Below are 72089 nucleotides of genomic sequence, written 5' to 3'. Positions count from 1 at the left end.
AATTTCCTTGAAATCTTACAGGGGAATTGGTGTTGCTGTAACACTGTGAAATGACTGGCTAGAATTCTTGCCTTGTTTGAGAAAGGCTGGGGCCATGGACCAATCAGGGGTCTAAATCACACTATGGAGGCTGAAAGTTCAGATCACTGAAACACTCTCTTATAATATGTAGTTGTGGCCCCAAACTTCAGAGAGTGCTTGAACAAACTGACATACATGTCCATAGCATAGGATATAACTTGTCTTAATAAAGCAGCTTTTAGCTGGGCGCTGGTGGGCTCACACCTGTAATCCTGGCTACTCAGGAAGCTGAGATCGAGGATGGCGGTTCAAAGCCAGGCCGGGCAGGAAAGTCCGTGAGACTCTTATCTCCAACAAACCACTCAGAAAATTGGAAGTGGCGCTGTGACTCAAGAGGAAGAGCACTAGCTGAAGAGCTGAGAAACAGCGCCCAGACCCAGAGTTCAAGCCCCACAACCGACCAAAAAAAAAAAAAAGCAGCTTTTCTGAAAGTATTGCAAAAGTGTTAGGGCTGAGTGAAAAATCTCAATCCTACAAGGTTACAAAATTATCGACCTGGAGGACCACTTTACCCATGAAGATGGAGATGGTGTGTTGGTGGCCATTGTCTTAGCTTGAATCTTAGGATGATTCTTCTGCTAATGTACTGGTTTTCTATCTTGATTATATCCATGCCAATGTCCTTAGCTGTCATGTTAATACTGGGGGACACAAAGTCAAAGAAGCTGTCTCCACATTGTTTCTCACATTTCATGTGTGATGCTAACTCATCTCAAAATTGTAAAATTTATTTTAAAATCTACTGAGTTTTGTTGTTGTTGTTGTTGCTGTAGTGGGGCTTGAACTCAAAGCTGAGGCTCAAGGCTAGTGCTCAAAGCTGGTGTTCTACCACAGCTCCACTTCTGGTTTTCCCATGGTTACTTGAAGATGAATCTTCAGGGCTTTCCTGCCGGGGCTGGCTTTGAATCACAATCCTCAGTTTACATGGGAAATACCAGGTCATTCATTTCCTGGCTTCTTCTTTTTATGAGACCTGTCATTTCCCTAATTACTCTTCCATTTATTGGACCTTGTATCATGAATATTCTCACTGAATTAGTCTCTCCTCTCTAGGCTTTAAAACTACTGATAAACTTTACAGCATGAGTTCCAATTAGTAAAATCTAGTAGCTCAGCCATTGCTTCTCAGCCCTTTAGTCTAGCTAGTCTAAGATTATAGGCATGAGCCACCAGTACCTGGCTTAAATTTACCCCACTCCCCCTTTTTTTTGGTCAATCTGGGGTTTGAACTCAGGGCCTCGAGATTGTACCTGAGCTTTTTTTGCTCAAGATTAGTGTTCTACCACTTTGAACCACAATGGCACTTCCTTTACTCTAAATCTGAGTCAAAAGATTAGATGTGGGCAGTTTTCTACTTGCAACACATACAAAGAAAGGATAGACAAAAGATAGGAATTAGTTGGGGCAATTTAAGATTTGAGGTATGAAAGAGTAGTGAATTTTTGGCTTTGAATAACTATTTGAAATGTGATTGTAAAATGCCTAAAACACTAATGAGCATGTATGAAATGAAGGTCATTTATTTTAATATGATATCCGTGGTTAATAACACTCTCAGTGGTATAGGACTGAAAGGTTAGTGCCTTCAGTCAGGACCAAAGCAATCATGTCCATTTGAAGATAATTTCTACTGGTATAGTATTATAATTCAGAGACAGAGGCATTTCATAAGGAAAAAAGGGGGGGGGAAGGGAAAGTACATATTTATTTTCATCTTACAAGGCATGGGGCCTGATATAAGAAAAACCTCATGTTTTGCAAACATGTGCTACAATGAGCCGGCAATTTCCATAGGATCGTTAACAATAATTGAGAAATAGAAAAGTTGGGTCAAAGGGGGATGAAGATGTTGAAGTGGTGACAAAACCAAGATGCTCTGTCAAATTGCAAATGAAAAACTTAATACATAAACTAAAATTAAGAGAGGCTGGGGAAGAGGTGGGTTGGGAGGGGTGGGCGGGAATGTTGAAGGGGGTGACACTGGTCAAGGCGCCCTGGATTCATGAACTGCTTTGGTGAATGGCACCTCTTTCATGCAACCACTCAAAGATAATAAGAATATTTTTAAAAATGACATGCAAATACAGGTTGCCACTGAGACTGTCCAAAAATAAAATTGTGGAAGACTAAGTGTTGCAGAAATCCACTGCATTGCTGTGTAAGAAATAAGATCCAGATTTAAGGACTCAGGCATATGTCTGCAAGGAGAGACCAGTTGTTTAGCCAGGAGAGGGCAATCAATAAAACAGAAGGCAAAGCCGGGAGCTGGTGGTTCACGCCTATAATCCTAGCTACTCAGGAGGCTGAGATTTGAGGATGGCGGTTCAAAGCCAGCCTGGGCAGAAAAGTCTGTGAGACTCTCATCTCCAATAAACCACCAGAAAACCAGAAGTGGCGCTGTGTCTCAAGTGGTAGAGTGCTAGCCTTGAGCTGCAGAGCTGAAGGAAAGCACCCAGGCCCAGAGTTCAAGCCCTGTGACCGACAAAACAATAAAAACAACAAAAACAACAACAAAAAACAAACACAAGGCAGATCTTGGTCTCAGAAAATAAGGATATATTACAGTTTGTACTTATGATATAAACAAAGAGCAAACTGTGCTGGAGTAAAACCTGGCTATTCAAAAAGAATTTCAGATGAGCCTCCAACAAAATAATCATGGATGACTTTAATAGTCCACTGTCACCAATAAACTAGTCATGTTGTAAAAAAAAAAAAAAAATCGGCAAAGCAAGTTCAGAATGTATTGATACCCTACACCAAATAGACTTACCAGACATATAAAGAACATCTTCCTCAGAAACTAAAGGACAAATCTTCTCCAAATACAGCCCAGATTGTCCATGGAATCTTGCATTCGATCATAATGCAAGTGTTAACAAATACCATTCTTCATTTTATTAATTTCTGCCCAATTCTTATTTCCTTCCCTTCTGCTTTTGGGTTTTGTTTGTTGTTGTTTATTGTTTTTTTCCTTTGAATTTGAAGATGAGGATTAAGGCTATTTATCTTAGATTTCTGTGCACTTTTGATGTAGACATTTATGGCTATAAATTTGTCCTTTAGTACTCAGGACACATCCAAATTAATATTCATCAAGTAACCCACCAGGCTTCCAAACTCACAGCATGTACCCACCCACAGTTTACACTGAAAATACCAAGTCATGCATTTCCTGGCTTCTTCTGTTGTTTCCCTAATTAGTCTTCCATTTTATTGGACCTTGTATCATGAATATTCTCACTGAATTAGTCTCCTCTCCTCCCCAGGCTTTAAAACTACTGATAAACTTTACAACATGAGTTCCAAGTAATAAAAGTCTAGTAGCTCAGTCATTGCTGCTCAGCCCCTTAGACCAAGCATCCACATCATTGTATTCCAGTATTTCACTTAGACTCCATCATGCCCTATGGAACCTTCTTAACCTTCACTTTCTGCCTGAACACTCAGTACAGGCATACACATCTTTATGACCCCACTCAATTCAAAGCAGTTCCAGAAAATGGGATGTATGTCCCACTAACACCAAGATTAGTTCTATCATTCTGGTAGATGGAAATGTGAAGGAAAATCCACCCAATGGAGGAGGCATGACAGAATTAAAAACAGAAAAAAACACAGAAAAACCAAAACCATCAGGCTGGGAAGGTAGCTTAGTGGTAGAGTGCTTGCCTTGCATGCCTGAGGCTCTGGGTTCGATTCCTCAGCACCACATAAGCAAAAAGAAAAAAGCTGGAAGTGGCGCTGTGGCTCAAGTGGTAGAGCGCTAGCTTTGAGCTGAAGAGCTGAGGGACAGCGCCCAGGCCCAGAGTTCAGGCCCCACGACCGGACCCCAAAACAAAAACAAAAACAAAACAAAAACAAAAAAACCCAAAACCATCGGTCTGGGAAGGTGGCTCTGTGGTAGAGTGCTTGCCTAGTATGAAGGAGGCCCTGGGTTCGATTCCTCAGCACCACATAAGCAGAAAAAGCTGGAAGTGGCACTATGGCTCAAGTGGTAGAGTGCTAGCCTTGAGCTGAAGAGCTGAGGGACAGTGCTCAGGCCCAGAGTTCAGGCACCATGACTGACAACAAAACAAAACAAAACAACAACAACAAAAACCAAAACCATCAAGTGCCAGGTGAAATCAGATTGTATAAGTCAAGATCTCTAAATAATCCCTATTCTCCCAGAACTTTTAGCTAGATTCAAACATGTTCAGAAGGAGAAACAGCCAATCAAGAAGGCCCACAGAAAAGCCAATCAGCAAAATCTCAAGTCTGTACAAATCTCTTTCCAACCTTGTTTCAGCAACTGCAGTATTTCTTTTTTGTTCTGTTGCTCACTGCTTCCCTTGGCAGTAATTCTGTAAGTGTGTGTGTGTGTGTGTGTGTGTGTGTGTGTGTGTGTGTGTGTGTGTGTGTGTGTGTGTGTGTGTGTGTGTGTGTGTGTGTGTGTTAGTCATAGGGCTTGAACTCAGGGCCTGGGCACTGACCCCTGAGTTCTTTTTGCTCAAGGCTAGTGCTCTACCACTTGAGCCACAGTACCAAATCTGGTTTTCTGGTGGTTGATTGGATATAAGAGTCTGATGGACTTTCCTGCGCAGTCTAGCTTTGAACCTTGATCCTCAGATCTCAGCCTCCTGAGTAGCTAGAATTATAGGTGTGAGCTACCAGCACCCAGATCCCTTATGAATATTCTAATACATGTTTGCTTCTCTTATTCTTTTATGTGGCAAATTCTTTCTACCAGAACAAGGCCTTACCTTTTCTATTGGTGACAGGCAAGGCTGACTTATTTTCTTCTTTTAGTCAAGTGCATTGTTTGGGGCTATTCAAATGGTTACTGACATTATGCAGATTGGACAATAAATCAGTTTAGTTTGGATTATTCTGCTCAAATTAATTCAATTATGTGTGTGTGTGTGTGTGTGTGTGTGTGTGTGTGTGTGTGTGTGTGTGTGTGTGTGTGTATGTGTGCCAGTCTTGGGGCTTAAATTCAGGATCTGAGTGCTATCCCTGAGATTTCTCAGCTCAAGGCTAGTGCTCTACCACTTGAGCCACAGCCCCCCTTCGAGATTTTTGGGTGCTTAATTGGGGATAAGAGTCTTACAAACTTTCTTTCCTGGGCTGTCTTTGAACTTTGATCCTCAGATCTCAGTCTACTGTGTAGCTAGGATTACAGGTTTGAGCCACCAGTGCCCAACTATTTTTAGAGCTGTGTTTTGCATGCTTTTATGAGATCCATATAACATTTTAAAATGTTCTACCTACAAAATTAGTTGTGATATATTGCATTTCAGTGTACTAGTCTGATTTAGGAAGTGCAGATCCTGGTATGTAGGAAATATGTAACTTCTACATTTTAATAAACCAATCTCATCTCTGGCCATTAGCGTATGGAAAATTCTCATAAAGACACTTCAGTGGAGTTCCACATTAAGCTGGTGATTAAAGCCTGGGGTTTTAGCCCCAGATTCTCAAAGCATTAGAGCTTCAGAGTATTCAAGGAGTATCCTAGCAATTCATAGAATGCCCAAACTCAGCATGAGTCTCATTGTGAACTAGAACACATTGGTCAAACTTGAATGTTAATTCCCCAGAGTACTACACAAGTACTCATCTGAGGTCATCCAAAAGTCCTTACCCCAATCACACTGCCTCTCCACAGGTATTGTTGGTAGACTTAGCTACTGACCAGCATCTGATGAATGAAGACCAGGCCCACCTTGAATTTGTATAAATGACATTTATTCCTTTATTGAAATCTAAGGGAACTTGCTACTTCATTACATCAAGATCTGTAGCTTAACTTGCCTAGATTTGGTACAAAAACAAATGAGGCAGAGAAATATATGGGTCTTTTGAGCTAAAAAATCAGGGTAAGCTGGGCCCTGGTGCCTCATGCCTGTAATTCTAGAAGTTCAGGAAGCTGAGACCTGAGGATCACAGTTCGAAGCCAGCCCAGGCAGGAAAGTCCATGAAATTCTTATCTACAGTTAGTCACCAAAAGATCAGAAGTGGAGCTGTGGCTCAAGTGGTAGAGCACTAACCTTGAGCACAAAAGCTCAAGGACAATGCCCAAGCCCTGAGTTCAAACCCCATGACAGGCATCAAAAAAAAAATCAGGGTAGAATTTGATTATTATCTATGGGTTCCTTTGCCAAGAACATTGTTATTTAAGAATGATACATCTTTTTTGCTCACTTACCCCTACAAAACACATGTAGAATACAAAATCAATTCCATTAAATTATTTTGAAAGAATATGTTGGAAATATCCTTTCTCTAGTCTAGCTTACTTCACTTATAATAAACTTTTTTGAGCTTTTCCATTTCCTTATGAATGGTATAATACCATTCTTTCTGCTAGAAGGATAGAATTCCATTGTGTGTATATACCACATTTTCTTGATCATTCATCCATTGAGGGACATCTGGGCTGATTCCATATCCTGGCTATGGTAACTAAAGTTGAAAAGAACACATTTATACTGGTAGCTATAGTGTATTCTTGTTTGTGCTTTATTGGACACATGCTCAGTATTGGGAATTGCTGGGTTAGGGTAGTTCTATGTTTAGCTTTTTTGAGAACCCTCCATCTTGCTTTCCAGAGTGGTTGAACAATCTTCTATTATACCAACAGCATAATAGAGGTTCCTTTTGGCCACATCTCTGCCTGAATTTGTTATTGTTAGTTTTCTTGATATTGGCCATTCTAACTATGGTGAGGTGGAATCTCAGAGTTGTATCACTTTGCATCTCCATTATGGCCATAGATGACTGTGGTGGCAGCTAGAATAGAAATGCCTATAAATCCACAGGTTAAAAACACCGGGTGGTAAGCAAGTAGCTGCACATGAATTAACTGATGTATAATAAACTCTTTGGGGAGCTCAAATAGTATAATCCCTTAAAAGACTAAGTCAATGCCCAACAAAATAAGTACCAGGAAATAGGTACTTGCAAGCAGGGAGGGCTGGGCCAAGGGAAGTAGGGAAGATGAATGAAGGGGGAAAGGGGGAAGGGTGCAATCTTCAGGCAAGGATTCATTGTATATACCACATAATTGAGAAATGTAAGGGAAGGGGAGGGTTGAAGGTGTCCCAGTGATAGCACAGATCAAGATGCACTGTACAGATGAATTGCTTTGTTAATGGCAAAAAAAGAGCAATATATAACCTAAAAATTAAGAAAAAGTGAGGGAAGAGATGGTTTGGGAGGAGTGGGTGAGAATGTTCAAAGGGACGACATTGCTCAAGATGCACTCTATTTGTAAACTGCTTTGGTGAGTGGTCATTCCTTTGTACAACTACTTAAAGATAATAAAAATATTCAGAAAAGAAGAGAACTATCCTGTCTCTGGATTGTGTGCTTGTAGGTGGATGTGTGAATGTGTGTTCCTGCTGTATTTTCCAGTGTAAAGAGTAAAATCACAAACTCAAATATTCCTGTCACTGCTGGAAAGAAGAACTGGTTGTCCAGAATCACCATAACCTAAGTCCTACCAAAGCCCTTCAGAACTGCATCCTTTCCAGGACATCTCCAGTATAGATAGCAATAGTAAATGCTGATTATCCTTTGACCTCAAGATTCAAATTGCCTCCAAAGAATGAATAAAAATGTGCCCTGTGAATTCAAGACTGTATTACAGGTGCCTAAATTAATGCTACTCTGAATTGTCATAACTTTTATAGGACTTACTTTAGCTGAAATAATTTTCTGTCCTTTAGCTGGGCGCTTGTGGCTCATGCCTGTAATCCTAGCTACTCAGGAGGCTGAGATCTGAGGATCGAGGTTCAAAGCCAGCCCAAGCAGGAAAGTCTGTGAGACTCTTATCTCCAATAAACCACTAGAAAACCAGAAGTGGAGCTGTAGCTCAAGTGGTAGAGCACTTGACTTGAGCTGAAGGACGCAGGGACAGCGCCCAAGCCCCACGACCGACCAAAAAAAATATCTTTTCATCACTGCCTTAATCAGAGGAATCCTATTCTATCCTCATAATACTATGAAGAAAAAGTATAAATCATGAGTATAAAGTATAATAAGAATAAAAAGTATAAAGTATGAGTTTTTCAACATACAGTTTTCACATACAGTTAAGATGGGTGTTGGTGGCTCATGCTTGTAATCCTAGCTACTTAGGAGACTGAGATCTGAGGATTGCAGTTTGAAGCCAGCTGGGGCAGAAAAGTTTGTGAGAATCTTTTATCTCCAGTAAACTACTCCGAAAAAGCTGGAAGTGGCACTGTGGCTCATTGGTAGAATGCTAGCTTTTAGCAAAAGAAGCCCAGGAATAATGCCTAGGCCTAGATTAGAAGCCCCAGGAGCAGCCAAAAAAAGAAAAAGAAAAAGGAAAAAAAAGGAAATGCATTTATTCCAGAAGAGTTAACTGAGATAGTGTTTGTCATGAGTTTACGAGTCAGGTATATATATTTTTTCAGCCATCTTTACTGTCATACATACTTACAGCCATGTTTACTGCAGTATGACTACAGGCAAACTATGCCAGTCATAGTTGGAGATGAGAAGAGGTACATCAGAAAGGTAATACACATTTCAGTGACCATTAAAAAAATAGCTATGTGAGAACCAGTGAACAGCAGTTGAGGAAGAAATCCTGCAGAAGTGGGTGTGGAAGGGGTGGGGCTGGCACCAGTGACTCCTGTTGAGTGACAGCTCCAGGGATATATAAAAGGCTGGTTAAGCCAAGTAGGAAGAACAGTGGCCTGAAGCTCCAGGCACAAACACAGGCCCAGGTTTGTAGGCAACAGCAGCAACAGTCCCCACAGAAACCCTGCAAAGTCCAGAGCAGGAATGAACAGGTCCAGGATGCCACGCTTCTTCTTGTCTTATCTACTAGGAGCCTGGCTACTGTTGAGCCTGATGCCCCATGAGACCAGGGCGCGCTCCAGGGAAGCTTTAACTGATTTCCTCTGTAGTAGTCAACTAATCTCAAGTATTGAAAACTTCTGCAGGGAATCTTCTGGAAGAGCAGCAAATCCGAAAAAGGAACTCCCATTTCAACAAACCCTTCTGTCAGGTGAGCACTCCAGCCTTTCTTCCTCCCCTCTGGTTCTGCATCGAGCACTGGAAACTTTCAGCAGCTGAGCAATCTGCAAGTGCATCCTAGATCTCATTGTGTGTGTTGGGGATGGGGGTGGGGGGGCGGGGCAGGCTGTGTTCAGACTCACTGTGCAGTAGCAGGTTCCTTTAAGTGTAGATTTCTCCTTTGGCACTTGCTATTATTGAAAGGATCTAATCTCACCATTAAAGAGACACAGAACAGATAGGAAACAGACCAAAGAGACACTTGAAGCCTTTCCCCCTTGGCAGCCAGACCAATAAGATAGGCAGAACTGGAAAAGCTAGAAGAAGGTGGAGCTGTCTAAGGGAGTTGGAGGCTGGGGTGGGGGTGGGGAGGGGAAGGGAACACTCCATGCCTCATTTAAGGTTTCAGAATGAAATTTTTCCTTTTCAGCATGAAAGCAATTACAATTTAGCTGACTCTCTTGGATACAAATGTGTTTTTACTTCTCACCCTTGTTCACTTTTTCCCCCCTTGTTTGATCTAACAGATGCCATAGACTTATCTAACTACAAAGATCTTGAAGGCTTAAATATCTTGTCGGAATACATTCCTGACTTTCCAGAAGAGCTGAAGACCTCCATTTCTGACAAACAATCCTTCTTAAGGAAGATACGACATCCAAGAGAAAAGAAAGGATTGATTGATCTTCTCGCTGCATTTGCGGCATCTTGCTGCAGTGATGATTGTATTGGAAAAATTAAAGAGATTATGTGTTTTGCTAACTGGGATAACAATATTGAAGCTCGAGAATACTGATGATCATGATTATTTCATCAGTGATCATTGATAATAATAATGGGTTCGTCCTTTGAACTTGCATTTGTAATCTTGATTATTCCTTCTCTGAGGTCTCACTCAGTCACCACTGATTATTAAAATCATGAGAAATTTCTCTGTGGTAATCCTTCTCATTTTCTGAAAAGAATGTTCTCCAGTGTCTCTATTATTTGTGACTATATCAACCTTTTTAGCCAAGCCATTTGTTGAAGGATTAGCTTTGTTTTCTTGATAAGAAGTAAAATAACATCAATGGCTCTTAATCATATTAACCTTGGAACGATTAGACCATCTTTATCATTATCACCAACACAATGAATGACCTACATAAAAAAGCCACAAGATTGTTTCGTGGTCTTCCTCAGTTTAGACCATGGGAATACAAAAACCACTAGCCCTGCAATATTCTTCTACTTGAGTCACAAAGGAAACATTTGGTTTTACTATCTCTTCTCTGCCAGCAGCTACCCTGGAGACTAAAGCTCTATCATTTAGATTTTTATTCACATGTGAACTTATTTTTTTTGAAGTAGAGTTATTTTATGTGCCTTAAAAAACTTATCTTTAACAAATCAGTTTATGAAAACAATACATCTTTCAATAATCTTACAATACCCCTTTCAATATTCTCACCTATCTTTCCCAACCTCTCCTTCCCTCATTCTTCTCAAATTTGTAGGATATACATTGAATCCTTAACTGCATTCTTCCCCAGTTTCTCCTCTTCAGTCATCTACTCCTCTTCCCTTGATCCCACCCCACCCCTTTCCTAGTGGTTATTTTGTTGAACTTTGACTTTGTCTTTCTAAGGAATTAAATATTTGAGATCTAGCCTGAATCTACCTACATGTTGAATATAGGTATATATTGAATCTCTCTATATTTTTCCAGTGTAATGTTATAATAAGTTACCCTTGTTAAAAATAATAGTTATTCGTATTATTTTATTATCTTTTGTAGTTGTACAAATGAGTTGCCATTTAACAAAGCAGTTTGTGAACATAAAATATTTTGGTCAGTGTCATACCCTTCAATATTCTTACCACCTCTCCCCACCCATTCTCTTACTCTTCTTAGTTTTGTAAGATATGCACTGGCTGCATTGCAACACAGAACACTGTGGTATTCATTTTGTTTTTTGCTGACCCAACTATGTGCTTTGAATGGTCCTGGGAAATCATTTATTTCTTTTTTAAGCAGGAATTCATAAGCATCTTCTCTGGTGGGCAAAAGTTGTCCTACTTTATTGTTTTTAACAAATGCTCAGTTATACAATGTACATACAAAGTGAATTGATAACTACTACTAATATACTATCAACTATTAATCATCAATAGTGTTTAATAATGTGTCAATAATAGTTCATAAATTGGTGCACATCTACCACACAAATGCAAGATAAGGGGTATAAGGAAATTCTCTGCATCATCTAGTATATTTTCATATAAACCTAAAAGTTCACTTTTAGAAAGTTGCTAATTTTGAAAACAAAAGAAATAAAGGTACCTTTTAAGGGCCTACGTGCTGTCCCTAGGTGCTAACCCTTAACCACTTGGGCCACAGCTCCAGTTCTGGCTTTTTGGTGGTTTAATTGGAGATGAGAGTCTCACAGACATTCCTGCCTAGGCTGGCTTTGAACTGTGATCCTCAGATCTCATGTCCTGAGTAGCAAGAAATTATAGGCATGCACCACTGGTGCTTTGCTTAAAAGTACCCGATATTCTTAATTATTATTTCTTAATTATTATTAGTTCTTTTATTATCTTCAAGAAGTTATACAAAGGAGCTGCCATTTAACAAAGCAGTTTATGAATCCAATGTATCTTACTCAGTGTTACCCCTTTCAACCTTCTCATTTACAGATACCTTTTTAAAAGGAAAATAAAGGTGTCCATTTGAATGTGTAATAAATCCTGTGACTCCTGTCCTGTCTACTGGATTCCAGAGATCTCTCCCCCCCATACAGTATCCTAGGATTCAGTGCTAGGTGCAGTTAATCTGATGATGAAGAGCAATAAACACTAAAGTTTTTCAATGAGTCATTATAGATACAACATCAGAGAACAGTAGTTTAACTATAGGTTAACTTCTAGTCTCTTTTCCTAGGGTCTTCTCCCTGAATACCTCAACTCTGGAGACTATGTGTGCTAGATGTGATTTCTCTTGTCTCTGGGAGGTAGCAATATCCATGTGACACAGTACAACAAAAGCATAAGACATGTTTTCTGAAAAAGTCTGTTTTCTAGTCTAATCAGTAAGACCTATTGCTTTTCTGCCTGAAGCAAATGCTAAGACAGGAAGATGAAGTAGCCATCTTGGGAGTCATGAGGTAGAAAGCATCAGGACAGAGGCCAGTATGTTAATATAGCTAATTGGAAAGGTGGGCAGGCCTTACTGGTCTCATTCAAAGGCTAATCAATGTTGCATGCTTATTCCATGGGAGTTGTGTAAACTGCTGTTATAGCTTTCTTTAATTTACAGAGAACACAGTTTTGATACACTGTATAAATTGTAATTTGATTTTTATTACTAATATTTTTAGTTATCTTTCAGAAGTTGTACAAAGGGGTTTCAATTCAACATGCCAGTTTATGAGTACAAGGCATCTTTATGAGTACAATGTCATCCCTCCTTCCATAATTCTCCTCCATCTCTCCAGCCCCACCATCCCCTCAAGCTATAATTTTAATATGAGAATTTTATTAAGCTATCAGGAATAGTTTCTCTTTAGTAGCACAAACATTCCATTTTGTTTTGTTTTGTTTTTTACAGAACTGAGGATTGAACCCAGTACCTTGCACATGCCAGGCAAGTGTTCTTCCACTGAGCTCAACCCCCAACCCATATTAGACATTTTCAAGACACTAAGTGGCTTCATGTTTGTAGAAGATGGCTAACCACACACTATCTTCTACCACTCCGAAAGTCACCCTGTGAGTAAATGTAGACTCGGATTCTAGGAGCCCTGCCTGCCTCCATGGGTTTTGTGGAGGAACAGATATGGGATGGGGCCCAAGGCATGATCTGGAAATAGCTCTGCTCTCTGCCACTGTGGGTCTGTTTCCTGCACATTGTCTTTGCTCTTGTGACTTGAATGTTCCCTTTAGACAGTACCTTTCCTGGCTTTATCCAAGGTGGCGTATGTCCTCAGAAGCTATAAGCAACCATTTTATGAAGGTATGCAAGGGCTTTGGTGAGAACCTAGTTAATCCTCGAGATTCAGATATGACTATTCATAATATGAATCTTGAAATATGAGTATTTGTGTCTTAATCACTTTAAATTCTGATTAGAGATGGAAGATGTTATCTTACCATTTCTGTAAATGCTGTCTAGGGCTGGGATGTAGTTCAAACACAAAGCGCTGGATAAAACACCAAGATTAAAACTATGCCAGGGCTGGGAAGGTGACTCAGTGGAAGAGTGCTTGCCTTGCACACATGAGGCCCTGGGTTCAATTCCTCAGCACCACATAAGCAGAAAAAGTCAGAAGTGGTGCTGTGGCTCAGGTGGTAGAGCACTAGCCTTGAGCTGAAGAGCTGAGGCCCAGAGAGTCCAGGCCCCCATGACTGACAAAAAATCCAACAACAACAGCAACAAAAACTATGCCAATTTACCTTCCTAATAAGTTTATATGCCATTTTAGTTATTTTACTTATAAAACAACACCTACATTCTAAAATGTTCACTACAATACCAAGTATATTTCCTTACTAAACTAGTCCTTTTATAGCATGCTACTGAATTCTCTATCCTTGTCTATATGTATCTATTCTTTTTGTCCTTTGAAAATTTTCCTTTTTCATCTTTAGGCTTGGGAGTAAAACTCCAGTTTGAAAATGTTTGCGCTTGTGTATCCTCAACTATGTTAAATTGCTCTAATGTCCAAAGTGATGATTTACATTTAAGAGTTCATTGATGGCGTAGAGGTTGGAAATCTGATGGCTGAGAATGATGGCTTGGATGTTAACAATAAGTCACATCCAGGCTCACTGATGTTAACAGAATGACTTAAGGCCTATTCAAAGTACCTTTTCGGACTCACAGCTCTTGTAGTCCACTAAATATGACAGCCCCAATTTGACCATTCGTGGCTAAAGATCCCTCCCTTTGACAAGTGAAGAAAGTGAAAGACACATAACCTGGTCTTCAGAATTGGTGATTACCTAACCCAGTTCTCCAGGAATAATCATCTCCATGACCACAGACCAAAATAGAAATTCAAGGTCTTGGCACCTTGAAGAGTAGCCCTCTTTCTTAAGCCTGCCCTCCCTTCCAGCTTGAGAATGTACATTCACTAAAAACTTGCCTCTATTTAAGCATCCTCTGTGTTTATCCCTGAATTCTTTCTCTGAAATGACCAAGCCCCTAACCGGAGGACATAGCTGTAGTAATATCTTTTGGTGTGCCAGATGGAAGATTGAAGAGACACCTACAGTCACATTATCATCTTCGGTCTTACACATTAGAGCTTCTCAGCTATCCTGACAATCCTCTGGGATTTACTCTCACCCTGGAAGCAAATAACCCACAGATGTCCTAAAAAGAAAAGTTCTAATTCATTTCTGTAATGTAGAATCTACCTCTCATCCCCTCACACATATAGATGAGAAAATGGTGAAATTTGTCCTGAAAATGGAATTTGAGTCACAATAGTCCCTTCTGGCCTTGAGATGCCATGTAATTTACAGGTCTTTATGTACAGTTTGTGCTTTGAAGCACAAACGTGGCTTAGGACCGCAATGATCCTTGGGGAAAAGAATAAACCACAATCTGTTCTTATAGTCCCTACGGGCTCACAAACCTCAAATAATTCTCACCATGGGAACAGCGCAATGCCACGTGCAGGCACCCGAGGTGGTTACTTCCTAGACTCTTGGACAAGCGTCCAAACACAAGACTGTGGTCTTCTCTGCTCACCTGCCCACTTCAGGAGGTAATCATGGCAGACATTAGAAAACATTCCTTTACTGACCCAATATTGTCCCTGAAAGCACACAGTATTGAAGACCTACTTTATTGGGAGATTAGCTCTAGACATTGGGAGGAAGTTCCAAATGTTAGGGAACAAGGGACCTTCAGATCTAATAACCAGATGCCTTCTTTATCTTTAACAACCCAGATCAAGCAGAGAAGGACAGCTGTAGGGCACAGGAGGAAAGATGAGCCCAGAAGCTAGGTAGAAGGCAAGCCACCCTCTAGGAGCCATGTTGTCTTTGAGTCACTCAGACAGTGACAAGTGGAAGGCTCCAGGTTAAAGGGATTTGCTTTAACTGAGAGCAGTCTGACCACTGCAGCAAGGCATGTCCTTAGAATGACACCCAACAAAGACACCCAGTGCTATATGCAAACAAAAAGGCATTGGAAACAAGATCAACCTCAGCTCCAGAGATAGCTGGGATCAAGTTTGGAAGGTAAATGGTTGGCTGTGTCTCATTGAATAATCTGCCCAGGGCCCTCTGTGGCCCTCAGGGCCTGTCCACATGGGAAGGGAGGAGCCCTGGATTTGTCCTGCAAGTCTGCTTGATTCTCTATCAGTATGTGCCTGTTCAGTTTTCACTTTCTCATCTGGGCCCTGTCCTTCAAAAACCTGCATAATTATGGGGGATAAGGGAAGGCCTTAGCTGTGAAAGTTTACTCCTCCTTCAGTGTTAGGAAAGACTAAATAGTTGCCCATCAATTTGACTTTTCTATCCTAAATTACAACTACAGGGTTACCACTTAAAGATTTGGAGTTTTTTGTATTTTCTCTCCCTTCTGTCTGTCTCTGGTTTATACTAAGAATGTTTTTCAGTTCAAGGTTGTTTGGGACTTTCCTATTTTAGCCAATCCTAGCTGGAATGCTGCATTCTGTAATTGTGAGACCAAAGCAGGGGTAAATGTTTAAAAGGTCCTTTTAAAAATCACAGTGGCAAGGAAGTCTGCATAAGACCTGCAGCTATGTGTGAACAGATTATCTTGATTTGTCTTTTTTTTTTTTTTTGGCGGTTGTGGAGCTTGAACTCTGGGCCTGGGTGCTGTCCCTCAGCTCTTCAGCTCAAGGTGAGTGCTCTACTGCTTGAGCCACAGCGCCACTTTCAGTTTTCTAGCGGTTTATTGGAGATAAGAGTCTCACAGACTTTTCTGCCCAGGCTGGCTTTAAACCATGATCCTCAGATCTCAGCCTCCTGAGTAGCTAGGATTACAGGCTTGATTTGTCTTATTTTACTACAAATATGGCTTGAATTTTTTTTTAAGTAGAAAGGTACCAGTAAGACAATGATAAGATAGAAAAATGGCTGAAAGAAAGACAGAATTTTTATGACAATATTTTTAGTGGAAATAAGATCTTGTCCTAAAGAGATGCTTCAAAAAATAAAAGTAGCAAAGAATAAGACCAGGAGGCTAACAGTTTGTCACAGAAAAGATTGTTAGTGTAATATTTGTGCTGAGCTACAACTGACAGACTATGGTATAAGGAAAGAATGAGTATCAAGGTTATTTTTGGTAAGATAAAGGTGTTTTTTCCCCTAAGAGCAAAAGATTATTCAAGAATGGAAATCGGTAGGTAATGGAAAAACCAGACTACAAATATGTCTAGAATGATTGTGGCAGGATTCGTGATGAGATAGAATCAAGAGGAAACCCAATGTTATCTTGGTGAGTTTATGGAAAGCTCTAAGGCCAGAGCAGCAGGAAAGGAAGATGAAGAGATGCATACCAAATGTATAGCACCTTTCTGTGCTGGAAGCACATAAGACCTCAGAAGGTTAGAACTGCCTCTCCTCTGACAGAATGGCCAAGTGAATATATCAGTCTCCTACTTATGGTCAGACCACATGGGCTCTAGTGAATACCAAAGCAAAATGCACATTAATTCATGAAATGCCCACAAACCTAGAGGACAACAGGCAACTGTAACTAAGGAAGGAGCTAGGACAGTGGAAATCACAGGAACAAAGAGGGGAAAGGGGAATTGTTGTCTACAGACCTGTTCAGATATGGACTTCATGTGCTACCCTAGCAGCATGTTTTGAATGATAGCACAATTTGTGTGGGTGCATTGTAGACCGGCTGCATTGTAGACCTGCCCACTGGACAGGCCCCATTTTGCTGCTGTTCAACCAGGACAGCAACCTATGACTAGGGAAGTCTTAGATGCCAGGGGAAGGCACCTTCACTGTTTGGTTAAGTGACTGTCAGTAAAACTCATGTCTAAAAATGTCAATTTGCTTCTATATAATACTGCCAGTATCACAAGGTAAACTTTCAGCCACTATCACAAGATAAACTTCATTAGCAACCAGGACCCCTAGGTAAGACTACCACCTGATTCTACTGTTCATCTTAGTCTTGGCCATCACCTTTAAGCAGCACCTATTCAATAAAAAAGTTGTTTCTGAAGAAGTGAATCACAGCCTTCCTCTCTTCTAAGAATATGTGCCCATACTCCTGGAGATGAAAATACATTATGCAGAGAGTTAGGAAAACTGATAGCTGAGAATGGTAGCCTGGATGGTAACCAAAAAAAAATTGCCTCAAGTTCAAGGGCAGACTTGAATTAATGAGCCCTTAGCTCAAAAACAAAATGCAAAGGGACAGGAGATGTAGCTCAGATAGCATAGCAATTACTTAGTGAGTATGAGACTCTGAGTTCAATCTTCTCCCCCCAATCACATCTTATCCTACTGACATAAACAGAATTCATGACTTACAGCAGGATGACTCATTAACTAACAACTTACAGCAAGATCATATTGACCCACACACAGTCCCTAAAGGTCACAGAAAACCCATGTCCCAAATCCATTTAACCACCCATGGCCACATATCCGCTTGCTCACTGTGTGGGAGGTATTAAAAGATGCACAATTCAGCCTTCAGGAATTAATGACACACAAAACAGTTGTTTAGGAATGAGCATATTCATGTCCTAAGACCACAATACAAGATCAGGGTCTTGCTTGAGAATGTACTCTTGCTTCGTTTTTCTTTTCAATGATAAGCCTTGTCCTGCTTAAGTCTCCTCTGTCTCCATCCTTGAATTTTTTATTTTTTTCTCTGAAAAGTCCAAGAACCTTCTGGCCCCTAACGCAATGATCTGGATCTGGTAATAACAACATAAAATTATTTAAGATCTTTTAGCAAAATCCAAGTTTGTGGCTTTCTTCATATATGACCTAAGGGTTAAAATTGATAGGAGGAATTTTGACCCATTTTTATGTTTTGGTGTTTGACATTATAGTAAGGTGAGCTCTAACATTGTTAAAGTGATAAAAAAATTTTAATGGTAATTTTAGACAAACAGCATTAACAAGCAATCATATAGTGAGACTGTTAACAAAATACTTTTTTGCATAAAGGTATTAATAACAGAAACTATGTCAAGGCAAAAAAAAATTTCTTTTTCACCAAAGGAAAAATCCAGATTTTTAAAAAATTGATTTCTCATATTCTAATAATTGGCAGGCAGGGGGTGGGGGTGGGAGGAAGAAAGAGGTATCAGCAAAATGTCATAAAAATATCTATGAATGTTAGATTCACTGTGTATAATTAGCATTATCTCAGCAAAACTTAGCGATCAATCTTCTTTTACAACCAACTTGGCAACATTTCTCACTCAATAGCATTTCAGATTGTCTCTTTTTTCGGGAGTGATTATCCAAGCCAAAGTATTTTAGTTCTGAAAGACTTTTGTCTTCTGCTTCACTTTGTATGTTATGGATAATTCTCTTAAATTCTTCAAAGCTGAGATGTGAATCCTTTAATGCAGGTACATATTGTTGCTGTAGCTCTAATAATACTGGTGGACTCTCCGTAAGAATTGCTTTTGGCTCCTGTGGCAAATTTGGTATGAATTCCAACATCAGATTTAAGAGATCAGTATCTTTCTTGGTGTAGGATGGCATAGGTTCTGTCAAGTTAAAAAAATGTGGAGAGAGGAAGAAAAAGTCAAGAAGCATCAGGAGAACTACAAGTGTTTGTAAAGACATAAAAGACAGCATTATCTTCCTATAACTGGACAGAGTCAACTCGTGTTTTAAGATCTAACTTGGAGTACTCCACTACTGGGATCTTATTAAGTTCTCTTTTCTTCCACCTAACCTCTGCCATCTGTCTTCATTAACCTATCACTGCTTTATCAAAACAATGGTTCACTCTTTGCCATTTTACTGAAGTTGCTGGTCACTGAAAGCACTCATTTTTTTTTTAACCTGAGTAATTGTCTTCATTGGTAATAAGGTTCCAAGTTATGATAGCAATTTTTAAAGATGAATTTTTTTATATTATTGAAAGTTATCAACTATTCCACAGAGGCAAATTACTGCCTTGAGGATACAGTTTAAAAGGCAGAACTTTCAACAGTTCAGATCAAACTGACAGGGGATTAAGTCTGGAATATTCCTTCAACATTTATATCACCATCTTTCTCCCTCAGAATATTTCCTCTGTCAACATTATCATATAGAGAGAAATAGATGGAAAGAATGCTAATAAAACATCATAGTCCCCCATATGAGATTAGTACCTTCTGTGGTATCTTTGTACATGTTAGTATATCTTCTATTGCAGTGGACAAACTAAGTGCTATGTTGGTCAAATTGTAAAGTAAAAACCTGGGTTGAGAACCTGATCCAACCTGCTGACATCTTCCTTCTTTTTACACTCAATTGGTTGAGCATCTATTGAATTTTTCTATGTCCCTGGCACTGACAGTTAAGGTATTTAAATTAAAAAAAATGTTTTTTGCATTCAAAAAATTTTTCAGTTTTATGGGTCTTTCCCTAATACCATATGCTTTACAATTACACAATCTAAGAGTTTTAGCACACAAAGAAATTGGAAATCCTGATAAAGTTTCAATTATAGCAGAAGCCTGGATCTATTCTCATTGTTCTTCACAGAGAGAAAAAAGGTTCTGCTTTTATTAATGTGGCATTATTCCAAAAATAGTGGAAACAAAAAAGCCAAAAGATGTAAGTGTGCAGAGTAGATACCTGGTTGGCCACTGAAGTCTACCATTCAGAGAAAACTGAGACCCTCATTTGGGCAGGGATGGTCGGGCCGATCTACTTTGTGTGAGTCCTGTAGCAAATGTCTCCGTTGTTCTTTTGACTAGTGACAATTTTCAGCCATTGTAGTTTGGCAGAGGAACAATAATAATACTGTATCATTTTGTCTTTTCTTCTGATGCTTCCTGTCATTTAAATTATTAACTGGCATCTTTTCTTCCAGAAATCTCTTTGGTTCAAAACACATCAAAGATTAAAACTAGTAATATTGTATATTAAAAAAATAAATTATTAACTGGCCATGACAGATGAAATTTCATATATGCCAGAAGTTTTGACTTCACACTCCCTCAGTAAGATATCCTATGTTGAAGTCCTTTTATTCATTGCAAATGTCTATTTGCATTATTGATTGGGACTTTATTGAATGGGGCTTATTGCATGTCAAGGAAATTTGATAACTTTCTATATTCTTAAAGAAAGAGCCAAGACTCAAAGAGAATATTCTAGTCTATCAGAATTCATGCAAACATACACCTCCCCTTTTTGGTCCTGGGAGTTGAACTCAAGGCTTGGAGCATACTGGGTAAGTATTCTACCACTTGTGTCCCAGTCTGAAACACAAACCTATTAATTACTGTACTTTTTCTTAGTCAAATCTCACATCAAGGAAACCTCTTCTAGGCAAAAATACATCTCATTTTTTTTAAAGGATAGGGTGGAATTTGGGTACCCATTATGGGGTAAAATGGTTAGCTAATAACTTTATAATTAAAAACAAATAAAATCCATCAACAGTAGATGTAGAAAAACTCATATGAACCATACATTCAGTAATTCCTACCTAGTGTATCCCTACCTAATAACTTTCTATTAATCCCTACCTACAGGCAGTATTTTAATGGCTATTTCCAGTTAAATGTTGTACTGGGTAGCAATATAGAGAATTATTTTAGAAGACTTTAAAATCACAACAAATCTCTTCTAAGAAAATACAACTTCCATCATATATAATGAATGTACACAGCAAAATATTTCCAGCAACAATTCGAAATGATCTAAATACCTAACAGAAAATGTTTGGTTTTTTTTGTTGATTTGTTTTGTTTGGTCAGTCATGGGGCTTGAACTCTGGGCCTGGGTGCTGTCCCTGAGCTCTTTAGCTCAAGGTAAGCACTCTACCACTTAAACCACAGTGCCACTTCCAGTTTTCTGGTGGTTAACTGGAGATAAGAATCTCACAGACTTTCCTGCCTGGGCTGGCTTTGAACTGTGATCCTCAGATCTCAGCTTCCTGAGTAGCTAGGATTAAAGGCGTGAGCAACCAGTGACTGCCTAACAGAGAATGTGTAAAATACACAGTTGTGTGCTGTTCAAAGGTGGAGAGATGTTCTGAGGAAAGTATTGTTAGTTGATTTTGCTGCAGACAAGCTAGTGTGTATTTTCGGAGACCTTGGTGGTGCAGGTCAACCCCTGATACAGGTCAAGCACTTGAAATGGCCTGTTGATTGTATGGGGAGGTGTGGTAAACAAGAATGTCTGAGGCTACTGCCAGCATTACTCAGCCTACTGGTTTACAGTAAAACATTTTAACAAGTAGAAGTACATGCTAAGATAACAATGAAGAACTGGCAGCATGGCTCGAGTAGATAGAGTGCCCAAAGCCCTGAATTAAGTCCATATTACAGCAAGAAAAAATAACCCCAATAAATTAAACAGTAAAATAATGAAAGTAAATACAGAAACTTGTAATAGTCATTATCTAGTATTATGTATGGCACAAAATTGTATGTGTTATATTTTTGTGGTGTGTGTGTGTGTGTGTGTGTGTGTGTGTGTGTGTGTGTATGCTGGTACTGGGGCTTGATCCCAGAGCCTTGCTCTCCTGCTTGGCTTTTTCCACTCAAAGCTAGTGCCATTTGAGCCTCACATCCATTTCCAGTATGTGCTATACTTTTCTAGATATGACTGACGGCACAGTGGGTTTATTTCATAGTTTATTTCTGCAAACAGCAAACACCAAAGTTATTGTACTTGGCTGTGACTTGACTACAGCTATAATATAACTACATGATAAGAAGCTTTAAGTTCCAATACAGCCTCCTGAAATACCATTAGAAAAGTGGTCCATTGTTGATCTAAACATCACTAAGTGGCAGGGTCATATACGGCAGATTTAGTGCATGCACTCTATGCACACATTTGAATAGTCATTTTTGAGAATAAAGTTGTGAGAAATTGCTCAAAGTAAAATGTAAAGTGAAAATGCAAGGCAGATATATATCTCCATGTATTAACATTTTCCCATGTTATTTAATATATTTCCATTTTCTTGTGTTACAAGTGCTTTCTAGTTTTCTTACTGTGCTATATATATTAATATATATTTAATATGAGTACTAATACTAACATTCAGAAAAGTAAAAATAAAAAAGCAAATGCAATAAAAATCTAGTGTTTCCGAGCTTGAATTCTGAAATTCCTAGATTGCTGTATTCTATTAACGTTATACAGGAGTTATATAAAACCTAGGATTAAATAAATCTCTGACAAATAATGTAGAAAATTAAATAACTTTACAATTGTACTTTAAATCCCACAAAAGAATGGGAAACGTATTTACTGTGCACAATGATTTTGCATGTGGATTAGTTGTGTCCAGCATGTTCATAGAGCTTATAAATCTTAGCTGTGGTTTAGCATGAATTACATACATGGTAAGAAATGTAAAGCATTTAATTATTTGTAATCGAGTTTGCTTTCTCTGAATTCAACATAACATCATATTAATAAGACTAGCCAGTAATTCTAACTTCCCAATGTTACTTATTTAGTTTGCAGTTTAGCCTTTAAAATGCCTTAATAACTAATGAAAGTATTTTCCAATAAAACATTCCACATCTGTCTAAGCTGTACTCAATTCAGAAGTGTTTCAAAAGTAGGTGCATGCAGCTTTTACAGCTTAGAAGTTTGTATCAGTAAGGTCATCAACCATTGATGATCTCAGTGCAAATGCTCCTCTCTCTGATAACTTTTGACCTTTGTCTCTAGTTATACAGTCACTTTCGTTTCTCTTCCATGCCCCTCTCTCAGCTGAACTTCAATAGCCAATTAAGAAATGGGAGGTTAAGGATTTTCCCATGATATTAGATTATTAATCAATTAATTAATGATTGGTAGTGAGGCTTGAACTTAGGGCCTGGGCTCTGTCCTTGAGCTCTTTTGCTCAAGGCTAGTGGCTACTACTACTATTAGCTACCACTTCAAGCTACAGCTCCACTTCTGGTTTTTGAGTGGTTAATTGGAGGTAACAATCTCACAGGGACTTTTTCCTGCCCCAGCTGGCTTTGAACTGCGATCCTCAGGCCTCAGCCTCTTCAGTAGTTAGGATTCCTGGCGTAAGCCTGGTGATACTTCATTAAAAAAAAAAATACCTCCATGACATAAGCCACAGCTCAGTTTTTTGTTTGTTTGTTCATTCGTTTTTGAAAAAGGAAAGTGGCAAAATGTACAATCCTGTCTTTCGTTTTAGGGCCTGGTCTGGGAGGGCTACAGAAAGGCTCGATCACCACTTCCTCACTTCCTGCAACATCGGGGTCGGGTTCCGGGGCCTAGTGACTACCATACCTACTACCTGGCCAGCTTTTCGTCTGGGTGTAGATTTGGGTTGTATCCCCTTCCCCGATGGCCGAGCTAGCAGCCTAAGACCTGTGGCAAGATTCACAGTGAGACTCAACCCAAGTCAGAAAGGAAAGCTTCAACCTTCCTAAGAGCCAGCTGCGGCTCGATGCTGCTAGCCAATGAGCACTCGAGTTGGTCTGTGCCCCCTGCGGCGATAGAGCTTTCCTATTGGTCAGGAGTCAGAAGCCCACCAATGGGAAGTGCGGGAAGGCCAGCGGTATAGAGGGAGGCTCTCACCTGCAAAGGGCCCTGACTCCAGATGGGGCTCCTCTTGGCTCAAAGACATTCTTCGAAGCGAGGTCCTCCCACAAGTGTCGATCACTGTGCGGGCAAATTCCCGGCCGCACACCTTAATAACTTCCTCCAGCCACAGGTCCCGCATCCAGGCTCTGGAAGGTTGGCTCAGCAGCAACCCCAGTCCCAGTAGGTAGAACAAAAACAAGCGTGACATCTTGAGATGGGTCTCTACTGCTCCGGGTTTTCCAGCCTTTTGGGACTGGCCTTGCTCTGGCCTCCCAGCCTGGGTCTGCTTATGACCCGGGCTTCGGGTTGCTTTTTCTACCAGTCCAACCTGGCTTTTAGATCCTTGGGGCAGAAGGCTGATGTCAGCAAGGGTTCCAGCTCCACCCCCTTCCCACCCACCCCTGGCAGTATTTTCTTCCTCAGCCCTTGTTCACCTTACCCATCTTCCTCTCATTACTACACCCGCTTGTCCTTGGCCTTTTTACAGTTGTTTTATTCTTCTCTTATCCTCAAACCATTTGTATACTGATTCTCTGTGTGTCGGGCTTTTCCTTTATGACACAGCAAGTCATGGGGATCATATGAAATTACCTCAACAAAAATAAAGTTAGGATCATCTACCTTCCTACAATAGAAAAGTCGTCCTGCATGGACATTTGCCACATAACCTTCCAACTGAAACAATATTGCACTTAGTTTAAACCATATGGTATGCTGTGGCTCAGCCACAAATATACAAATATACAGAGGCATATATCTGAGATGGATAAATGAGTAAGTTATTAACAAGCTGAGAGTTGTAACCTGAATTCTAGTTATTAAAAAATCAAATTCCTAGAAAAAAAAACACAGTAATGTCTAGAACATACTTCTTCCCTGGACTTTCCTTCCACTGTGCTGGGAGACAACTTGATTATGAAAATTTTATTCAGACAGTTACCTGAATATTTTAACTTGAGATTATATTCTACATTTGAAGAGGGAGAGAAGGAAGGAAGGAGGGAGAGAGGGAGGGAGGGGGAGGGAAAGAAGCAATGGGACTCTACAATTCCAGAAAGAAAAAAAGGTTAATCTTCTTACTGTAGTCATATTTGCTACATTTGGCAAGACTATATATATATATATATATATATATATGGGGGGGTCTGGTCATGGGGCCTGAACTCTGGGCCTGGGTGCTGTCCCTCAGCTCTTCAGCTCAAGGCTAGCGCTCTACCACTTGAGCCACAGCATCACTTCCGGCTTTTTTCTTTTTGCTTATGTGGTGCTGAGGAATCGAACCCAGGGCCTCATGCATGCAAGGCAAGCGCTCTACCACTGAGCCACCTTCCCAGCCCCTGGCAAGACACACACACACACACACACACATATATATATATATATATATATATATATATATATATTTTAACACTTTTCCAATCTAACTGTAAAAATGACAAATGTCTAAAGTAATATGCTCAATAAAATCTTTCATATGTACTGGAAACTTTTTTTCTGGTCCTGGGGCTTGAACTCAGGGCCTGGACAGTGTCCCTGAGTTTCCCTTTGCTCAAGGTTAGCACTCTACCACTTGAGCCATAGCACCACTTGAGGCTTTTTTTTTTTTTTTTTTTTTTGAGTAGTTTATGGGAGATGAGAGTCTCACAGACTTTCCTACCTGGGCTGGCTTCAAACTATAATCCTAAAATCTCAGCCTCCTGAGTAGCTAGGATTACAGGTGTGGGCCACAGCACCTGGCTGAAAAACTGGAAACTTTTTATTGCAAATAGGTTCATCTGTTTCAATACTTTGTGTTCATAATCTCCAATGAGATCAGCTAAAAGAACGGCCATGAAATAAGGTAATCGCAATTCTAGATTGCTGCTATGTTCAGCAGGCCCTGTCAGCAAAAGTCAAATGCTAAACATTGTATATTCCTTCAAAAATATCTCTTGTATGATCCCCAGTTTCTCACTACATCATTGAAAAAACTGCTTTTGGAACATCACATATCCCCCACATTGAACCTTGTTTCTACACCTAATATTGGGAAATTCTTTTTTTTTTTTTTTTTTGGTCTGTCATGGGTCTTGAACTCTGGGTGTGAGCACTGTCCCTCAGCTCTTTAGCACAAGGTTAGCACTCTACCATTTGAGCTACAGTACCACTTCTGGTTTTCTGGTGGTTTATTGGAGATAAGAGTCTCTCGGACTTTTCCTGCCTGGGCTGGCTTTGAACCTCGATCCTCAGATCTCAACCTCCTGAGTAGCTAGGATGACAGGTGTAAGCCGAGGGCGCCCAGCAATATTGGGAAATTCTATAGTAACTAGGTAGCTGTCTCATTCCAAACAACAACAACAACAAAAAAAAAAAAAACAAGGAAGATAAGCTCTCTTAAATGGAATGCTAGGCACATACAAGGACTCCAATTTTGTTGCATAATTGCTACAAATCCTTCTGAAGTCCCACCAAATGAGAAGAGCAGTATTACTGGTCTCTTTGTTCTTGGTAGTTACCATATTTGGCACCACTGTTACAGTACTAAACATGACTGGCTTAACCCAGCCATCAAAGGTCATTTACTATCAATCATTAGTGGCCATGACACTATTCTCAAAACTGACTCTTAACTAATAGCCAAGACTCTAACCTCCTAAGTTCATTAACTCTTCAAGAGGGAATGTGCTGTTTGCCAGGAACTACTTTTTTTTTTTGTCGGCCGTGGGGCTTGAGCTCTGGGCCTGGGCGCTGTCCCTCAGCTCTTCAGCTCAAGGCGAGCGCTCTACCACTTGAGCTACAGCGCCACTTCCGGTTTTCTGGTGGTTTATTGGAGATAGGAGTCTCACGGTCTCTCCTGCCCGGGCTGGCTTTGAACCGCGATCCTCAGATCTCAGCCTCCTGAGTAGCTAGGATTACAGGCATGAGCCACCAGCGCCCGGCAGGAACTACTTTTTGTGTATTGATCAACAACATATGAAGATTAAAAACTCCACATTGATGAAAAATCCCATATTTTATAATGTCACACATAATTGAACATATCAAGAATCATGGAAACCACAGAGTTTTTTTCCCATTTGGCTGTCCCCTAACAAATGAAACTAATAGTTCTCCACATGCCTTAAACCATCATTATTGCATCTCTCTTTTTGTCAAATCATTTTTCACTTCCTGGTAAGCCAGTTTCTACTACTTCCTGTCTATATTGGTGATCAAAGTAGCAGTATCAGATATCAAGTTTTAGGGGTAAGGCCTGAAACTGATGTCCAGTGTTCTGTCCTGCCAGGACACCAGGTTAAAATGGAAGGGCCTCAGTTAGCCCAACCACAGTTCTCTTTCCTATTTTCTTCCTGTAGATAAAGTCCTCCAGCCAAACAACCTTTCTTATCAAGAGAACCAGGCACCCTCCTGCTTATCTCAGAGTAGTAAGTTTTAATTTTTTTCCTAGCACACAGAATTAGTTGCAAGAAGCCAATAAACATTGTCTCATGGCAACCAGGGGTCACCTCACACAACTTTCGCCACAAATCTTGCCGCACATAGTCCTTGTCTACCCTTCTCCCATCTGCCACCCCTGTCCACTTCATACAAGCTCTATGATTCCTGCACTGTAGTAAGTTCTTCTGTCTTCTCTGCCCACTTGTCACCTGTTTGAGCATCTGCATAAATCTGAAGGTGGAAATCCTTCCTCACCAACAGAATGATTAGGAGATGATTAAAATAGTCAAACTACTAAGATAAATCTGTCACTGTCTCCTCTTTTTCTAGAAGAAGAAATACAATCAGATTTTACTATTCCCAGGATTGGTCCATGTCCCATCCCAAGGAAGAAATTGCCTAATTATCTCTTAAAATGAGGCTAGCTTTACACATTTCTTCTTTGTCAGGAAGCATAATTCTTGTTTCACCTCCTTAGTTGCATTTGGTGCTACCCATGAGTTGGATTGATCCTTGAATTAGGTATGCATCTCATCATTGCTCTAGTTCATATTTCCTCAATGATGGAAGATCTGGAGCATCTTTTCACATGTCGGTCACCTTGCACGTGATATGGTTTGACTCTCAAGTGTCCCCCAGTGTCATATATATATGTAAATATATAGACTAAATATTGATTATCTATTATAAATGTAAATATATTCATAGTATAGGAATTTACATATATATTTATATAAATATGTGTGTGTGTGTTGTGTGTGTGTGCATGCGTTAGTCCTGGAACTTTAACTCAGGGTTTGGGTGCCATCCCTGAGCTTCTTTTACTCAAAACTAGCTTTCAACCACTTGAGCCAGAGCTCCACTTCTGGCTTTTTGGGGGAGGTGGTAGTTTATTGGAGACAAGAGTCTCATGGACTTGCCTGCCTAGGCTGGCTTCAAGCCTTGAACTTCATATCTCAGACTCAAGCATAGCTAGAATGACAGGAGTGAGTCACCAGCACCTGACTTAGAGACTCATATATTCAAAAGTTTGGTTGCCAGCTGCTGGATTTGGGGAAGTGATGGCATCCCGAGGACTCACCTAGCCAATGGATTTATCCCTTGGTGGATTACTAATGTGAAGGCACTCCTGGGAGGAGGTGGTAGAAAGTAGAAGGTGGAATCTTCTAGGAGGAAGGAGACTGGAATGACTTGAATTTCTATCCACAGTGTGCAAATGCTCCTTTCCTTCCAAATTCTCACCACCATTTGCCATTTATTTTTCCTCTCTTAGGTTATAGGCATTCGAACAGATTTCCATAACAGCTGTACTAATTTATGTGATGACTACACTGTATCTGTATTTCTTCTCCTCCTGAATCTTCACCAACATTTATTGTTAGCTTTGTTGGTGACAACTGTTTTCACTTGAGTGAGACAGAATGTCACTGTATTTTCAATTTACATTTCATGGATGTATTTTTTGACCACCTGTACTTATTTTGAATTGTCTATTTAGAACATTTGCCCACTTGTTGATTGGATTATTTGTGCTTTTGGTGCTTAATTTTCTTTCTCTTTTTCTTTAGTTCGTTATATATTCTGGGTATTAGTCCCCTGACAGATGAGAAGCTCACAAAGATTTCTTCCGAGTCTGGAGCCTTTCTCTTCCATCTGGGAATTGTTTCCTTTGATGTGGAGAAGCCTTTCCCTCTGATGCACTGATACTATCAATTCTTGCTTTCATTTTTCTGAGCTGTTGGAGTCTTATTCAGAAAGTTGCCTATGCCTATTGCATTTTCAAGTTTAAAGCCTGGCCAAAAGATCAGGGACAGTTTCAGTCTTCCACATGTGGATATCCAGTTTTCCCAAGGCCTTTGAGAAACAGGCTCTCTCTTCTTCCACAATTAAAAAAATATGTCCAATCAACTGTATTTGTTTGATATTTATAGAACAATCTATCCTCACAAGATAGGCAACATATCCTTTTAGAGGGCACATGAAATATTCACCCAAATAGGTCATTTTCTGAACCATGATGGGGCTAGGGAACAAGAATTTAATGAATTAAAGGTTATTTTTCTTCATTTTTATTCTTGTTTGTTTGTTGGTACTGTAGTTTGAACTCAAGGCTTTATGTTAGCTAGGCAGGCATTTTACCACTGCATTATACCTCCAGCTCTTTTTGGCTGATTAGTTTTGAAACCTTACCTCGCTTCCTGACCAGACATCAATCTGAACCATGATCTGTCTTGTCAGAGCTGGGAACACACATGTACACCACTATGCCCAGCTGCTTCTGTAGAAATGGAGTTTGCTGGACTTTTGCTTATCTTTGGTGGAAACAGAGTCTTGGGGGACTTTTCTGCTCTATCCTCTTGTATTGCTTGGGTGACAGACACACACCATTGTGTCCAGTTATATACCACTTGTGCCATAACCCTAACCCCCTCTTCCCTTTTTTTTTTTTTGCTATGAATACCCACAGTGGTGTGAGGGGTTTTGGAGTTTTCAGCGGCAATGGCTACTGAGATCTTCCCAATCTCTTTATTCCCCCCCTCCCCGAAGTTATAGCTACAAGTATCCTTCTTGGTACCTTCTTCCAAGGTCTTCCTTCATGATGGTGGCATAAGCAATCCAGTGCATCTCCTTATGGACTAGCCATGGGCTTGTAGAAGAACTACCACTTAGAGGCCTGGGACAATAATGGTGCTGCTATCTGAGGCTCCAAAAATGGTATTGGTATGTGAAGCGTAGGTGCAAGTGAAGTAGATAGAGAGTTAAGAACAGACATACAGAAGGACAGAGTTGAAGTTTCAATGGTCCAGGATACAAATTAGTTCCATACAGCAAAGGGGCCAGCATCTCTGATATGTGGGTATTTGCAGGAGAGGGTATTTGGGTGGGGTTGTGGATCAGGGCACAAAACATTGAGGTTATGCAGCTAGGTCTCCATCTCTGGGGTTTCCAGGAAGGAATAAATACATGATGTGTGACATCCTTTTGAGAATGTGGTGTTTCCTGCTAGGGGGTGCATGGCTGATATCAATAACCTGTGGCCTTCTTCATGGCTCCTGCTGTTTTCAGGGGGAAGAGCTCATCTACCGTCCTCTCAGTGGAACCTCCCTTGTTCCACTGTGTTGCTACAAAGCCCTTAATGAGTACTTGAGATGTCTCTGGTCTATTTTGGTTTATGGAAAACTAGTTGTTTTATGTTTTTGTGTGGGGGAGAATGAAAGCTTGTGTTTCCTATTTAATCATTTTGCTGTGGTCATTCCCAAGAATATATCCTATAGATACAGGTTTAAAAAATATTACTGATGCTGGTATTTGAACTCAGGGCATTGTGTTTGCTAGACAAGGGCTCTAGATACTTGATTTTGCCCGGGCTGGCCTTTGACTACAGTCCTCCTTATTTCTATCTCCTAAACAGCTGGGATTGCAGACTTGTACCATTATGCCAAGCTTGTTTTTAAGGAAGGGTCTTGCTAGCACTTTTCCCATACCAGCCTCAAAACATGACCCTCCAAGCTCTGTTACTCATCTTCTTTCTACCATTGGAAGCATCTGAGTCACCTCCCTCTCTTCCTGAAGAATGTGGTTCCTTGATTCCTTTGTGTTTTTTTTTCCCCTAGACTTACCTGATTCTTCCTCTTCCGAATCAGAATATATTCTGAGGATAGCTCTCGTCTTCATAAATCACAAGCTCACCCCAAAGTCACCAGTAGGAAGGCTCAAGGAGATATTTTAAAAAATTAGCCTTGAGGGGAGAAATGCTGGAAACTGCTTTCAGAGAACTGGGCTTTCAGAAATGTGCCCAGTATTACTAACATCTTCTGTGGGAATTCACAAGGCCAAACCCAAGGGAACATTCCAGTCCTCTCACTAATAGGCACATCCAAGGCCAAGAAAGACTGTGTGTAACTAATGGCATTAACTAGATGTATTTTCTCAATCAAGAGTTTATTCCTCACCAGGTACCCATGGTTCATGCCTGTAATCCTAGCTACTCCGGAGGCTGAGGTCTGAGGAATGTGATTTGAAGCCAGTGGGGGCAGGGAAGTCTGTAAGGCGCTTATCTCCAATAAAAGACTCAGAAAAGGTGAGAAATGGTGCTGTGGTGCTGCTAGCCTTGAGTAAAAGAAGCTCAAGGACAGCACCCAGGCCCTGAGTTCAAGCCCCAGGACCAGAAAAAAAAGTTATTCCTGTCCAGGAATAGAGACATTTGTCTCTAGAATAGCAAATTTGAACATTTCTTTATCAAAATTGTTGAAACCTAAAAAAAAAAATGTATCATGAATTCCTGATAGCTCATATTCATTTCAGGAATATTAAATTGCTTGCAGATTATTTTTGCATTTGATTCTCTTTCTCTCTTGGTAGTGCTAAGATATAAACTTCGGGCCTATTTGCTAAGCAATCACACTACCACTGTGCACAGCCTTCTTTTTGTAATCCAAGTCTATTTTCCTATCCCCTCTTGTTTAAAAAAAATATTTTAGGGTCTGGGAAGGTGGCTCAGTGGTAGAGCGCTTGCCTTGCATGCCTGAGGCCCTGGGTTTGATTCCTTAGCACCACATAAGCAAAAAAGAAAAAAGCCGGAAGTGATGCTGTGGCTCAAGTGGTAGAGAGCTAGCCTTGAGCTGAAGAGCTGAGGGACAGCGCCCAGGCCCAGAGTTCAGCCCCCACGACCAGACCCCCTAAAAATATTTTAAATGCCAATCCTGGAGCTTGAGCTCAGGGCCTAAGCGCTATCCCTGAGCTTCTTTTTCTCAAGGCTAGTGCTCTACCACTTAAGCCACAGGTCCACTTCTGGCTTTTTTTTTTTTTAATTTTTTTTTTGGTTTGGTAGTGGGGCCTGAACTCTGGGCCTGGGCGCTATCCCTCAGCTCTTCAGCTCAAGGCTAGCGCTCTACCACTTGAGCCACAGCGCCACTTCCAGTTTTTTTCTTTTTGCTTATGTGGTGCTGAGGAATCGAACCCAGGGCCTCAGGCATGCAAGGCAAGCACTCTACCACTGAGCCACCTTTCCAGCCCCCACTTCTGGCTTTTTACGATAATTAAAGATAAAAGTCTCATGGACTTTCCTGCCCAAGCTGGATTTGAACCATGATTCCCATCCTCCTGAGTAGCTAGGATTACAGGTGTGAGCCACAGAGCCCGGCTCTCATCCTCTTCTAATCCATGTCCTTCTAATCCCTTCTTTCTTATCTCTTTGTCTTCATGGAGATCATCTATTTATCCTTCAAGACTTGACCCACGGTTCTCTATAATTATGATGCATCAGTTGATGTATTGTTAGCACCTCGAAGGTAGGAACCCCATCGTATTAGCCTCAGAGCTGGTCCTCTGGCTCCTTCCTTTGCCCTTCCCGTTCCCATCATGCTCTTCACAGACTTTTTGATCATTCAGGTCTCAGTTCAAATGTCACCTCTGCACAGAGACAGTCTTTGCAGACCTAGATAGAAAGCAGCCCTGCCTCATCTTCCCAATCATTCTATTTTATTTCCACTGAAGCATTTGCCACTGTCTCCATCTTTTATCATTTGCCCTCCTGCCCTCCCACCCCCCATTAGGACATAACTCCTCTGAGCAGGAGAATCAGGGAGCTTCTCTTCCTTCACAGATATGTCAGAGCCTACTATAGTATGTGACAGTAATAGGCCTGAATACGTATCTTGGGAATGAATGTATTAGGTAGGGTTTGCATCTGGAGGATAAATGGATAAATAGGAGTATTTTATGAGTGTCAGTCTGCCAATGAATCCACATAAACAAAGGCAGGCATCCTAACGACCCTTTCCTCCCTCTCTTGCAATGATGTTCTGAGTCATTGTTTGAATGTTGTTGGCTTTTCTCTCCAGAGCCATTTGTTTGCTGATGAAGCACACATGGAGGCCTAGCCTTTTCAAGTTGTTTTAGAGCACAGATACTAGAGCTAACCAAACTCTCCAGGTTCAATTCCAAGTTCTGCCTATGCATGACTTTGGGTGAGCCATTCAGCTCACCCCTCTGTGGCTGCTGTTCCTTTATGTGGAGACAGGACACAATTGAGAATTGGTTGTGATGTAAGAGGGGCAGTGGCAACAGAGAACGGCCAGCAGCAGGACATTTGCTGGACACTCTAGGAATTCAAAATGAGAAAATTTATTACGTTTTCACAAAGGTCATTATTACAAAAACGCACACAGAGGAACTCCGAAAGGTGTTTAGAGTGCCCACATGAATTTTGTGTTGCAAATTACAAATTTGAATTTGAAACGATTCAATAAAACTCAGCTTGCCTTTTAATATTTTAGTATAAAATTCGTTCTATCAAAATCTGGAGCACTGGAAAAAAAAAAGCCTGTAAAAACCATGATTCAAGCCAACATCTTGCTCATCCGTCGATGATGTGTGTACGCAGGGCTTCATTTGTCTATGAAGAAACTACTCTGGTCTCTCCTGGCCTTTTCGAGGCTGTCAAAAGTGATTATTCCCTTGGGAAGCTGCAACTTAGTCTTTTCTGTTTCCAGTATGTCTTCAGCTTCGCCTTAAAGAAAATACAGAGGACAAAGGGGTCATGATGTTCAGTGAGAAGAGTAATGGCCATGGCACTGTAGGGAAAAGCTATGACACTGTCTGGAGCCAGCTCCCCAAATGTACCTTCACCTACTTTCCTCAGGAGAAGTTACATAGCCCCCAGAGGAACACATATTGATCAATTCTTAAAATGCTTCCTGGACATCATCTTCCTGAGTACACTATTTACTTGCTTAATTCATTTTTTAGTAAAAATGTGTACGTATGCAAATTTATATACAAGTTGGTGTTTGTGTCTACAGATGTTTTATATATCGGCCAGATGAAGTTACTTAGCTTATCTATCTCCTAACACACATATCTTTTTGCTTGTTTTGGAGACAGGATCTGACCATGGTGTCGAGACTAGCCTGGAACTTACAATTCTCCTGCTTCAGGCTCCTGAATGCTGGTATTAAAAGTGTGTTCTACCACACTTGGCTGCATTTATCATTTAACTGTATTTCAAACCCAACAAGATAGGACATAGGTTTCAAATTATAAGAGCCATTTAACCATCTGATTATTTGTCTGGCATAAATCAGAATTAAAATGATTATAAAATCATAAATAATTAGGCAAGCTTTGATGAACAACTAAGATACAGTTCAACAAGATTTAGTTAAACAAAGTTTTATATTTTGGAGTCATGATTACTAACAAGACAAAAATAACCTAAAACCTTGCATTGCTGGAAATTTCCCAATGAATTCTAGAGCTGCATTTAAGCAGGAAATTCATACAACATACCTTAAAATTTGAAATGTCTAAACTATAGAGGTGTATAAAGTTAATTTGCAGATATAGAGAGTCTTCTGGAAAATAAACTTTCTTTCCTTTAGTAACAGGTGCAAGTGAGTGCAATACAAGGCAGTTGCAATTTCTCTTTTTTTATTGTGAAAATACTGAGCAGTTGCAATTTCTTATGTTTTTTTTTCTTTTTTGGTTGGTGTGGGGCTTGAACTCAGGACCTGGGTACTGTCCCTGAGCCTCTTTATGCCAAAGGCTAGCACTCTACCACTTGAGCCACAGAGCCACTTCCAGTTTTTGAGTGGTTAATTGGAGATAAAAGTCTCATGAGAACTTTTCTTCCCAGGCTGGCTTCAGAACTATGGTCCCCAGATCTCAGCCTCCTGAGTAGCCTCCTAAGTAACCTCCTCAGGTGTGAGCCACTAGCTGCTCTTATCATTTTTTTTAAAATAAGACATTCAGAATTCTAGTCTCCATATAAACATGACACCGGGTTGAGCTTGAATGAAATGAGTTCCTTTTTTTTTTTTTTTTGTCAGTTTCAGGGCTTGAAATCAGGGCCTGGTTGTTGTCCCTGAGCTTGTTTTTTGCTCAAAGCTAGTGCTCTACTACTATGAGTCACTGTACCACTTCCAGTTTTCTGGAGGTTAATTGGAGATAAGAGTATCATGGGCTTTCCTGCCCAGGCTGGCTTCAATCCTTGATCCTCAGATCTCAGTCTTCTGAGTAGCTAGGATTATAGGTGTGAGCCACCAGTGCCTGGCTGAGTGAGTTCTTATGCAAACGAGTTACATGAAACTGAGAAGATCATGGAAATGAGATTTAACCTTAGTGCACTAGTATGTACAGTCAGCTTCTGGGTTAAAATGGCCTTTATTCCGTTTTGAAACTCACAACACATTTCTCCCTAGGAATAATGGTATAAATCAGTTTTTAGATTCTTACAGAAAAAAACAACTGCTCAGCTCATTGTGCAGCTGTGTTCACTATGATACCAGCCATTCTCTGGACATTTTAATATACTGAAAGACCCCCTCCCCAACCAACCAGGCCCTGAGCCTCTTTGTAGGGGAACAGAGTTTTGTATCTAACCAAGCTATTTCTGGCTTCTGTAACATGCTTTGCTAAGAAAATTATATTACCCCCACACTCCCCCTTTGATAACTAACCTCACCAGTTAATCAACAAGCCCACACCCTACTAACTAATCCCACCCCGCAGTCAGCCCCCTGGTGTGAGCGAAGGACAGGCGCTGACAAAGGTCACTTCCTCATACCAAGGGCGGGAGACACACAACTCGGGGCATGTACACCGAGGGACCCCCTCGAACAGTGATTGGCCAAAACACATGATTTGTTTTAAAAGGATTGGCTGCCTGCGTGCAGACCAGGTTGTAATACTTTAAATTTACTGGCTGAAAAAGCGCGGGCACTCCTGTAACGGACAGAGGGGTCCCATAAAAGGACCATCCCCGGGACTGCTCGGGGTTCCCAGCCACTGACCCGAACCTTGCGGATCTCGAGGTCACGTGCACCTGGGACCCTGGGCATGCCCAAATAAAACCCTCTTGCCTTTTGCATCTGGTGTCGTCTGACTGGTGCTTGGGGCAGGGAGGTCCTGACATGGGGGACACCCGAAGTCGGGGGTCTTTCAATACTTTCTACACATAAATACATTTCCATTTTTAAATGGGAATTTTAAGAACAGATGCTCCCTCTGTCTCCTAGGCCTAGGAATGAAATGCTCTGTTCCTTAGTCTTAATACTTGAAGAGGGATATGCAGCCCTTCCTTTCCCACATGGAGGGAGACTGATAGAATAACAATAGGCTCATAGCCCAGGAAAGGACAGCATGGTAACGATGAACTTTGGTAAAGCATCCTTAACAATGAACCAGGAAATAGAAATTCTGTTTTACCTTTCATTCTTTGTAGGAGTGTTCCATAGCCCAAGTCATACTGGTAGGTGAAGATAAAACTTAACGGAACAATGGGAAACAGGAACGCTGGCTTTTTTCGTTTTATCGCTCTGTTTCAAGAATAAAGAGACCTGCTATTAAGGAATAAGTTATATACATTATCTATCTATCTATCTATCTATCTATCTATCTATCTATCTATCTATCTATCTATCTATCTATCATCTATCTATCTACCCACCTATATTTGAAGAAAAACCATTCATGTGACTTATCCAATACACCCAAGTAGATTCTGAGTTCTCAAAGGTACTTCTATGGTTTGCTCATTTTTATTGGACTCTGAGGCTCAGATTCCTGGTTTTAAAAATGGATAACAATTAAGAATGACCAACTGGGACTGTGGATAAACCCATAAAAGAACTCTTTTCTTGGTGTCAAGTCAATCCTCTAACTTACGAAGTAGAGAGAAGGTCAAAAGAAATCCAAGGAAATAAAGGTGAAATCAATCATCTTTATGTTGGATTTATAGTATTTCCCCTGAGGACTAAGCTAATATATACATATATATATATATATATATAAAATACATGTTATATATATATAAATATGTATTACATATATATACATATATATGTTATACACACACTATTAGGATTAAATCCTTATCTTAGCCAAGTTAGTAATGATATGATTATGATAAAGACAGAAAGAAGCACATTATTTAACAAAAATCTTGAATAGCGAACATACCCCGCTGTTAAAGAGATGGTTGCAATACCAAAGAAAGTGCCAAAATATTTGAGGAATTCTCGAGACCAAGCGATTTGCATGGCCATTTGTCGTTCCCTCATCTCATTCTGCATCAGGAGCTGCCTTTCCAGCTGAGGGCAAAACAAAAGACACAGTGTGGTTACTGATCTTTCTACTGGGAAAATGGAGTTCATTATCTGATTTTCCAGTGGGTTTTCATGCTGGAGTTGCTTTTATCCATCTTTTCTTTTTCATCTCCCTGGATAAACGTTATCCACAACTGTCACTTGGTCTAGTAGAAGCTCGCTTGGAATATATACAGAAAAGACAGTGATATTTTGTTCCTTCTTGGTTACATTTGGTCTAGAGATTGTATCTAAGCCTAAAATATGTCCAGCTTTTCTACTGAAATGGGGAAGAACTACGCAAATAGTGCACTTCCTTAGAAAGGTCAAGTCAAAGTTCAGCAAAATAAAACACCAGGAAGTGGGTACTTGAAAGGGGTGGGGTCAAGGGAAAGGTAGGGGCAAATTAAGAGAAGAGGGGGTGAATGTGAAAGACCCCCGACTTCGGGTGTCCCCCATATCAGGACCTCCCTGCCCCAAGCACCAGTCAGACGACACCAGATGCAAAAGGCAAGAGGGTTTTATTTGGGCATGCCCAGGTTCCCAGGTGCACGTGACCTCGAGATCCGCAAGGTTCGGGTCAGTGGCTGGGAACCCCGAGCAGTCCCGGGGATGGTCCTTTTATGGGACCCCTCTGTCCGTTACAGGAGTGCCCGCGCTTTTTCAGCCAGTAAATTTAAAGTATTACAACCTGGTCTGCACGCAGGCAGCCAATCCTTTTAAAACAAATCATGTGTTTTGGCCAATCACTGTTCGAGGGGGTCCCTTGGTGTACATGCCCCGAGTTGTGAGTCTCCCGCCCTTGGTATGAGGAAGTGACCTTTGTCAGCGCCTGTCCTTCGCTCACACCAGGGGGCTGACTGCGGGGTGGGATTAGTTAGTAGGGTGTGGGCTTGTTGATTAACTGGTGAGGTTAGTTATCAAAGGGGGAGTGTGGGGTAATAGAAAAGCAAAGCATGTTACAGAAGCCAGAAATAGCTTGGTTAGATACAAAACTCTGTTCCCCTACAAAGAGGCTCAGGGCCTGGTTGGTTGGGGAGGGGGTCTTTCAAATGTAGACAAGTATCTAATGTATATCCTACAAAATTAAGAAGAATGAGAGAAGGGGTGGGTAGGAATGGGATGAGTGAGAATGTTGAAGAGGGTTTCATTGATCAAGACATCTTGTATTCATAAACTGCTTTACTAACTGGCAACTCCTTTGTACAACTACTTCAAGACAATAAAAATAAAAATTAAAAATACAGACGAAGAAAGAGAAAACTCTATGCGATATGGGGATTAGTGTCAGTACAACATAGCTCCTAGATCTGGGAGGGTATACAGATGAAGACAACCTCTTACAAATAAGCACACTCAGTGGCCAGACTACTAAAAAGTACTTCTTTTTTTTTTTTTTAGAATTCAGTAACCTTTTATGGTAAAACTCATGGAATTAGACATAAAATTACCTCAATACAATAAAGGCCATATATGACAAATCACAGTTAATATTGTACTTAATGAGGGAAAGTTGAGATTTTCTCTAAGATTCATAATGAGATAAAGACGTCCTTCTTAGCACTGCTATATATCAGTCTTACTAAGTACTCTGACTAAGAACAAAGGTTCTTAAGAAATGGTTGAGGTAAGGCTGGGGAAAGAAATGAGTAAGATGGAGCAAGAGGTGAGTGATCATCTATGTCAAATATTGGAAGAACCAAACAGAAAGAGTTGTGAGTACCAATGATAGATAAACTTGATTAACAAAATAAACAATATAGCTTAGCAAATCAATGTCCATAAATCTATATTGGCACAAATATAGAAAACATTAATGCCTGTACAGAATAACTTGGAATTATTGTGTAGATTGTTTTCCTCTACCACTTAAAAAAAAAAGAGGAGCTGAAACATTGAAGCTATTACAGGAAAACAAAGGGAAAATCTCTTGAAGATAAAGGCACAGTTAGGTATTTTCAACATAGTACACCATAGTGCTCTAGGAAATGAGAACAAGAGTTGACAAATGGGACTGAATCAAATTAAAAAGCTTCTGTATATCAAAGGAAACAATTAGAATGACAAAACAACCCAATGAATGTGAGAAAAATCTTGGCCAGCTATTTATCAGATAAAGGATTAATATCCAGACTATACAAACAACTCAACAAAAAAAAATAAAAAAAATAAAAACATCAAAAATAATCTAACAAATGGGCAAATAAATCAGTTTTCAGAAGAAGAAACACAAATGGCTAACAAGTCCATAGGAAATGTCCAACATCCTTAGCCATCAAAAAATGCAAATCAAAATTATATTGAGAGTCCATCTCATCTCAGTCAGAATGGCTGTCATCAAGAAAACCAATAAGAATAAATCCTGCAGAGGATTTGGGGGAAAATAAACTTATATCCATACTTGGTGGGGGGTATAAACTAGTGTGAACACTATGGAAATCAATATAGAATTTCATCAAAAACCTAAAAATAGACCTAGTTTATGACCCTGCCATACCACCACCCTTGGGTTTGTATCTAAGAGTGTAAATCACCAGATGAGCTAAACACCCAAGCCCTCATCATAGTCAAAGGATAAAATCAGCCTAGATGTCCTTCAAACGAGGAATAAAGAAACTCAGACTGGCTCTTATGTCCCTTTGATATTGTTATAAGGTAAATCATCCCAGACACCACATTTTAAAATATAGAATATTGGAGTCTTTATTATACAGTTAACAGGCTGCAGGCTACCAGTTGTTACAAAGGCCTGCAGCATGCAAATACACATAACACAGCTAGGAAACATGCTAAAGAGGAAAGAAATAACAAGAACAATACCAACAAGCCAATTCAGCTCCAGTGGAGAGCTGAATTGGGACTCCATGATGACTGGAAATGAGCCAGGAGACAGGACACAGGACGCGATCATGGAGACACACATGGCATGGAGCCCAGCGGCTAGGCTGGTTGGGGGCCTAAATAAGTGGGCGCAGGGGACAGATCCTCAGGAAATTCCCAGTCCCAGGCACTAGACGGACAGATTCAGTAACCTATCAGCTAAGTGCCTGCCCCTGCCTCCAGGTGTCTGGGCACACCCATTACCTGGGAAGCAGGTGTTGGGGTGTGTGTAGGGGAGGGGTCCTTCCCCCGTATGAAGACAAGATGCCAGACATATAATCCACCATGTGGTCAATATGGCTCGGGCCAGACCTGACCTCCTCATTTTAATATAGGTTATCATTCAAAAATGCATTTCTTTGGAAAAAAAATTGTGGTTCATCTTACTCATTTCTTTCCCCATCCGTAGCTCAACCTTTTCTCAATAAGACTATTACTTAGCCATAAAGAAGAATAAAATTACACCAGTTGCAGGAAAATAGAACCCGAGATCATCATATTGAGGGAAATAAGGAAGCACAAAAAGCCAAATCTCTCATATTGTCAGTCCTAGGTAGAACCTACGTCCAAAATCAACTAAAAACAAGCATCAGCAATAACAATAATGAGATGAGTACAAAAGGGACAGTATACAAAGGTTTCAATGAGATAGGCAGGGGAAATGGAGACAGTTCCAGGGGTTGATGAGGATGGAGATACATTACACATATGTGCATGGAGATGTTATAAAGAAACCCGCTAAAGATTATTTAAAAAAGGAATGGGACAAAGAGGAGGAGGAGGGACAAAGACATATAATAGATGGGGTGGGCGCACTCAAAATGCATTGTCCAAAATGTATTTAATTTATGTAAAATTTCTGCATGAAATAATCTTGGTATTGAAAAGATCCATGAAAGGATCCATCCCATCCATCCCAGGGCTCCACGCGGAAGCAGACAGGCACAGGAGAAAGATTATTACAAGGTTTATTAGAGGAGCCATATTTCCCCCAGAGAGAGAGCACATGCAGCCTCCACTATCTAGGTAGCAGCAGGGTCTGGGGGATAGGAAGTGAGGTAGATGGGAGTTCAGGGGGGTCTGGGCAGAGAGAGAGAGGGGCCAGCAGGTCTGGGAGGAGCTGAGGACCAAAGGGGGGCATACTGCTTACAGGTATAACCAATGAATTCTAAATTGAAAACAAACGAACAACCAAATAAATAAGCCCAACAACTTCTCTTAATTACTTTCTTTCAATATATAGAGGATGAAAGGATGTTTCAAGGTGTTTTTCTTATCTCTATCCTACTTGATATTGGCTTGCAGGACAATTGGAAATAACATACTGATTTTGACTTCATAAATCTAAAGATCTTACAGGCTCTCCCAGTACTCATTTAACCACTAGAAGTAAGGAGGTCAGGTCTGGCTGGCACCGTATTGGCCACATAGTTGGATGGTAGGGCCTGGCATCTTGTCTTCATGTTGAAGGAGGGAAACCGCCCCTGGTGATGGGCATGCCCGGATCCCCTGAGGCAGGGTTGGGCACTTGGCTGATAGGTTACTGAATCTGTCAGTCCAGTGCCTAGGACTGGGAATTTCCTGCGGATGCACCCCCTGCTCAGGCCCTATTTAGGCCCCGTTCAGCCTAGCCACCATTATACCATGCCATGTATCTCCATGATCCTGTCCTGTGTCATGTCTCCAGGCTAGTGTCTGGTCATCATGAGTCCCAATTCAACCCTCCATTGGAGCTGAATTGGCGTGTTGCTATTGTTTTTGTTCTTTCTTTGCTCTCTAGCATGTTTCTTAGCTGTGTTATGTGTATTTGGGGGCTGTAGGCCTTTGTAACAATGTTCCACATGCAGACTCCTAGTGTTGTAATAAAGACTCCAATATTTCATATTCCAAAAATGTGGCTTCTGGGATGATTCACCTTACAACAGAACCATAATTAATTTTACAGAAAATATAACAAAAATAATGCTGATATTTCATCTCACCCCAGCTAGAACGGCCATCATGGAGAAAACAGTGAGGATGTGGCCGAAAGGGAATTCTAATACACTGTTGGTGGGAATGTAAGCTTGTCTAACCACTTTGGAAAGCAATATTGAGGTCTTCAAAAACTAAACACAAAAGTACCCTATGATTCAGGAATCCCATTCCTGGGCATTTACTCAATGGAACACAAAACAAGTTTACAGGAAAGCCATCAGCACAACCATGTTCACTGCAACACTGGGAATCAGCCCAGACACCCCTCAATGGACAAATGGATCAAGAAAATGTAGTATATATACACAGTAAAATTTTGATCAAGAAAATATAGTATATAAACACAGTAAAATTTTACTCATCTATTAGATAGAATGGTATTTTACCATTCATAAGGGAAGGAAAAAAATTATGTTCAGTGAAGTAAGTCAGGCCCAGAGAAACAAATGCTGCATGGTTTTCCTAATTTGTGCACCTATAAATCTGTATAAGTAAACATGTTGAGATGGGTCATATCCAACTGGTTACAAATGAATTAACTGAAGTATAATAGTCTCTATGGAGAGATCAAATAGTATAATGCTAGGTCAAAGCCCAACATAACCAGCACTGAGAAATGGGTACATGTAAGAAGAGGTGAGGTGAAGAGGAGAGAGGCAGATGAATGAAGGGGGAGAGGGGGAGAGAATGCAGTCAAGAATTCACTGTGTATACTGCAAAATTAAGAAACATAAGGAAAGGGGAAGGTTGGGGGGGGGAATGTTACAGATGGTGACACTGCTCAGGATGCATTATATTCATAACTGCTTTGTTTTAGGTGCTCCTTTGTACAACTATTTGAAGATAATTTTTTAGAATGTAAAATAAAAAAAACTCTACAAAATAAATACGTAACTGAAAGATAACAAAAGAGCTAGCTTATTGCCAAAAAAAGTGTACATAGCAGACTTCAGTTTTAACCATCCTCATACAACTGTTTTATTTTCTATTTCCTGTGTATTTTCATTCTTTAGTGTCATTGTTTAAAAAGTATTAAGCTTAGCCACAGAGTTTCTGACCTCAGGAATTTGTCAATCTTTGGAGTTTCCAAAAGGGCAGTTACGTAAAGGCCTACAAATCACTTAATGCAATTTTCCATTAACACAGTATTAAAACAAGGACATTTTCTGGAGACACATGCAACATTTGTACAGTACAAAGAAGGCAAAGATTGTCTTGTAAATTTCTTTTACTGCCATTTTTATTTTGTCTTAAGTGGAATTTTTCTTCCCCTAGCCCCCCCCCTTTTTTTTTTTTTTTTTTAAAGAAATAGGCTATTCTTAAGGAGGAAAGAGGATTAGTTTATTTTTGTGGTTTTATTTTCTGATGGTCTTCTAGTTTTTGTAAAACATAATTACATTGGACATAACAATAGCCTGTTTATTTGTTTGATTGGGCAATGCCAAAAGTTATTCTATACATTCTTCATCCCCCCCAAAGGTTATTAAAATAGAGATGAGAATATTTTCTATTTCTTTATTACCTTCTGAACAAAATACAGAATCAGTGTTTCAGGTAAAAACAAAACATAAACTATCATTGCCATAAAAACAATACATCCATAATCCAAGGTGTGACAAACAGCTTTTACCTTAACTTGTTCTATAGTTACTTTAAATGCCCAGTGCTCTTTAAATAGTTTAGGAAGAATCTGGATGTAGAAATAAGTAGCAAATGTTAAAAGTTTTTTTTTTTAATCAGTGACTTGCAAAAGTTACTAAGTATAAGCAAAATTATATGCTACTTAAAAGTTTAAAGTTTTGGAGACATTGTGTATCTTCACTAAGTAATATAACTTATCTATTCTTACATCTAGATGAAATATTATAAAAAATAAAATTTCCATAAACAAACAAAAAGAGAATTTTAGTTTGGCAAAGGTATCTTATATTACAAGTGGTACTTCTCCTAATAAGATTACAAGATGCCAACAAATTGAGCAGATGATGGAGCATGGGGAAAACAAACCCAAGGACTTCTTAACCACGAATAAACTTAAAAGCAGCAAGTCCCAGGAGTATGTGGTATGTGTTAGTCTGAAGGTAAAAACAGTCCCAGAACTTGAGTAGAAACTAACAAGGGACTCTTATTTACCTTAGGAAGCCTCATTGGGAACATATATTTCTTAGCTTAATAGTTATTGTTCCACTCCATCAGTCCTAACTGGGCACTGCTGGAGACAATGCCCCACAGATGCTGGAAAACTCGCCACTGTAGCCAGTGTAACCTGCAACTGCTCTGCCACCTGCTGGACAGAGCCTGCAGGAGCCGAGAGCTCTGAATTCTTTTAGTTATTGTTTTACTCCTTGCTTTGATTGATTTTGCTTCCATTTTAATTAGCTTTTTTCATTTGGATTTTAAAATATAAGTACTCTCTCAATCCTGCTGTCTTCGACCTCTGTTCCCTCACCTACAATCTTCCCAGACTCTAAGGAAGGACTTTGCTGTTTTATGAGGACGCTGGAAAAGTCCAGGCTTGGGTAAGACATAATTAAATAACTACCTACATAAGGACAAATACTGCTCCTCCCTTCCAACACACAGAGAGATGGCAGAATGTATCCTGGCCAATGCTTTTCCAAAGAAGATTGTTGGTGGTGGGAAGAGGGAAGCTCTCATTCTAGGTGCTGAGGTTTGCGAAAAGACTTGCTACTGAGTCAGTGTTGAACTTTCATAACAGGAAGAAAGGGACAGAGAGAGATGGGGGGAGAGAGAGACACACAGAGTGACAGAGACAGAGAAATGCAAAACCCTCAGGCCTACACTATGAACCCTGGGCTCCACTTCTTTGCTTATTGGGGGGTTCTTAAGCTGGCTTCTTGCTCATTCATCTAAAGGGAATCTTTTGTGTTGTCACATGTTCATTCCAAAATTCCAGGCCAGGTGTTTACATTAAGCCTTTCAGTTCTTCTTCACACAGGTTAACAGAGGGCTAACCTATGAGGGAAAACAAGAGCAAAATGGAGGGTTGAGGTCCATAAAGAAAGCTTGGAATGGAAGATTAAAAGGAATCATTAAGAAAGTAATGGAATCCGTGGGATGAGATTGTCTTCCCCTCTTTTGGATGTGTCTTTAGAGGGAAATTGCCTGCCTGGTTTTACTAGTTGGCTTACCCTTCTAGTCCACAGAGGAGGGGCGGGTCTGGGGCACCAGGTGAATGAGTCATTCTCATTCTACTGAAAGAAGCCAGGCTCTGCCAAGCACAGGTAGAGGTGTGGCTCAAGCCAACAACCTTGGGTGAAAATGAAGCCAAGCAAGAACAAGAGGCCCTGAGTTCAAGCCCAAGTATCAACATGCGTGCTCACCCACACACATATACAGCCAGGCACGGAAGAATAAAGACCACAAAGATTCAGTGATACAGAGAACATGAAACATGATACGAAGCATGAAACACAGTAGTGCTGGAGGAGGTCAGGAGAAAGGACTCAGGGTAGGATGTGGGGTTTGTTGAGCTTAAGAAATACAATCTATAAAAACTCAATCTAGGGCTGGGAAGGTGGCTCAGTGATAGAGCGCTTGCCTTGCATGCATGAGGCCCTGGGTTTGATTCCTCAGTACCCACAGAAGCAAAAAAAGAAAAAAGCCGGAAGTGGCGCTGTGGCTCAAGTGGTAGAGTGCTAGCCTTGAGCTGAAGAGCTGAGGAACAGCACCCAGGCCCAGAGTTCAGGCCCCACGACTGGACCCCCAAACAACAACAACAACACCAAAATTGAATCTATACTAACATGAATTAAAAGGCATGTATATATCTATATGTATATAGATATATACACACATACACATAGATATAAACTCCATATACATACATGTGCTTATTCATCCTTTAAGTCTATCACATTTATGTATGCTTGTGTCTACAAGTACATGAAACACAGGATGTCTAACAAAAATAGCCGAAGGAACTTGCAAAATTAAAAAAAAAAACACACACACACCAAAATTAACTCAGTAGAAAAAGAAGGAAAAGGATATAATATTTTGCAAAGTAAATATATATGAAAAATATATGAATAAAATGCTCAACGTCATTAGTAGTCAGGAAACTAAAATTTAGACAATACACATGCCTGAGTTTTAAATTGAAGATAGAAATGGGTAATGGCCTGTGGTTGGAGAGAGACTCGGGGAGGGAGGTTCATATCTGTTGGAGCAGATGAGAACAGCAGTTCTAAGGAACATTTGGCAGTAGCAGAATAAAAAATCTTCCTGTTTCTTCCTCAGGCAGCTCAGGTAGAGGAAGCTGTCCACTGAGATATTTGTGTACTTGATCAGATACATGGATAAGCCTATCCAACAGAAGCAATATTGTTTTGTTTTTGTTTTTTGTTTATTGGTTGTGGGGCTTGAACTCAGGGCCTGGGTGCTGTCTCTGAGCCTCTTTGTGCTCTAGGCTAGCCCTCTACCATTTGAGCCACAGAGCCACTTCTGGGTTTTGAGTGGCTAATTGGAGGTAAGAGTCACATGAGGAATTTTCTGTCCAGGCTGGCTTCGGACTGTGATCCTTAGATCTCAGCCTCCTGAGTAGCTAGGATTATAGGCTTGAGACCCTCGGACCTGGCTATGAAGCAATATTTGTAATACAGGAACTGTAAGGCCTGCACAGGGACACCTCCCTCCCTCTTAGCTAAGTTTCCAGCCAGTATCTGTTACCTAGGTAACTGGTAGACCTGGAAACAGTCAGCTTCCCTCTCCACCATGCTGGGGAGAGGGGGGGGGGATAAACTTCTTCAGCATCTAATTTCCTACAATAAGGGAACCATTAAATAAGTTCAGATATACTCTGTAAATGCAAGATCTAAAACAGCAAGGACAAGCCCGGGCTAGTGTCTGTTGTGTATGTTCTAGTGGGGTTACACAATGCTCCTCTTTTGGGGTTCATCACAGCCACGGCACTACATTGTCTGACAGGGGTAACGGTGACATTGCTCTGTTCTACAGAAAAACCACGAGGGCCTGGCTGATATATCTCTCAGGATACATAAAATGCCACATGACTAAAGACATTCATGGGCTTTTTTTTAAATTGTGAAAATATCATAAAGAGGGGTTACAATTACATGGGCAAGGTAATGAGTACATTTCTTATCAAGCATTGTTGCCTCCTCCTTTGTTTTCCCTTCCCATCCCTTCCCATCTCCCCCCCACCCATGCACCAAAGTTGTAAAGTTCATTTTTTGACATAATGTCTTGTACATCTTATTGTTGCAATGGGCCCACCTGTATCCCAATTTAAGCAATTTGTTTTTTCCCTTCCCCTCCACAAATTATACCAACATCAACTATAGTGAAAGCAGGGGTTATATTGTAGGGAAGGGACATACAAAGCAACAAAGAAATCATCTTATAAATATGTTAGAAACAATCACCTGAAAGAAAAAAACATTTGAATCCTTATCTTGAGGTTCATTTCACCTAACATCAACTTATCTGACCTTTTCTGCTTGTCTCAGACATATACTAGTTATTGCAAATAAGGGAAACCATCGGACCTATGTTTCTTTGGGCCTGGCTTACTTCACTTAATATAATTTTTTCCAAGTCTTTCCATTTCCTAACAAATGGGGAAATGTCATTCTTTCTGATGGAAGCATAGAATTCCATTGTGTATATATACCACATTTTCTTGATCCATTCATCTACTGAGGGGCATCTGGGTTGGTTCCATATCTTAGCTATGGTAAATAATGCTTCAATAAACATAGTCGTGCTGGTAGCTTTAGTATGGAGGTTCCGCAAAAGACTCCACATAGAGCTCCCCTATGACCCAGCAATCCCACTTTTGGGCATTTACCCAAATGATCACAAACATTCATGGTTTTTGCTGACACCGTGTGAAGGACAGGTCATCATGCAGGGCTCAGGGTGGAGGGCAGAGAGGATATGCCGGGCTGTGAAAGCCCTGAGTACTTAGTCCTGGGCACACGGAACATCTCTGTGTCGCAGGGGGTCCATTTTCTGGAAGTCTCAGCATGGGGGCTGGGAGTTGCTTAGGGGAGCTTCATCAAGCCTAGGGAGAAAGCAGGAAGCCACAGGAATTCACTCCAGCTCCTGGAAGGAAGGGATCCCAGTGTGCACCGCAGAATACAAGGTGCTCTGAAGGGCTGGTACCCAGGTGGAGAGATCAGTTGAAATACCCTTTCTCGAATGAACCCCCAGTCTGTCCACTTCACGCGCTGTACAGCCAGAATGTATGGGAAGAAAACTGAAGAAAGAATAAGAGTAAGGAGTGGAGCACAAGGGTGAATTTCCCAGGGTCCCAGACAGAAAATACCTAGGAGATAGCTACACAATGCAAAATACCTGGCCAGAAGCACTAGGAAGTTATTTTGGGGGGCCAACAGGAAACCAGGTGGAGTGAGAGGAAGCAATGCAGACTGTCTGGAAAGTTCTAAAAACATTTTGCCTATCTAGGTCTGCTTCCAGCTCAGGAGGTTGTTTTTATTTCAAATCCCAACAAGTGTCAGTTTACTGTTTCGTATAGTTTTTGTTCATATATAGTCTTTATGTTTAAAAAAAAAATCCCTGGGCTGGGAAGGTGGCTCAGTGGTAGAGTGCTTGCCTAGCATGCATGAGGCCCTGGGTTCGATTCCTCAACACCACATAAGCAGAAAAAGCTGGAAGTGGCACTGTGGCTCAAGTGGTAGAGGGCTAGCCTTGAGCTGAAGAGCTGAGGGACAGCGCCCAGGCCCAAAGTTCAGGCCCCACGACTGACAAAAAGAAACAAATAAAAAAAAAATCCCTCCCAGAGAACCCAGACCCCATGATCAGAATGGAGAGAGACAGTCTGTCCTTGGAACTGGCTCCCAAATCTGAAAGATGCCATGAAGGGTCAGAATAGCAGCCTGACATGAAGAGTCAGAGCCGACTGTGGGGGCAGGCGGACCTCTCTCCCATGGTTCCACCTCCCACAGCATGCAAGGGCAGAAAGGAAACACTAGCTCATCATTCTCAATCACCCTTCACAAACAACATTTATTCGGGCTTTGTGGCTTTGAAGCCACAGAGGCCTGGAAATGATTCAGCTCAGACTCATTCAGGTTAGGAGCTAGCTGATCTCAACCATGGGACTCTTCTTCCCCTGGAAAATACACCCAGAGAGCGTGCATCGTGGGATGGTGTCACTCAGATCTACAGCCTGTGCTGTTGTTTTATGTCGCACAGCAACTTGTGACACTTGACGCAAGGAAGAGAAAGGATTTGAAATGTCTCAAAATACAAAATAATCTGTGCACTCTCCGGCTCAAGCCTGTAACTTCAGCACTGTGTCTGGAGTTTGAGATCAGCCTAGGCTTACATAGGAAGTCACGGTTTCAAAAACAAAAGAAAATAAACACACATGTGTGTATGTGTGTGTGTGTAAATGAAGAATGTAAAGTTTTATTTACTAACTAGCAACTATCAGAAAATTGTAACAATTGGGGCATTTGTGCTTTTGCGCCTTTGGGTCTATCTGAAATAATGAAGAGGCAGAATGTCTGTGAAAAGCAATGAAACCACACAACACAATCAATAGCCCGGCAAACACCTTGCTGAATTGGTGTTGGCCACAAAAGACCTTAAAAAAAACTGGACTAGTTAGGTTGCAGTATTTGTGTGATTACCATAATAAAGTGTGGTTTGGTTTTACAGTTGTGTCCAGGGAGCGTCCTTGTTCTCTGCCCACTGTAGAGAGCATCACAGGAGACCCAAGCCTTGAAGTTGTGATGCAGAGGTCATTTGTTGAGAGACTAAAAGGATTTTGTTGGCACCTGGCCAATTGTGTACATACAATGTTGAGCAGTGACGGGAAAATTCAGTAGTGATGTTAGCATGGTAACTGACAAAATACTTTTGTGATAACACTTAAAAAGTACTTTATATTTTACAAAATAGCACTTTCGATCATGGTATAAGTGTTTAAAGCAATGTTTTCTGGGATATACCAAGTTTGTATAATTTGATTTTATGCTAAAATTAAAAAATTTTCCCCTTTTGAAACATGCGTGTTTAAAATATCTTTTGGGTTCTGATATTAAAATCCTTATTCACTAAGCATCATCTTTTCTATATTTGTAAATTTTCATTTGAGTTCTACAGCTGGGCCTGTGAAAGATTTCTATTTCTCTTCCTTACATTTTAAGTTCATTGTGTCTAGAGATTAATACTGTATGTAATTTAACGTACTTTGAATAAAACTACTTTAATTGGCCCTAAAATTACATTAATAAAACAGTTTGGAATGCAAACTAAAAAACAAACAAACAAAAATCTGGACTAGAACGGCTGTGTGTTTGGGTGTGCATCAAACATTGTCATCTTTATCTGAACTCATTGATTTGAAGCTGTGGTGATGTAATGTGGTCCTAATGTGTGCTAAATCAAAGTCAGGTGACATACCTTTAAAGAAATTTGCAACTCATGCTCACTGCTTTGTGGCTATGAGGGTAATATGGTGTTGATGTGTGCTCAATCAAAATAACAGTGCGAGTCTTTAAAGAAAGGAGCACTTGTGGCATCTGTTTTCTCAGAACAAAAAAGAAAACAGCCAAGATTTCACAAAATATTGTCTAGGGTTTAGGAAAGCTAAGATAAGAGGAAAGAGTCCCAAACGGCCACAGTAACAGCTTCGTGAAGCCGATCACAGCATTTCTCCAGAGAGCAGTGCATGGTGGGGTCATAGGACAAAATGACACAAAACCAGTGCGTCATAGGGGCACAAAGATAAAGCCAGAAAGCAACAGCAAACCCCTGTCAACCCAATGCTGCTTTGACCACAGGGGTCTGTACACAGGAGCACCCATCTTGGAGTCCGTCCTCAAGAATAAAAGGCAGCTTTTGTGGCCGTCAAAAACAAGAGTTAAGTCTGGCTCTTCACTGTGGTTAAACCAAGTAACAAAACAGAAAGCCCCACAGGTGTTCTGGTGTGTTCCATTTCCTGCATAGCTCAACTGTCCTCCAACTTTTAGACTTGCTGGGGCTGGTGTTGGCTAAGAAAGAGCCTTGCGGGAAATCTGAATGCATAACCCTCTCCTGGGTACTTCTATGGGGGGGGGTCAGGGTATTCCTCTGAGCTGGATTGGTGCTCATGGTAGAGCTGGCATTTGTACTGAATTCTAGACCCTGAAAGTGTGTGAGGTGGGAGATGAATGTTTAATCGAATCGAGCCTTAAGCACATAAACATGCATGACAAATCTGATTTCTTTTTGTGCCTTTGCTTTTCCTTCCCATTTAAGTTTTAGGTACTACACATATGTATATATGTATTCTCTATGTACACATGTATCTATATAGACACTATATATATATGTATAATCTGGCTTTTTCAGGACTATTAAAGGGCTGTAGTCTAAAGAAAAAGTATGCCATACTTGTCAAGTTGTAATAAATGCTGTTATTAAAGGTACTATTGTAATTCTGAGTCGATGTTTAGAGTTAAGGTATTTGCATAAGTGAATTACCATTGACTAGGAGTCCCAGGAGACTGCAGTTCTTATTTCTACCCCTGATCCCCAAATTCCTCTACATGCATCCTATTCTCCATATCCTTACCATAGTCTTGTAACATGATTCTTCCTAAGTCAGAATCTTCAGCTTAACTCGCATTCTTGTATTATTTCATGCCTCTGTTTTAGGGTTATTTTGTAAATGCATATGTGAAGGAGAAAGAGATAGGTATTCCATTCCTAAAGTCAGATACCTTGTGTGGAATCTTGGGCGCCACTTCAGCAGCTGTATGGCCTTAGGCAAGCTTCAGTGAATTACCTCAGCTATGGAATGAGGATAATAATTGCATCTCCTTACTGGATTTTCATGAAGTGAAATAAAAGAATACACAAAAAATGTTCAGACTGACATGTAACAAACAGTCAGAAAAGTTGATTATTACTATCAGTATTATTGATATGTCCCTTTGTTAAAATAATTTCTGGACGAGTTGCACCATTCTAAGATTTCACTGAGCAATTTTTATTTTCTTCTTCGATGAGTGGACTGGGGATGGGCAGCATTTTTTTTTTTTATTTCCTCTTACCATCAACATAAAAATAAGAAGTAGCAAGCTAGACACTGGTAGTGCATGTCTATAATCCTAGCTACTCAGGCATTTGAGACCTGGACAATTGCAGTTCTAAGACAGCCCAGGCAGAAAAGAAGTCTATGAGATTCCATCTCCAATAAACCAGCAAAATGTCAGCCTGGAGGTGTGCCTGAAGAAGTGGAGTACCAGCCAGGAACAAGGAAACTTGAGTCCTGACTAGAAGTTCAGGAACCAGTATATATTCCCCCTCCCCCCCTCCCCGCCGCCCATGGGGCCCTTTCCCCCTACAGAGTCAGAAAGTAGCTGGTTTGGACAGTGGACATCTCATAATAATGAAATAAATTATACAGGATTTTAATATTTCTTATAAGTCTTATTTATTTTTAATATACTTGCTATGAAAAGTATGGCTTTACATAATGCACTGGGTGTTAAATCATGTACCTTAAAATCTCAATAAGGTATGTGTATCTTATTGAGTAATTCTAAGATTACTTTTTTTTGGGGGGGAGGTCTGGTCATGGGGCCTGAACTCGGGGCCTGGGCGCTGTCCCTCAGCTCTTCAGCTCAAGGCTAGCGCTCTGCCACTTGAGCCACAGCGCCACTTCCAGCTTTTTCCTTTTTTGCTTATGTGGTGCTGAGGAATCGAACCCAGGGCCTCATGCATGCAAGGCAAGTGCTCTACCACTGAACCACCTTCCCAGCCCAGATTACTTTTGTATTATGATACTTCTTAAAGCAGTGCTTTTAAAAAAAAATACAATTTAATCAAGTCTCTCTCGTTTTTACTTTGCAACAGCCAATAAATACTTTCTCAAAGGAAATGGTGTATATACACACACACATATACACATCTATACACATATATGTGTATATAAATAAATAAGTAAATACAAACACACATGCAGACACATTGATAGAATTTTTTTGTTACTATAACAATATACCTGAAAAGAATACAATTAAAAAAAAAAACAACTCCAGAATTCAAAACTGGAAAGAAAGAAGTGTTACTACATTAAGTGGTGCCAAAGTAGAGAGAAAAGGAAAAGAGCAACTAGCTGAGAAGTGGCTTTCATTTTGGAATAGACTGAGAATCCACACAGACTGTGCTGGGATCATGACTCCCTGATATATAGCAACCTAACCTGAAGCAGGCAATTAAAACTCTCTGTCACGTGGGAATGATAGAGAACATACCCCCTAGGGAATCAATATATATGGCAATCAATGTATATACAGTCCTTAGGGCAGTGTTGGGCATATCACTATATGTCACTACAACAATCGTTACATGTACAGTACACACATATCTGCACGTCTATATGCAAGAATGAAGTTAGTCCCTTACCTCATCCTACACACAAAAGATCACTAAAAAATCATCAGTAACCAAAATGTAAGCATCAAAACCTTAAAACACTTAGAAGAAAACATAGGAGAAACATTTCTGATCTGTAATTTCACAATGTTTTCTCACTGTCTTCTGATATCAGCTGCCCAGTGAAAGAAAAATAAATTGGACTTCATAAAACTTAGATATATGTGTCCAGGGCTGGGAAGGTGGCTCAGTGGTAGAGTGCTTGCCTTGTATGCATGAAGCCCTGGGTTCAATTCCTCAGCACCATATAAGCAGAAAAAGCTGGAAGTGGCGCTGTGGCTCAAGTGGTAGAGTGCTAGCCTTGAGCTGAAGAGCTGAGGGACAGCACCCAGGCCCAGAGTTCAAGCCTGACAAACAATAAAAAAGAAAGAAAGAAAGAAATATTTGTCCATCAAGAGGCACTGTTAAAAGCAAAGATCACCCACCAAATGAGAGGAGGCTTGAAAATTTTTACATCTGATAAGGATCTACTATTCATAATGTTTTAAAAAGCAAAAACCAAAACCCTCTTACAACTCCACAATGAAAAGTAAAACAACCCAGTTTAAAAATGGGTAAAGAGAAGACTAGATATTTTTCCAAAGAAGAAATACAAGTGGCCAACAGACATGAAAAAGTTCAATGTTATTAGTCATTATGGAAATTCCAAACTTAACCCCAAAGAAACGCTATTTTAGATATGTTAGATGACCGGAAGGAAGAACGCGAGAAGAGGAAAAAGAAGCAGGAGAGAGAAAAGGAGGAAAGAGGGAGAGAGAATAACAAGTATTGTGGAGACAGGATAAATCACAATTTTTTTTTTTAAATTTTGTCGGTGGTGGGGCCTGAACTCTGGGCCTGGGCGCTGTCCCTCAGCTCTTCAGTTCAAGGTTAGCACTCTACCACTTGAGCCACAGTGCCACTTCCAACTTTTATCTGCTTATGTGGTGTTGAGGAATCGAACCCAGGGCCTCATGCATGCTAGGCAAGCGCTCTACCACTGAGCCACCTTTCCAGCCCATCACAATGGTTTTCATGTGTATGATGTGAAAGTCAAAAGGTATGGACACAGTGAAAAACAAGATGGTGGTTCTTCGGCCAATTCATCATAAAAATTTCCAGAGGACTCTGCAGTTTCATTCCTAAGTATGAACCCCAAACAACTGAAGACAAGGTGTCAAAGGGAAACTTGTATGGAAAAGTTCATGCAGAACTTTTTATTTTTTTACAACAGATCAATGGTAGAAACAACCTCATAGGTGAATGAAAAGGCAAAACATAATATGTTCATAAAAGAGACTGCTGTCTAATCATAACAAAAGGTGAAGTCCTCAGGCATGTCATCGCATGGATGAAACTTGGAAAGATGTATTCTAAGTGAAGGAAACTAATCAAGTTCATTGATATAATGTCCACAGAAACTAATCTGTAGAATGAGAACATAGATTAGTGGTTGTCAAAGGCTGGGGCGGGGGAAGGGAGGAGTTCAGCATTTGAGTGATGCAAATGTGACAGATTTAAAAGCACAATGTCACCTAGCACCAGTGGCTCACAGAGGAAACCCTAGCTACTCAGGAGGCTGAGATCTGAGGATCAGGGTTCAAGGATCAGGAAAAGGCTGTGAGACTTACCTCTGACTAATCACTAACAAGCCAGAAGTGGAGCTGTGGCTCAAGTGGTAAAGTACCAGCCTTGAGTGAAAAAGCTAAGGGACAACAGCCAGGCCCTGAGTTCAAGCCCCAGTTCTAGAACGATTAAATAAATAAAGCACAATATTGCAACCAGTAGTGAATGCCACTGAACTGTACACTTTAGAACAGTGAATCTTATCTGATGGCTGTTGTTTTTGCCACAATAGAAAACAATAAATCTCAGAAGAATGATGAAGGGCAAGGGACATGGAGAGACTTAAAAGCAGGCAGTGAAGTAAGACAGAGAGCAGAGAGAGTTGGACCATGCCTGCCCCTGTAACTTCACCGTCCTCAGCGAACGGCTGATCACTCTGCCCCTTCCTAGTTGTGGCATTTTCTAGTGAAACCTCCAGACCCTTGTAGGCCCTCAGCCAAATTCCACCTGCTACCCCAGCTCTGGGTCTACAGAAGAAAGATCAGGCTGCTTCCTCCCGCCCCCACTCCCTCCCTTCCTTTGCCCTTTCCACCACCTCCTCCATTTCCTGGTCATCTCAAGTCTCTCCACAAAACACACTCTGTGCGCTTTTGAGTTCCTGAGAACCCAGAGCCCTTCTCAAAGTTCAAGATGTGGCCTCAGCTTCTATGTAAGGAAAGGAAAGACAGATAAGACGATACCGAAGGTCAGGCACCGGGCATTACGTGGGGTTAAGCAATTGTAATGTGTTCTTTCTCATCAGTTATTTGTGGTTTGCATTTGCATATATTTGTTTTAAAGCACTTATTGAGCACAGGACATTTCCTGTGGCAAGTGGCAAAAACCACTTGGATCGTGTCACGTCACCCTTGAATGGCTTCTCAGATCACGCAGAATCCATGGCCAAACTGTTTGGGACAGGCCCAAAGCCTGATGCAGCTCTGACCTTTCTGCCATCTCTCCCATCCTTCCTGAGCTCTAGCCACCTGACTCTCTGCTTTTCCTTTGCTCACCACAAGATCTTCCACCTTGCTTTCCTTCTGCCTGAAACTGTCTTTCTCTAACTTAATCCATGGCTCATTTTCTTTTCTTTTTGTCAGTCATGGGGCTTGAACTCTGGGCCCGGGTGCTAGCCCTCAGCTCTTCAGCCACTTCAGGTTTTCTGGGGGTTTATTGGAGCTAAGAGTCTCACGGACTTTCCTGTCTGGGCTGGCTCTGAATGGCCATCCTCAGATCTCAGCCTCCTGAGTAGCTAGGATTACAGGTGTGAGCCACTGGCACCCAACATGGCTCATTTTCTTAAATGGCATCTCTCACTCATCCATGCTCTCCTGTGATTACCGGTGTTCACCCTGCTTTGTTCCCCAGAAGAACCAATGAACACCACTAAGAGGCTACTTCTTGCCTGTGTCCTTGCTGGGACAGAAAAAGCTCCACTGAGGGAGGGATTTGCCAGCTCTTCTCTGCTAGATCTCGCCATCTAATTAGCCTGGTATACAGCAAGGACTCCATAAATACCTGCCAAGTGAATGGCACTGCTAGCAATGGAAGTTTGGTTTTCCCTACGGACCTTGCTGTGTGGTTTCATGAGTAAGGTGCTTTGTGCTAAATTCCTGTGCATGTGCTGTCTCATTTAACATTCAGAGCAACTAGGAATTAAGCTTTGTACTTAAATGTGGGAAATGAGACATAGATGAAACAACCTGTCCCCAATCAAGGATGAATGAGATCTCCACAAGATCTAGAAGGAAGCGGAAATCCCTCCTATTATAAAAAACAACAAATCAAGTATTTATTTTGTGTTTCTTGTATATCTATACAAGTCATTCGTAAGGGAAGGATCAAAATAAAATCTTAAGCTAGTAAGTGAAGGAGAGAACCTTTTAAAATCACTATTTTTGAATCCCTGATGGAACAACAGAGCCAGGCCTTGGTGGCTCACAGCCTGTAATCATGGTGAATCAGGAGGCTAGGGGCTGAGGATCACGGTTCAAAGCCAGCCAGAGCAAGAAAGTCCATGAGATTCTTACCTCCAATTAGCCAGCAAAAGGTTGGAAGTGGAGCTATGGCTCAAGTGGTAGAGTGATAACTTTGAGTGAAGAGCTAAGGGACAGTGCCCAGGCAGTACCCCAGAACTGGCAGAAGAGAGAAGGGGAAGGGGAAGAAGGAAGAGGAGGAGGAGGAAGAGGAGGAGGAGGACGACGACGAGGAGGGAGAAGAAGAGAAGGAGAAATAATAGGTCTGGCTTTGCTGTCTCATGCCTGTAATCCTAGCTCAAGAGGCTGAGATCTGAGGATCATACTTTGAAGCCAGTAAACAATACACATTTACTCACTACCCAACTCATCTTTAACTTGATCATACTGCTATGCCTCCATAGCATCATGGCATAGCATGCGCCTATAGTTATTCTTTCTCTCTGTTTCACAAGTCCAGGTTCCATTCTATGCTCTAACATCAAAATGCATTTGCAGCCATTACGGTGATATAAAAATTAGCTCATGTGTGCCATCTAGTGGCATTTTAAGAAAACATTCACCTTTTTTTTTCAGGCATGACAGTTTACTGAGTGTAGCTGGCTCTCTGTCATCCTCACTAAAGGGGGCTAGGAAAGACTATTTCTATTTGGAACTAGTAATATGAGTCCTCTCCATATTTTAATGATACGGGAGATTTGAACTCGGGGCTTCTGTGCTTTCTTGTGAGTACCCTCTAGCCTGAACCATGTTCCCAACGTTTTTTGTTTGTTTGGGGTTTTTTTTTTTTGCTTTTATTATTTATAAAATAAAGTCTCACTTTTTGCTCATTCTGCAGCATGGTCCTCTGATTTAAAATTCCTGCATAAATGGAATGACAAGCATTTGCGACTGCACCAGCATTTTATTGGCCGAGATGGGGTTAAAACATGCTGCCCAAGTGGTGTTTTGGTTATAGCATGTTCTCTGGGGCAGGAGAGAGAAAGAAGATCACTATTATGACAATGTCAAGTGATGAGTACCAGCCAAAAGCAATGAGAGTCGCTGCTTAGTGAAGGGTCCTTAAAGTTGAGATACGTGGTGGCAGCAATGAGGATATAAAACTAAGTTTGAGTTCTGTTAGCAATTTATTTGTTGAACCCAATATCAGGAAAGCTCTCAAAACTGAAAATAGAAACAAATTCTTGGTTACTGGTAAAGTAAGCTTGTTTAGGGAAGAAATCTGGGTGTCCTGGGGAACTTTGAGGAAGCACACAAACTTTGTTGGGGGGTTATTTCTTGCAGCATTTGATTTTTTTCTTTTTGTCAGTTGTGGAGCTTGAACCCAAGGCCTGGGCGCTGTTCCTGAGCCTCTCTGCGCTCAAGGTTAGCGCTTTACTACTTGAGCCACAGTGCCACTTCTGGTTTTTGAGTGGCTAATTGGAGATAAGAGACTCATGACTTTTCTGCCTGGGCTGGCTTCGAACTGTGGTCCTCAGATATCAGCCTCCTGAGGAACTAGAATTGCGTGTGTGAGCCACCAGAGCCCAGCTGCATTTGATTCTTGGACACTGTTACTAAATGAAAATTTATGATTTTGTGATTGCTGAAATACATTGGAAGATATGTAGAGATTCATAACTACATACATCCCTTGTTTCCAGCACAGTGACCTCATGGTGTAAGCAGTTTTCCAAGAGTCCAAACTTGCCAAATTCCTGCTTTATGAATTTTAATAAATTTCCTCATAACATCTTCAAATATGTATATATATGCTCACACCTTTCTCTTCTCAGATGGTCTCTTCTAATTTCACAATCTTTTTTAAAAATAAAAATCTAAATTCCATATATAAAAGAAAACACGAGGTGAATGTCTTTCTAAATCTGGCTTATTTTGCCTAACAGGATGATCTCCAGTTCCATCCTCTAAAGAATGACATGATTTTGTTTATGACTGAATAATATTCCATTGCGTGTACACACATTTTCGACATTCGGTTTTTCTGTTGAAGAGCACTTGGGCTGATTCTATGGCTTGGATATCATGAGTAGTGCCATAATGAACAGGATGTCAGGTGTCTCCAAAGAAACTCTATACTGATTTTAAGAGTAGCTGTATTAACAATCATTCCACAACAGTGTATAAGGGTTCCTTACCCCCACAACCAATTTCACATCCTCATCAACATTTATTATTATTTTTAAATTATAGCCATTCTTACTGGAGGTGAAATGGAATGTCAATGTAGATTTGATTCATACTTCTCCAATAGCAAAAGATGTTAAATATTTGTTTTGTTGGGGGGGTCCAGTCGTGGGCCTGAACTCTGGGCCTGGGCACTGTCCCTCAGCTCTTCAGCTCAAGGCTAGCACTCTACCACTTGAGCCACAGCGCCACTTCCGGCTTTTTTTTCTGCTTATGTGGTGCTGAGGAATCGAACCTAGGGCCTCATGCATGCAAGGCAAGCGCTCTACCACTGAGCCACCTTCCCAGCCCCAATGTTAAATATTTGTATCTATTTGTCCACCTTTTATACTTCTTTTCAAAACTGGCTATTAATTAATTCATTTGCCCACTTATTGTTCTTTTGGTATTCAATTTTTCTTCAGTTCTTTATATAGTCTGGATATTAGTCCCTTGTCAGTGGATGTAGGCTGTTTCTTCACTCTGGCAATTGTTTTCATTGGTGTGCAGAAGCTTTTTTTAATGTGATGCAATCCCATTTGTCAACTCTTGTGCCTATTTCCTGAGTTATTCAGAAAATCATTGCCTATGACTGTATCTTGAAGTGTTTTCCCTGTTTCTCTTTCAAAAGTTAAGGTTTTGCAAAGGTTCAGGTTTTACATTCAGGTCTTCGTTTTGAGTTGATTTTTGTCCATGACAAGATAAGGCATCTACTTTCGTGTGGATACTCAGTTTTCCCCATTACAACTTGTTAAAGGGGCGTGTGTGCGCACGCACTTGCACCTTTACCAAGAATCAGGTGGCTATGGCTGTGTGTTTCTTTCTAAAGACCCAACTTTTACAGCTCTGTTGGATGTGGGTGCCAAAGTCTATAAAGGGAGGGTATGGTAAGCCCAAAAATGGTCCAGGGTGCCAAGTATCTCAGGGCAGTATGTTAGCACCAGTGAAGGCTGAAAGAATGACCCTCCTCTCCCAAACAGGAGTGCTCCCCAGAGGCTGGGCTATGCAGGGAGGAAGCAGCGTCCATTTTGGGACAAGGAATCATACTTGAATTCAGTTGAGAGAGTTGAGCAAATTTCCTAGTGAGGAAAAGAAACTAGAGGAACCCTGATCCAATTCACAACACACACACACACACACACACACACACCACACCACACCACACCACACCACACCACATACCTGGATAATGGGATTGACATTGACATACTATATAATTGCATTGTAAACCCTGTAATGACCATAGGGTCACTCCCATTCATGAATTCCCTCATCAGGTAGCCTTGTAGAAATATTATAAAGTCTCAGAAAGGTGGAAAAAAACCCCCAAAACCCATAGCTCACCTTGCAGAGAGGCCATTGGCCAGTATAGTGTTGCCCAGTGTAACAGTACCACCTGCTGGACATGGGTATCAAATACATTGTATGGCCATCAGCCATATGAGACTGCAGCCCAGCTTAGTGATCCACTTAAATTCGATTCCCTCACCCATCCAAAAGAAGATCATGTTCCCAAATGCTTTGGATTGAGGCTTTCAACATCTGAATTTGGGGGGGCGCACACTGGAACCAATGGCACCCCCTTTTCCAAAGAGGGAGAGCAGTTACTGACCTGGTGCCAAGCCTTTTCTTTTTTCTTTTTTTTTCTTTTTTTTTGGTTGGTCCTGGATCTTGAACTCTGGGCCTGGGAGATCTCCCTGAGCTCTTCAGCTCAAGGCTAGCGCTCTATCACTTGAGCCAAAGCACCACTTCCAGTTTTCTGAGTGGTTTACTGGAGATTAAGAGTTTCTTGGAAGTTCCTGCCTGGGCTGGCTTTGAACCACAATCCTCAGATCTCAGCCTCCTGAGTAGCTAGGATTGCAGGCGTGAGCCACCAGCACCCAGTGCCTTGTTCTTTTTAACTGGTATCAATTACTTGCAGAAGGTGAGGGGGGGTTCATTTTAACAAATCAATTTACGTATACAGTGCATCTTGACCATAATTCTCCATTACCTCCTTCCCTTACCCCTTCCTAAACCAGTCCACCAACTTGCTTGCTTCATTTCACACATGGAATATAAAGTAGATCAAGTACTATGTGTTTGCCCCCCTCTCCCTCCCTGCTTGTGTACCTCTTTCCACTCATGCTTAGATGCCAGACAAGTAATGTTTCAATTTCCTAATATCTGTTTTTGCTAAAATACCTGTTAATTGTTCAAATGGTCTCATTACACATGTAGATAGCGTACTTTAGTCAGATTGGTCACATGTTCACAGATATAGGTATACATCCATCCACATGTGTGCACACATGTACATATACACACATATATGTACACATGCAGATATATGCACACATGCATAGGTATATGTGTGCTCATATACATGCACATGTGGTTATATCCATGTGCATCTGTTGCACACATACATATACATGCATGCATACATATACATGCACTCATACATTTATATACATATGAACCTATATATACTTACACATATATTTCTATTTTAGGGCTATCATCTATATATGAGGAAAAAAATGTCTTCTTTGTCATTCTGAGCCAGGTAGTTTTTTGCTAAAAATAAATATTTGCCCCCCTCCTCCCCCCCCCCGCCAGAGACCTTGAGATTCCCAGGCTTGGCACTCCATTTGGGGTTGGGGCCCCTAGAACTTAACAATGACAAGGCAAAGGCCCATTTGCTGGTCAAACGAAAACATTCTGCTTGAAGGGAATGGCCTGTCTGCTTATCCAGGAGTTGCATCTCAGAGAAGCAGTAGCCATCCTTTAGGGGAAAATTCCATCCTCTACTCTGTCACCTGAAACAAAGCTGTTGACTCAGTGGGACCCTAAATGCTTGAGTTTGCCTTTGGTTCCTAGGCTCAAGACCAGTGATTACTGCTGCTCTTTAACCCGGTGACAGCCACTGAGAGCCTACTCACGGTGATCAGCAGGAAGAGCTCAAAGCTATTCTCACCAAGAAACAGCAATGACTTCCCAGGTGTTTTGCCCATCCTAGTTTCCTCCTCTGTGAATAGCAATCACCTTTCTTTTCTCCATGATGTATCTTTTGTCTATGTGCCCAGGGAGGTTTTAGCACTGGGTAGCAATTCTCTGGTCATTTACATTGTTACCAGCAGCCCCAAAAGTCCCTACACAAAATTCTAGCAAAGGAGGTCAAGAACGCAAGGCCATAACTGCTCTTTCTTTGGGCCATTTCTTGCTTGTGCTTCAGTGAACAACTTTGACAGGTGAATTAAAGCAATTCTTGCTCTCTTCCAACACTTCTCGTGTTCTAGGCTCCCTATAATGAAGTAGACTCCTCCAGCTCCGTATTCCCCAGATAGGATCCAAATACACTGAGTTTATGGCACCCATTTAAGCTCAAACTCATCTTTGCACCTCCACGAGTTCGGAGGGGCATGCAGACTAATGTTGTCATCAGGCTCTGACAGCTGGCTAAGCTGTTAATAATAATGGTCTCCATCTCAGATGTTTATGATTGGCTATGGTGGATTCACTTGTCAGTTTGAGGTAAAGTAAACCCTGACTCGTCACAGACCTGGAGGTCATGGAAACCAAGGTAAAAGTGAAATTCCTGCACTTTTTTTTTTTTTTTTTTTGCCAGTCCTGGGGCTTGAACTCTGGGCCTAGACACTGTCCCTGAGCTTTTATGCTCAAGGTTAGCACTCTACCATGTGAACCACAGCTCTACTTCCAGTTTTTTGTAGTTAATTAAGAGTCTCACAGACTTTTCTGCCTGGGCTGGCTTGGAGCTGCAATCCTCAGATCTCAGCTTCCCGAGTAGTGAGGATTACAGGAATGAGCCACTGGCTTTTTGAAAGTTCTTTGATAAGGATGCTCTAAGTATCTGATGTACTTGGCTGTTTCCTATACTTAGTATTTGGTGTCTTCTCAGTCACTTTGTTATTATTGTAATTCTATTGTCCATTCTTCCAACTGTTCCCCCTCGCCAAAGAAATCTTTGTCCTGAGAAAGAGTAATCGAGGGAGCAAATATAATCAAAGTATATTATATACATGTAGAGAAAGATGACAACAAAGCCTCACATACCGTACTATTAATATGTGTGTGTGTGTGTGTGTGTGTGTGTGTGTGTGTGTGTGTGTGTGTGTGTGTGTGTGTGTGTGTGCGCAAATAAAACTGTGGGAAAGAAAAAATAAATCTTCTTCCTGTGTAGGACACTCTTAGCTCTAATCCATCTTTAGTAAGGGTAACAGTAATATCTAATACAAAGAGTAGTGTATGTGTGTGTGTGTGTGTGTGTGTGTGTGTGTGTGTGTGTGTGTGTGTGTGTGTGTGTGTGTGTGTGTGTGTGTCTGTGCGGGGGTCCAACCTAGGGCTTCCCAGATGGAAAGCATGCCCTCTACCACTGAGCTCCATCCTCAGCCCAGGAAAGGCATTTTCCTAAAGACCGGGGGCATTGTTCTTTATAATAGGTATCATCTTTACTCCTAACATTTCTCTGAAGGGGATTTTTACTACCTCTGCTATACAGAACAGGAGACTGAGGCACAGGTAATACAGTTAGTTGGGGTAGAGCTGAAATTCACCCAGGCAGCCTGCCTTTAGCCCTCATTTGTGACCGGCTGTATGGCCGGAATAGAGCCAAGTACAATTAGCCACAGAAGCTTAGCAACCTTGGTCTGAAGTCTTAGGAAAATAATTTAGGACAAACTCTACACATTTAACTTTTGACTGGCAACATTTAAAAATACTTTGTGATAACCTGTATTTGGCAATTCGACAATCTAATATACTTTGATCTTTTCTATATTGTCTGATCCATTGTCAAGTTTTTACAGTCTGTATTAGCTTCCTATTGCTGTTATAACAAGTTGTCAAGAACTCACTAACTTAAAATAATGCATATGTACTATCTTAAAGTTCTGAGGTTAGAAGTCCTAAGTGGGCTAGAAGGACTGTATCCCTTTGATGGCTTAGAAAATAATCTGTTTCCTGTCTTTTCTGCCTTCTAGAAGCTGCAGGCATGGCTTGGCTTGTGGCCCTGATTCTATCTTCAGAGCCAATGGTATGTCTTCAAATTTCTCTCTCTTTCATTGTGTCTGTCTCCATCTCCATCTCTCTCTATGTATTTATGTGTATCTCTCTGTGTCTCCATGTCTATTTCTGTCTCTGTCTCCCTTTCTTCTCTTTATAAATATGCTTACAATTATGATGGAGTCATTCCATCTGGATAATACAAAACAATTTCTCCATCTGAAACTCCTGAATGAGCACATGGTAAAAAGCCCGTTTGCCATTGAAAGTAACATGGATATCATGGAGAAGGTCTAAGCGAGCGTCTCTTCCTGCAGTATAGAAATTTTCCATGAGTGCATCTGGACTAAAGCCTTAAACAAGGCTATTCATCAAATAAACAGTAATTAATTTCATCCTGCCTTTGAGGGTGGCATGTTTTATCTGAAGAAGCACATGTGTTAGAACTTTAACCCCTGTGCTAACGTAACAGCTTAATTATTGTAAAACATACCTGAAGCCGTGCATTCATAAGCATGAACTCCTGCTGATTTTTCAGGTTTTCATTCATAGATTTTGAAAATATAAATCCCATCGTGATCTAAAGTGTAAAAATGCAAAGAGACTTTAAAAAATGCATGATGTATGTACAACCTGGTATTCTCTTTTCTGGGCTACCAGGAGCTACAGCAAAGTAAAAGGAGAAAAGAAGGGGAAAGGGAGAGAGAAAGAGAGAAAGAGAAAGGAAGAAAAAAAGAAAAAAGAAGTAAGGAAGGGAGGGATGAAGGGAGAGAAGAAGGAAGGAAAAATTTTAAGCCTAGGAACATGGTATGAATTCTAAAGAGCTTTGTAACCCCAGGCACATCTAACCAGTTTGGCCTTCCTTTTACTGGGCTAAAACTAACTAAGGGAATTACACAATTTCCAAAATCTCCTACTGCTCTATCTACAAGGATATGGCACCATGTTTTCTGACCCTTTTCTCCACTATAAATCTTGAGAATAAGATGAATACTATCATATCATCAGTGCAGGCGAACAATAAAATCTTGCGTTTGAGGACTGAGTCGGAAGATGCTTTGTGCATTTGGAAAATACATTTCTCTACACTCTTTGCATTGGTGTTAAAAAAAGATTTCGGCGTCTCCAGGTGAGTGTATCAATATTCTTCTGCTGTCCCTCTTCCGTCATATCCTTTCTTCCCATCCACCCACTGCTCAGATCTTTTAGCTATCTTCCCCCAGCTTCCCTTTTGTTCTCTCCATATTAGATGTTAAGTTTTCAAAAGGGGGAAAACATCAGGATGCTCAAATGTCCTTGCTAATGCACTTATAATAAAATGAATGCATTGTACTCTTGCTCTGGCTTCCCTGTATTCTGGCCAAGTATAGATGCTGGAATTAAATTACAGGGATCTTTGAGCCAGTCAGCTTCAAAACTGGGCACAGAAGGCTTACCTACTTCCTGGGAAAAGAGAGGCCTTGGTGGTCATGAAAATTCTCTCCCTGTCTGGCACTGTCTTACTCCAGCACCCTGTGACTAGAGACAGAAGCTACTTGTTGAGGATGTAGAAATCTAGCAGTACTTTCCTTTTACCTGAGGGTTTTTTTTTGGGGGGGGGGTCGCGGTTGTAGGGTTGAACTCTGGGCCTGGGTGCTGTCTCTGAGCTCTTCAGCTCAAGGCGAGTGTTCTACCATTTGAGCCACAGCATCATTTCCTTTACCTTAGTTTTGACAGCCCCATGAGTCATCTCCAATAGCAGACCAGAACTTGTGGGAAAGATCTATTATCCATCTTCACAGTCTTTATGGTATCTATGATCCACAAATGTTTGCATAGGGCAGGAGTGATGTAATACAAGAAAAACTTTGGCTCAGGTCATTTGTCTTTCCTTACTTTTTCTCCTGAATGTAAGAATGGGTAATTGAATTTCTACATCTGCTGCAGACATGTCGAAAGGAAACAGTTGACATCTGGGTGCTGGTGGCTTATGTCTGTAGTAATCCTAGCTACTCAGGAGGTTGAGATTTGAGGTTTGTGGTTCAAAGCCAGTCCAGGCAGAAAAGTCCCTGTGAGACTCTTATCCCCAGGGAATTGCTCAAAAACTGGAGGTGGCGCTGTGGTTCAAAGTGGTAGAGAGCTAGACTTGAACAAAAAAGCTCAGGAACAGTGCGCAGGCCCTTAGTTCAAACCACACAACCAAGGGGGGGGGGGGAGGAGGGAGAGAGAGGAAAACAATTGTCCTCAGATTACTATGCACATATTACAAATGTCTGTTTCTAAGAGAGCTACTGTTGTAAGTGGATGGGATCTTCCCTGGAATGGAAGGACAGTTCTCATGCATGTTAATCATGAAATAACCACTCTGGAAAGTTAGAATTTAGACTTACCTCCTTCTGGCCCTTGCTCTCCTGGTCTGGACTTGAGGTGTGGATATGCTAGCAGATACTCTTATGACAGAAGCCAGACAGGAAGAGGAGTTTTCCACCTGAAAACAAGTGAACCATACCTTTGAACCTCAAGGGAACTCAGAAATTTCAACGTCTCTTTTTTTCCTAACCCTAACAAAACCATCCTTCACTCTATTCCTTAGGGTAGTCAGACTATTCGACTTCCTCTTTCCCACTAGAAAAATACTTAGCAGGTAAATAAGAGTGATCTGCAATGGAGATGGTTTTGAGTCTGTTCATTTGCATAAAGTAAGTCCGTCAGAATCTCATCACTTTTTCTTTCATGGGTAACAAACATTGCTACTTAACACAACTAACGACAGTGTGTCTCCGACAGAGGAGAATTGTGGGGTTATGTCCCTTCTGCTTTCGTTTTTCCTTTGAATACCTGGAGATTTGGGGAAAGGGCCTTCAATGGCCCAGCTGGCTCCGGCTGTGGTATGGACTATTAAGGGAAAGTGTAAACACAAATTCCAGATAGCCTTCCCCTGGTCACCCCATGGGGAACCGAGGTTTGATTTTGCGAGGGCATTCCATGACTTCTGCCATCCAGATTCCTGTACCAACTTACTTCCTGATGGAAAAACACATTGCCTAATTCAGGGACCAGTCAGAGGATCACAGTGATTTATTTTTCAGTCAGTCTTTCTTCTGAGACCATTTCCTCCCATCTAAGTGCAATAGCTTCTGGTAGGTCATCTCCACTCGGGCTCTTTGGACCCAATCCCAGCAATTCAGAGAATAAACCGAAAGGTCACCGCCAGGTGACCCAGTTGGAAAATGGATTGTGCTTCCTACTAGCCAGGGCACTTCACACACCACCACCCCCTAAACACACACATGCACACACACGCGCACACACACACGCACGCACACACACACGCACACACACACACACACACGCACACAGATCGGTTGCTAACATTGGATCCGCTGGGAACGTTCCCCTTCCAAGCCCAACGCACGTGGACCGGGCTCCAGCACCAGCACGCTCGCGCCCACAAAGGAAAGCGGGGTGCAGCTGCAGCGCCCCTCCCCTGCAGCCCCGGAGCAAACGTCGCTGGGCGGCTCGCAGATTGCTCCAGGCAGCGCTTTGCCCCGGGCAACCTCGTCCCAACAGCACACGCCCTTTTCCCGAAAGGAGACCGGCGGGATCTGTTGCTTGTCACTAGGGGCCGGCAGCGCCCGGCGCAGCGATCCAGCCCCGCCAGACCCCGAGCGGGCACGGCCACAGCAGCCGGGCCGACCCGCCCTTCCCGTCCGCCCGGGGCTGCCGTCCACTCACCCGCCAGAGGCCCGGCGACCCGCGCGGGGGACCCAGAGAGACCAGCCCGGGCCTCCCGGGCCTGGGATTGAGGCTGGGGCCGGGCCTTTCTGGACAGAGCCTCGGGATTGGTCGGTGATGGCAGTGGGTTGAGAGCTTCAGCCAATCGGCGTGAGCCTTTAGAGTTCTGGGCCTCCCTGACCCCCCGGGGCGTTCTTCCGGCGTCCCCCGGAGCGCGGGGGCCGGCGGTGACCGGGAAGGTCCTGGTGGCCAATTCCTAACCTCAGGGCTTCTTCCGTGCGCCGTGGAGGGGAGACGGAGGGGGCAGAACGGAACCCGCGGCGAAACGGCTCCAAAGCGCTCGCTGTATACTGCCTCCCTGCTTCACCTGCAGACTGACTGCCGTTCTGTGTGTCTTGCCGGGCTCTAAGCAGCATAACCCATCTCTCCTTCCCCCCGGCCTGGGCTGCACCGAGTCCGTCCCGGGCTCGTGGACAGCAGTCACTCGCACGAGTCTTGCCCAGCGTTGTTCGTTGACGATCAAATGGCTTTGGGGACTAGCGTGGCCTTCCCTGGCCTCTATCTTAGGCCTGCTGGACCACCCCATCCCGAAAGTATCGAACCTCTTCTAGGCATGAGGGGCCTTAGCCCATCTTCATGCCCTCGGAAAAATTACAACAGCTGCTTCTGCTTCTGCTTCTGCTTCTGCTTCTGCTTCTGCTTCTGCTTCTTCTTCTTCTTCTTCTTCTTCTTCTTCTTCTTCTTCTTCTTCTTCTTCTTCTTCTTCTTCTTCTTCTTCTTCTTCTTCTTCTTCTTCTTCTTCTTCTTCTTCTTCCTCTTCCTCTTCCTCTTCCTCTTCCTCTTCCTCTTCCTCCTCCTCCTCCTCCTCCTCCTCCTCCTCCTCCTCCTCCTCCTTCTTCTTCTTCTTCTTCCTCTTCTTCTTTCTTCTTCCTCTTCCTCTTCCTCCTCCTCCTCCTCCTCCTCCTCCTCCTCCTCCTCCTCCTCCTCCTCCTCCTCCTCCTCCTCCTCCTCCCCCCTCCTCCCCCTTCTCCTTCTTTTTCTTCCTCTTCTTCTTTGTGAGAAGCCTCCTCCTCCTCCTTCTTTTTCTTCCTCTTCTTTTTCTTTGTGAGAGGCAGGTGTATTTTCAGGAGCAAAATCATGTGGAACTTTGACTTATTAAGAGGTTAACTACTGGAAAATGGGGCAGGATATCTTGTTTGGCAGTGTGGAGTGGTTTATGAGTAGTCAGACTAGAATAAACACATTCAGTTTCCAGCTCGTTCCCCTCCCACCTGATCACTTCTATCTACAATAGGACTGAAGCTGTCTAATGAGTTGTGAGGACTAAACGAGATAGTGTATTTAGACAGTATAATGTCTGGCTTATAGCCTTCAACAAACAGTAGTAACTAGCAACGGTAGAGAGTTCTTACTAACTAGGTAGGCCTGAAAGGGACAAGGGAGAGGGAGAGCGGTTATTAGAACCAGGTGATCACTGTAGCCATTGCTGTTGGAGAAATTACCCAACAGGAATTGTGTTGCTCAGTAGAGGAGAACAGTCAAAACCAGTCTTTGGCAGAGAAAGGTGAGACTTTTGCAGTTGTAACCATGGCTTGGACCTCAGTCCAAAGCAGAGATAGTGAAAAGGAAAGGTCCACTTCTCCACCCTCTCATGCTCTGATATCCTACTGGATTGACTGGACCTACCAGAAAACTAGAAGACAAGGAGCTAGATCAATGTAGTCTGTAGTGGTCAGTCTCCAGTCATAATGCCTGAGGGGAAAAATAGAAAATATCCACTATAGCATTTCTACACCCCTAGATTGATCACATTTGGAAGTCCTATGTCAAAAGGAAGAAATACTTGCACTGGAGGACCCAGCCAGAATTCTACTAAATGAGAAACTGAAACTGCCCTCTGACCACTTTAGTTCCTCATAATGATTAAACTGAGATAGTTGATTCCAGTGACTAAAAGGAAATTGGGAGCATTTAGATAGCAAGAGCAAGGAGAATTATGCATGGCACTGAGAGATTCACTTGGCACCCTTTATTACCCACAGTTGCAATAATCAGGATCACAACTTCAGAATTTCAGATCATGCAGAGATTGAAGTATTGCATTATCACTAACTCCTGACCTAGCAGGGGACAGAGGAGACATGACTGAATGAGTAGGCTATACCTACCAATTTTAGCTACTTAAGAAGCTGAAGAGAGGAAGGAACTACAGTAGTTCTGGGTAACAAATGGTCATTATTTCTTTCCCACCCCTCTTTTCCCTCTTACCTAACTGGAAGAGCCAGTATACTTTAGCATATACCAGAATTGACATTGTTTCTAGGTAATATGGTAATTAGAAGGCATGTATAGAAAAACCAAAGTCAAGCAGAAAAGGGGTAAAATATGATTTTATTCAAGAACCATTGAAAGAGGGTGGAAAAGGGTCATGATATACAACAGGATTTATCCCAAATATTGCAAGGACAAATGGGGTTTATAGCTAAGGAGCAGGAACAATCTAAGGGAACAATCTAAGCGGAGACATCAAAGACAGAAGGAACTTGTGCTAAAATGACTTAATAGAGTTCTTTTTGAAGGCAGACAAGAATGAACAGATATCATGTGGGGATGACAGGAAGGGGAAATTTTATCTGATATTGAAGAGGATCAGACATCCAAGGCATTGGGGAATTCTGTTTTAATCTTGGATTCTTGCTCAAACTGACACTGCAAAGGCTGCAGAAGCCTAAATTCAAGGCCTAATAAAGGAGAGGGCCTTTTCCTCTCTCCTTGTACTCACTTCACCCCAGAAGAGGACCTCCTTGCATAGAATCTCCTGGGCTCTGTGCAGCAGGTTTTCCTGGGATTTGCATGCTTGAGGCTTTCGGAGGTGTTTGAGGTTTCAGAGGAAATGAGAGGCATTTCAGAGGAAAAGAAACATACGTTTGTTTCTTTCTCGGTTTTGCACTGAGGATCTGTGAGTGGTTGTAATCCTTCCAAACTGCAGCTCTTAATAAATGCTCCTTCCTTCCTGGGTCTATCTTGCTGCACTTTGGATTTATTTCCTCTCCTCCTTAACCTAGACATGACACACAGGCTTCCTTCTATTGCTTGACTCTGAATATATCCATTCAATGGTTCCTTTAACCCAGAGTACACCCTTTTACAAATTGTCTTCATTCATGGTCTCCTGTGTAGAATTCCTGATGGAAAAATGCTTTTGTTTATTGTATATATTTAAATTACATGGACTGGGAATGTGGCTTAGTGATAGAGTGCTTACCTAGCATGCATGAAGCCCTGGGTTTGATTTCTCAGTACCACATAAACAGAAAAAGCTGGAAGTGGTGCTGTGGCTCAAGTAGTAGAGTGCTAGCCTTGAGCAAAAGAAGCTCAGTGACAGGGCCCAGACCCTGAGTTCAAGCCCCAGGACTGGCAAAATAAAGAATAAATGAACTACATGCACATTATACATACTTTATGTGAAATATTGTTTGTAACTCTAAAATACAAGTAAGCTGACCATGAGATTATATGTCTAGAACAGTGAGGAACAAATTACTATAAATGTTGTATATCTTTTGGTGAATTCAGGGGTAAGAAGATTAAAGAAAGTTTGTTTCTATATCAAGTGACCCCTAACTAGTAACTGGCATACAGACAAATTCTAGTTGTATGAATTTGTGAGTTGTATGTACAAATAATGTGTTTATATTACCTTGCTCTAAAGCATAAGGGTTTTCCTGTTGTCACTTAGTACTCATATTTGTGTGTGTGTGTGTGTGTGTGTGTGTGTGTGTGTGTGTGTGTGTGTGTGTGTGTATGCCTATGTCTGTGTGTCTGCATGTGTCTGTGTGCCAGTTTTGGGGCTTGAATTCAGGGCCTATGTGCTGTCCCTGAGCTTTTTTGATCAAGGCTCCCAATTGACCCACAACTCCATTTCCAATTTTTTTTGGCAGCTAATTGGAGATAAAAGTTTCACAGACTTTTCTGCTCATGCTGGCTTTGAATAATGATCCTT

At 41.3% G+C, this 72089-nt stretch overlaps 2 protein-coding genes and 1 long non-coding RNA gene across 3 annotated transcripts; 1 reads left to right on the top strand and 2 right to left on the bottom strand.

The window, feature by feature from the left end:
* Nucleotides 1-8794: 8794 nt before the first annotated feature.
* On the top strand, nucleotides 8795-10039 carry LOC138836828 (uncharacterized). Its single transcript, XR_011375077.1, has 2 exons — nucleotides 8795-9103; nucleotides 9639-10039. It is a non-coding gene; the product is annotated as an uncharacterized lncRNA (long non-coding RNA).
* An 8432-nt stretch (nucleotides 10040-18471) lies between these two features.
* LOC138836826 (prorelaxin H2-like) lies at nucleotides 18472-24052 on the bottom strand. Its single transcript, XM_070035446.1, has 2 exons — nucleotides 23839-24052; nucleotides 18472-18821 (listed from the first exon to the last, which is right to left on the bottom strand). Exons 1-2 carry the CDS (start codon nucleotides 24050-24052, stop codon nucleotides 18472-18474), a joined length of 564 nt encoding a protein of 187 aa, XP_069891547.1.
* A 9319-nt stretch (nucleotides 24053-33371) lies between these two features.
* On the bottom strand, nucleotides 33372-68189 carry Plgrkt (plasminogen receptor with a C-terminal lysine). Its single transcript, XM_070035651.1, has 6 exons — nucleotides 68087-68189; nucleotides 66742-66839; nucleotides 64866-64952; nucleotides 37222-37352; nucleotides 36469-36578; nucleotides 33372-33772 (listed from the first exon to the last, which is right to left on the bottom strand). The coding sequence occupies exons 3-6, from the start codon at nucleotides 64944-64946 to the stop codon at nucleotides 33651-33653; spliced, it is 444 nt and encodes a 147-aa protein (XP_069891752.1). The 5' UTR covers nucleotides 64947-64952; nucleotides 66742-66839; nucleotides 68087-68189; the 3' UTR covers nucleotides 33372-33650.
* Between the last annotated feature and the right edge of the window lie 3900 nt (nucleotides 68190-72089).

Source organism: Dipodomys merriami, unplaced genomic scaffold (assembly GCF_024711535.1).
Source record: "Dipodomys merriami isolate MVZ:Mamm:240054 unplaced genomic scaffold, mDipMer1.0.p SCAF_26, whole genome shotgun sequence".
Classification (NCBI taxonomy): Eukaryota; Metazoa; Chordata; class Mammalia; order Rodentia; family Heteromyidae; genus Dipodomys; species Dipodomys merriami.
The sequence above is the reverse complement of the archived record's forward strand: the minus strand, read 5'-3'. Positions and strand labels throughout refer to the sequence as shown.

What these genes read in the sequence shown, in the direction of transcription:
- Plgrkt (XM_070035651.1), bottom strand. Translation starts at nt 64,946, where the DNA reads ATGGGATTTATATTTTCAAAATCTATGAATGAAAACCTGAAAAATCAG. An exon ending in ACCATCTCTTTAACAGCGGG is followed by an intron (nt 36,579 to 37,221) that starts GTATGTTCGCTA and finishes TTCTTGAAACAG; the next exon opens with AGCGATAAAACGAAAAAAGC. An exon ending in ACTCCTACAAAGAATGAAAG is followed by an intron (nt 33,773 to 36,468) that starts GTAAAACAGAAT and finishes ATTTTCTTTAAG; the next exon opens with GCGAAGCTGAAGACATACTG.
- LOC138836826 (XM_070035446.1), bottom strand. Translation starts at nt 24,052, where the DNA reads ATGTCACGCTTGTTTTTGTTCTACCTACTGGGACTGGGGTTGCTGCTG. An exon ending in GGAGTCAGGGCCCTTTGCAG is followed by an intron (nt 18,822 to 23,838) that starts GTGAGAGCCTCC and finishes TTAACTTGACAG; the next exon opens with AACCTATGCCATCCTACACC.